Source organism: Lepisma saccharinum, chromosome 1 (genome assembly GCF_977018435.1).
Source record: "Lepisma saccharinum chromosome 1, izLepSacc3.1, whole genome shotgun sequence".
In the NCBI taxonomy this organism is placed as follows: Eukaryota; Metazoa; Arthropoda; class Insecta; order Zygentoma; family Lepismatidae; genus Lepisma; species Lepisma saccharinum.
Genome location: NC_139229.1, coordinates 57,187,334 through 57,259,422, shown reverse-complemented (window position 1 = coordinate 57,259,422; position 72,089 = coordinate 57,187,334).

The window sequence follows — 72,089 nt, the reverse complement described above, 5'->3', positions numbered from 1 at the left end:
TCTCTCTCTCTTAAGTCGTACATCATCCCTATGCTGTTTCAATCTGTCTTTCAGCCTCTTTTTTCGTTTCTCCTATGTACACACTCTGACATTCTTTACACTTCACTTCGTAGATAATCCCTTCCCCTTCCTCTTCTCTGTTATCCTTTTTCTTGTTTGCATTCTTTGCTATTCTTAAGATGCTTCTCCCTCCCTTCCTGTAAGTTTTAAGTACTTTGCATATCTTTTCTGTGGTCTTCCCCATACTCCTTATTCCAAACCATCTCTCTTTTTCTTTCTCTTCCTCTTCTCCCCTGCCACCTTTCTTCGTTGCTAGAAGATTGAAACGTTACGTTTATTTTATGTTTTAAAATAAAATAAATGTCTGCCTTGGTCAGCATATTGAGTTTTTCATATCATGGAAACAAAGCTTAATGGTGTTAGAATAATACAATGTAAAATATGAAGTTCTATGACTGAAGGACTACTCTGACCTCAGTGCTCGGGGGGGGGGGGGGGGCTACGCACGCTCCCCCCACTTTGAGCACTGCTGCTCCCCGAGAAAAAATGCTGCTGGTGGCCTTGACCACAAGGAGGCAGAGTGCTTCTTGCATAATCAATATGACCTCTCAGTTAGGAATTTTTATTTGAAATGGATTTATAAAATTATAGTATTTTATTAAAACAAATAAGTAAGCATAGCGAAATTCTTCAGAAAAAGTATATTTTATGTCAGTAATTATGTAGCTTTTTACAAAAACTTGAAGAGCTGTTACATCAGAATTTACTCATCTCGGTATTGTAGCGATTATTATGACTGCTTGTTACTAATAAGAACGAACATAAAAAACTGTTATTTTGGACATGAAAATAATATAAAAATTGTGGGAAGAAGGGTACATCAAGTTTTTTTCCCGGCATTCCGATGCAGACATAAATAATAAATCAAAATAGTTTCAGGACTCGACGACAAGATGAAGTTTCTATTTGTTTCAGTTCGTAGTTTATTTTATAATCATATACTCATTCCCAGATTTACGGCCCTGGAGGGCTGGGACTTAGAGCATCTAAATGTCCTCTTAAGAACAGTTTCTGGTATAACTTTCAGGCCACGTTTTGTCAGATTGTAATTACACTATTTTTGTATGTTTACCACATTCTTAGTATCTTATTTGATTCATTATACGGCCCGTTTCAAAGAATATTCTCTAGTGGAGACCTCTGTTCGGATAAAATGTGAAATTCTCGAATTTGTCTTTCATCGCGTACGGGCGCAATTTCATACCTTCAAGATTTCAAATAAGAACGTGCTTTTCAATTGTCCACTTTGTTGATAATTGAATCGCGTATGGATGCCGTGAGAACAATAGTTGTTATTGTAAAAATGTGTAGTTTAGGTTAAATGAATAGAATCAAAAATCATTAGAAAAGTTTGGTTGGTCGTGTTGTTGTTTTAAGTCTATTCTATGTACAGATAGGCTAATCGGGATTAGACCTACAGTTTAAAGTCGAATCATTAGTAAAGAAAGTAATGGGTAAAATATAATATTTTCCAATTCTCTTCAATTAACATTAGAAATATTTCTCCTTACAGCGAAGGCAATGCTGGAATACAACTGGCAACGTCGAGTTTGACAGACACAAGCTAACTTTGACGCACTAGAACTTGCATGAGAGAGTCCAGAATAAGACGTCCACTACTATAACAGTAAAACTCAAGCACTGTCATACGGTACATAAAAGGAGAAGCAACGTGGCTAAAGTTTATCTGCAAATCAAGGGGGCCCGCAGGATTCTTTCTCAGGGAGGGGGCAGTTATAGATACGATTATTATTATTATTGATATTGTTATTAATAATTATTGTTATTAGTTGATACTACCACTACTTTACAAATCATAAAATTCAAATTGAATTGAAAATACTTTGGCGTTGTATACAAATTCAGACAGGGGCCTACTATTTAGATAGAAAGTGGATTCGCCTTTCTTCCTTTCAATAAACATCTAGGCCAGCGGTTCCAAAAGTGTGCTCCGCGAAACATCTTCTAGTGCTTCTTGAAGATATTGGAAGAATAAAGGAATAACCAGGTCTTAAAAGTTTGAATTTTGTGCGGCCATGAGTCGTGTGTCGGTAAAAATAGAGTGGAAGTAATTGAGGTGCATACTTGGCCAGTTATAGCTAGGTTACGTAAATCAATTCAGTCTCATCCCTCTCATTAGAATGGTCCCAAGTAGCACTTTTTTGTTTCGCAACATTAAAAATGGTTTTATGTATCAGATCTATGAGGATATAGTTTACAATACTTGCTTTTAGTTAGTTTTAAAGTGTGCTGCCTTAATATGTTTTTTGTTTGTTTGTTTTGTAATGTATGTAGTGAAATTAGAGTTGAAAATATTTTTTATAATGAAAAAAAAAACATGTTCCACATGTCTAAAGTTCTAAATTCTGCATGTTTACCTTCTATCCTCAAATAGTATGGTCATACAAGCGCTAGGTGAAAATTAGTGCTCCGTGATGAACTTCTCTACTGAAAAGTGCTCCAAGACCTTAAAAGTTTGGGAACGATTGACTACATAGCCTATCACATTCTCTTTTTGTACTTTTTCACAATGCACAGATATCAATCAGAGTTCGAGGCCATTTAATCCACTGTCCTTCATGGTACCTCTGATCCGTGTTTTTACGTACCGAAGAGTACTGTAAAATAATAGTACTAAATAATAATAAAAATAATAATAATAATAGTAATAATAATAATGATAATAATAAATAATAATAATAATAGTTGCTGTAACTCACGGCCAATAAGTCACAGAAAACAATATTTTTTGTTATAAAATATCGCTACAATTTCTCCATTCGAATTACATTGACTCTTTCCAGAAATCTGAAGGGGAGGAAGCTCCCACCTCCATCTGCGGGGCCCTTGCTGCCAATGAAATTTCAATGGGGTGAACCAGATCCCACATTACCGTGTAAGGCTTAACTTGTGTACATAAGCTGAACTATAATAATGCATTAAATCCTAATACATACATTTAACATAACATTAAGAACACGTATATGCTTACCGTCACATGCTGATGTTGCAGGTACGTTTATGAACTTATAAATCTTTATAAACATCTTATATTTCACTTCGAATTTCTCGTGTTTCACTTCCACTTTTGTAGGTCAACGTATTATGTAACTTTCTCACACTAGGAGCAGGGTATTCTTCTTCACTTAACTAATTCAGCACTTGTAAGTTTGAAAGTAACACATTAACATTACACACAGCTCAAAAAACACACAAAGAGAGACAGCTTGCAGCTGTCGTCAATCACTCGAAAACGCAATGCAAAACTTCTTCATGTCGAAGCAAACATGGTTGCCAGTCATAGAAACTTTTTTGTTTGTCTGGCTGATTTAAATAACTATTTCCCCTTGCACACAGAAGTGAATTAAAATACAAAAAATGGTGTTAAAATATTGTGTCTTTGTTATTTTAACGTGTTTACTTCATGTTGTTAAAACAGTATAAGATAACGTTTAACAGAATCCGTTTCCGTGTGTACCAGTAAAAATACACGTTTGCCAACGCTGATCGAGGGTAGACGGGACACCTACGCTTCAGCTGCTGATCGTGAACCTTACCAGTTTCTACACAGGAAAACTGGTCAGGTGAAATGTAAGCTGAACGTAGTGACAAGAGGGACAAGGAAAATGAAATGAAGCGTAGGCTACAGAACCTTCGTTACTGATAGCTCAGTAATAACAAGTCATACGTATTTAAGTAAATCATTCAATTTAGGAGACTTCATAAGATTTATAACATTTAACTCTTTCTGTACAGCTCTACCAAGAGAAACTACCTGTGGCGTTGTTGTCACATTTTCAATCCTAAGTGAGACATGGGAGCGTGGGTGACGTAGTCAGTGGCTTGTGCGCCAACTTACATGGGCTTGTGGGGCTCTAGCCCACCCACCTCTTATTGACACTTATATTACGAGTAAAGTCCAACCGCTTAAGAAAAAAATGTTTCATTATACACAACGAATTACTGACTGTTAATAAATATTTCCTAGAAATTTGTTACATTTCAAATATACTGCTGTCGTTTACGCTATTAGTACTGACATCGTTATTGGCAAAGAGCTTATAACCAGGATGGGGATCGATAGGCACTAAAAACTTAAATTAGGCAGGCAAAAGGCACTGGAAAATACAAAATAGGTATTAAACATCGGCAGATTTTTGTCAATATCCCGGATTAGACACTCAAAAAGTAGTTATCTGCAATATGATATGCAGATAACAAAATGCCTATTATAGGCAAAAAAAACACTATAAAATCCATGTATATATTTCAAAAATGGACTGGAACTGTTTTTGAACGGAAAATAATACATTTCCAAGACGTATTGCACAAAATCATAAAACATATTTCCGAGTTCAGTCCACCCAATGCTTTTCAAATGTTTCCACCTCTGCTTGCCATGTATTCCTGCTCCTGCTTTACCAAAATGGCAACACATCCCCATCAATTTTACTCAGTGTCAAGTGTTTATGTCTCGTCACGAAGGGGAAACCCGTACACAGCAAATGCTGAGACGTATAATTTTGAAGTTGAATTGGTAACGAAGCAATGAGGCGGGGGGGGGGGGGGGGGGGTTGCACGGTGCACTCGGCGTACTCGAGCAGAAGAGCAGGGGAACATTTTTCGTCCGCGCTGACTGAGAGAAGTTAACAAATGACTATCTACTTTAGTTCGAAGGTTGAACGCTTCCTGTTCTTGATACAACTTGTATTCAGCATCGTTATGCAAGGGACTTTAGACCAGCTGGCGTTATTCATATGCATCCATGATTTTGTATTTCATTCAGTGCCGTGTCTGGAAGGATAAGGGGGAGGGAGAGAAAGTGCACCACCCAAGTACCCCGGCTTTACTAAAAAAAAGAAAGAACGTGTGATGTGCGTTTAAGTACTTTACGCCCCTCTTCTTTTTTCCACCAATTTAGTTGATCACAGCAAAGAGAATGAACGATGATTACTATGCTATATGAAGTTTAGTTTCGTTCTGGGAGTAAAGTTTAAATCGGATCCGAACCACGGTGCAATGCGCATCAAACCGGGGATCGAACCCGGCACCTCTTGATTAGAAAACGATAGAGTCTGTAATTAGGATATCGGTGATACCACGCAAGGATAATGCTTGTTTCATTTAGAATTACACAGAAAACGAAATAGATTTAGTAGACATTTTCTCTGTACCAATTGAATTTGGAAAAACTGCTTTGCATAAGCGTGATTATACGGTTGATTGATTGATTTACGGATTTAAGCCTACGTTATGCACAGAAAGGCTACTCGTGACGGGACCTACAGTTTCAAGTGGGATCCGAACCACTGTGCCACGTGCCTCCACCGGGTGTCGAACCCGAGACCCCTGCATGATTATACGGAGCATGGGCGTATCCACTAGAGGTAAGGAGACACTTGTCTTACCTTTTTGGAACTAGTGGTGAAAATATCATTCTGTTTATTACGTCTTTTATGCAGAAATAATTCACATAAAGCATTGCCCTCCAAGCAAAAAGTGTTACTTGTTTCTTTAGAAGTTAGGGCTTGTTCTCCCACCTCCAAAGAAGATCTGGGTATGTCCCTGATAGGATTTATAACATTCCATGGAATTTTTTTCATTATACTGTGCTTTTTCTGCTACTTTTGGATAATCGTGACGATAGAGATGAAAGGTGATAAAGGGTAAATCGTAAACACTTGCGGAAGACACTTAGTCCGACAGAGGGTTCCTCTGGTTGTGACTCCAGGCCGCAGGGCCTGGTCAGCCAGCACTACGTGGACGTGAGTTGCCTTCAGAAAAGGACACAGCTTTCATGTGTTCTGACACTCAGTATATGTAAATAATAAAATTACAAAACATGAAAGTTAACAATATATTAGACCTTTAACGGAGGAAAAGATTGTCTCTCTTTTGAACGAAAGTAAAGTTTATTGAGTCGACTTTTTGGTTCAAGTCCATTTTATGCACAGACTGGCATACGAAGGCTGTACCTACAGTTTAAAATGTGATTCAAGGATTCAACAGGAGATTGAAGTCTGAGAAACTAAAACAAAGTCTGCTAATCCCTTGATTTGGTTAAAGAAAATTAAGCACATTTTGAATGGCAATATAATTAAGGTTCCGTAAGCCTAATATATTTTACTTAGCTAGGTGAGCTGCTTTCTACACGAGAATTGCCATTTTTAATAATTGTGAATCTATATTTAATTCCATATTTTGATAAAAGTAACTAAATATATATTTACATATTTAACAATTTTAGTGCACATATATATGCCGCACCGTGGCCGTGCGGTCTAAGGAGTCATGCTTTGGGCTCCGACTGCGGACGCGCGCAGATTGGGGCTTCGTCGTGCTGACCACACGTCACCCCGTAACTGGTTGGATGATATTCCACCTGAGGCCGGCAGTCGGCAGGTAGGCCCTGGTCGTCACGGCTGTTACGCTACGTGTTATTTATATATTTATTATTAGTGCATATAGATCCGTTCCCTGCAGATATGTTTTCGTCTGTAAGGTGACCGAATTTCGATCTCGTCATCAAAGTTCCGGGGACCGATTCCCGGCCCTGCTATGGGCGTACTTAGTACGTGCAACTTTATTTATTTATTCATCAATCATCCTCATCGTCGTGAGTAACCAAATTTGTAAAAGAAGCAACGTTTAATAATAAGAGTACAAAACTGGAATACTGTTTTCAGCAACGACTGTTGAAGAACTTAAGGCAATATGATTCAAAACTAACGTAGTTCGTATTTGTAACTTATGTACTACGCTGGCTTATAACTTAAGCTTACTGGCTTGTAACCAAAGGGATACGAGTTTGTTTCCTGGCAGGTTACCTACCAATTTCATTGTCCAGAGTAAAATTATGGACTAAGATTTTCCTTTCCCGCAATTGTAGAACTTGTATTTGGGCGCATCGTACCCCTACATCAGGTGACAATTGTCGGGGTTGCTATCCCAGATCATATGACACTGGAAAAAGATCTACTCGTATTCCTAAATTCAATAAGCGGTGCACATGAACCTTATTGGTCGGAAACTACACAAAATTTCGAACAATGATAATGCTTTATTCCTTGTTCTCCCTCGAAATTACCATTCTGGAAATAAATACTCTAACTTGAAGTATTAATATGAGTGAATGGAATTTCCTACATGGTACAAACTGTTAACCAAAAGAATTTTAAAATATTTCAATAGATAAGGCGAGAGAGAAAAGGAGAGAGAGAGAGAGAGAGAATGGGCGTGAGCGAAATAGAGAGAAGTGAGATGGAGGGAGGAAAAAGTAGCAATCACCCCCCCCCCTCTCCCCCTCAACCCGGTTACATCGTTTGATCGCTCACCGCCACTGTTGCGAAAGCGACAAGTAGCTTCTCCCTTCCGGCTCAAACTAAATAATGACCCAACCGTTAAAATTCAAATTTGGAGGTTGCACGGGTAACAGTCTCATATCAGCGTCTTTGAATTTTCACCAGCACTGGCGATAAAGGATTTACTCTTATCGCTGGTGAACCCCGAACAAAATACCATTTTTCCACGTGGTTGCCAGCTCGGGCTGCAAGTCGCAAACTTCAAAATAATATTTCACGCCCCGGTATAATTGACGAGAGGGTCCGCTACCGGCCCACGGTCCGGTGGTTGAGAAACACTAGCAAATTTCTTTGATTTGCATGGAAATTCACGATGTTGAAATGTTATCCTGTCTGGCCTACATAAATATGTACAAAATACGTATTATATTAAAATGCATTATAATATTTTGAATTTTCTTTACTAATTTCCTTTATTCCTGAACTGCATTACAGTTCGAATGGATTTCTCGAAACTTCCGTCCGTCCACTGTTGCCAGAATCAGCTAAAGTTATTTGAGAAATGTGGCAGAATTGAAAAATAGATGGAACCTTGGTTTCTGCGGTGTAATTTCATGGTTTAAAACAAAATGAAGTAAAAGTAAGCCAACAGTTCTTGTCACAATCGAAAAACATTACGTAATTTTGTAAAATATATTTTTAAGTGTTTGTGCAATAAATATGTCTTGAACACTAAATCTGGCACATACAATGACAATTAGAGAATAACTAAATAGTAATTTTATGTAAAAATATGTATATACACCATGTTACAAGTATCATGAAATGTAGGTGTCGTTTTTACTTGGCTATACACAAAAAAGGTATGGATTTATATAAGAATATGGGCCCTAATAATTGCATTGCAACAGGGTGAAATAGAGAGTATTGCTACAGTGATATGACACCATTAGTTTTCTTTCCAATCAGTCAGTTTTTCCAGTTCCTGCAAATCTAAGACAAATTTCATTTTTAAAGTGACAATATTTTTTCAAAAGGGAGCATTCCAATATCTTGCATACACGCTGTCTTGGGAATCTATAGAGTAAGGTCGCTCATGACGGTAGAGAAGGGGAGAAAGTGTGTGGGCGGAGCAGAGTAGTGGGCGCTACTGCAAACGGCTGGTGGTCATAGTCGCGTTTTCCCCCTCCATGCACTTGCTTTCCCTCTAATGCGTTCATTGGTCCTACTTGCACAGAGTACCTGGTTTCGTTCTCCTGCTCTACATGTTCCCGGGGGGGGGGGGATTTTGGTGCACCCCTTATGTTAATTGCTATTAATAGATTATAGAAATTAGCAAAAGAATCGGGATTGTCATTTCGGGAATGAATCTTTGGATGATGGAGGTTCCAGTGATACGAGCCCCGCTATCTTTGGAATTTGTCTTAACATTCCTGATTACGATTGAATTTTACCGTGTAAAGTGAACAAAGCGTACAATTCCATTGCATATTTCACAAATAGAATCGGTCCAAACTGCCTTCGCAGTTCGCTTAGCATAACCAATCAGAAGCGACCCCTAGGTCACGAGTGCAGGTGTAATGGCGGCCGCGTGAGATGTAAACAATGTATCACTTCACATTTTTAAAAGCCGGTAACTATTCAACCCAGAGGAATAACGTTTCCTATAAAAACATGTTTGGTACAAATCAATGGCACTGCATAAATACATACTTTATAACGTATACAGTACACGTATGGAAGAATAAATCAGCTGTTTCGGTTGTAAACACCAGGCTGGTGGACAGAAATATCCCAGCCTTATGTGCTGTATAGCTCTGTACTATCTAACGTTCTCTGCACGCTTCGCATAGTAATCGTTATGACAACCGGAATGTTATGTGAAATTCTTCCATTTAAAGCATGGGTTCTCACTTTTTTTCTTCAGTTGTAACGTCTAATATTCGCCCCCTCCCCAAATAAGCTTTCTCCGATTAGTGGTTTTTGGGGATTTCTTTTTGGTAGCCTGATTGGTCGAGCTTTTTTGATATGTCGAAGGCGTGTATCTGCAATAGAGCAAACTAGTATTCCGGTTGTTTGTGGAAAGATGTTATACAAATAGACATTATAAGCCTACGGTTATTATTTTATTGGGTGTTCTTAAGTTTACAATCTTTATGATTAGTTACAAAAATTAAAATATGAAACATGTATGCTAAGAAATAAAAGCTTTAATATTTATATATTTTTCCAGAGTTATTGAAAAAATTAGGAAGAAAAATAAGTTAGTAAACAAAATGTCAAACACAATTTGGAAGTTTTGTTGTAAATCCTCAACGTTTCTAGTGAGAAGTATATGCCTCCTTAGTCTGACAAAGTTTCTGGTTGTGCACTTGAAACTTTCAAGCAGAGATTCGTCTCCAAATTTAATATATTTCGGTGCTGTTCCCAGTCGTACTCGTGACGCTTTAACACTTTAACAAATGTTTATGAGTTGAATAATGAAATCGGTAGAGATTTCTAACGAGTATTTTAGTTTTTAAGAAGTGAACCAAATATAAGTGTGTCAGTGACAAAAACAGCCTTATTTTCATGTTGAGCGTTAAAGCTTTGAAGTCTCAAACTACGAAGTCTGCTCTACACACCTGCAGCAAAAAATGTTGTCCTGTGGGTATTCTCGACATTTCTCTTCCAAGCTGATCGCGTAACCCTGGGGTATGCGTACCACAGTTTGAAAACCACCATTGTAAAGTATTGTCTACTGCAGAAAATTCTGCAGGTAAGATTTTTGGAAGCATTTATGCTAGCAAAAATGTTAAAGGAAATACTTTCCTCTAAATTTCGAAATGTACTAGTACATGAAGAGATTTTTCCTTTTCGACATTAACACACTTTCACGCTTGTATCCAAATTTGCAGGAATACAATACCTGATAATATGGAATGAAATAGAGACAGACTAATAAGTTAATTCACAATGATCTAGACGATCCATTAAATAAGAAAGTACTGTTAAGTTTAGTCTTTTGTGTCCGTCGTTCATTTTGAAAGTATAAATGAGATTGTGTTTCAAGCAGCCCAGGACTTTGAAATCTCTGTAGGAGAGAAAATTCTTCTTGGAAATCTTTAATGTCTTTATAATGCCTCAGAAGAGAGAAAGAGGGAGAGAAAATCAATTAAGCTCTTTTCTTCTTTAACTTCCTGTTTGAGAAATCTCCTCAAACGATGAGAACAAAAACCGGCGCCTCGGGAATCGGCTAGAGGAGTTCTTCAGATCAACTGAGAGTCGGCGTTGAGAAAGAGCACCAAATATGGAGAACTGATTCACACGATGAAGGTACCTGTGAGGTTTTTTTTTGTGGGAACCATTATGGAGCTGGAACCATTGTGTGATGTAGAGGAAATGTTTTGTTTGAACGTTCTTAGTCTTTTCAGTTAACGTCACTGTTACTAGCATCTCGAAGTGTCGTTCTCGGCGACGGAGTGTAGAAGGATGCAGTTCAACTAGTACAATGGGCTCGCAATGTCACTCGCTGTCACACAAACTACTTCTCGACACAAAGGCTTTATGACGTAGAAAAAGGCATAATTCCAGCTTAATTGTTTCTCTACTCCCGCATGTGGAATTGACAAATCAATGACGTCACCCACACAGTTTCTAGAACTGATTCCGTCGTCAAATCTCACTCACCTATTGTTCAGTACAGACTTTCTAGTGTCAAAAGTTTCACCTTAAAAACGTCTACTGTTCATTCAATATACTAAAAAAAATACACTATTGCGTATATCCTCGTTATGGAATGTGAACCCCGATCCGAATTGCTCCCGAGAACATGAATATAGCTAGATATATTAATGGTTATGATGAGTTCAATATTTGGGCTAGCTCATGACTAGACCTCGGATTTTTAGGTTCTAAAAAGTGTGCTTTTAGATTCCTAAAATAGGCTCTCACAATCTTAAAATAGGTTCTAAAAATTCTAAAATAGGCTCTCAAAATCTTAAAATAGGTTCTAAAAATTCTAAAATAGGCTCTCAAAATCTTAAAATAGGTTCTAAAAATTCTAAAATAGGCTCTCAAAATCTTAAAATAGGTTCTAAAAATTCTAAAATAGGCTCTCAAAATCTTAAAATAGGTTCTAAAAATTCCAAAATAGGCTTTAAAAAATCTTAAAATCAGTTTCGAAAAATCCTGAACTAGGTTGCAAAAAAACTTAAATTGGTACAAAATTCCTGAAAAACCTTAATATCCAAATATTAATGTTCTAAACAAATTTTCATTTCATTATATCATTTTCAAAATTATCTACAAATTTGAATGCTGAAACGTTACTTCGAAATGCGTGAATACCAAAATCCCAAAAGGGACCAAACTGACGCGAAAGTGAGCAAGGCCACACAGATCAGAAGTTTGCACTTTGGACTGAGCAGGTAGTAGAGACGATTGGGTGCCAAAACTGAGAGGGGGGAGGACAGTTTACTTTATCTTAGTAGGCAAGGCTTAGCATTAAGAGTCTAGTGCAGGGGTAAAAGGTAGGGGCGAACTGCTCCGTTTAATCGCCGCCACTGTGTGCAGGTGACAGTGGCGTCAGACATTTTGTTAAACATCATATACTTGGAGGGAGGAAAATCGACATAAAACACGCCAGTCATTGAATTATTTCGTCCCCAAACCTAGTAAATACCGCTATGAGATATAAAAAAGACTTTAAAACCTAAAATAAAACGTTCCAAGAATTAGACTTGACACCGCTGCATGATATCGATAAGCATAGGATAAACAGAAAATTTATTCTCTTGTTGCTATTATTTATCTTATAAGACATATCGTATACATTTTTTAAATGCATACGGAAACATAAAAAGTAGTTGCAGATATTTAAAAGGAATCAGGTTCTCTTGATAGCAGTGCTTCAGCGCTGTGGGTCCAACTGATCCCGATTTACATTTATAAATTTATACACACAAGTGGCACATTACGTCATAGAGAGGATCACAGGATCAAATGAAAATGTGTGTAGTTTAGTGAATAATTATATGCTACATTTGCCCGCATTTTTTTTAGTAAAAGCTTATATTATCAAAGAATGAAATGAAACTGGTTGAATTAAAGAAATTAATTATAAATACAATTTGCAATAAAGATATGAGTTGATTTGCAAATATGCTGTATAAAGAAATCAATTATATTTTGCGTGCATACTACAGTTTCTTCATAGTTCCTTTTTCTCATTTCTGTTGAATATCTTCATGATTTAACTCTGCATAACTCACAACATATTTACTCATTTTAACTAGTTCATTATGTCTAGATGACAGAAAATTAGTCAAATATGAGGTTCCGTATTCTGTTGGACAAATTGTCATAGCCATGTGCTTTCTTCTTTTTCTAAGACCACCATTTCACCCAAGGGCCTCCAGCTATCGACTCAGGATTTCATCATCAACGGTCCCTGGTTCAAGTCCTACAATGGGCATGGGGTTTCGTTGTGAGTGCTCCTAAATGAATTTCATCTAATCATCTTTCATTCACATCATCATGAGAAGAAAGCGACAACCAAGAAGAAATATAGAAATACTTATTTTTAAAAACATGCTTCATGAACTGTGTGTCAGTGTTATGCTCAATATTTAAAAGGATTATTTAGTTACGCCCACTAGGTTTGACTTCAGGGTAGGGGTGGATATAAATATTCACCCTAAACCTGCTTTTAGAATGCTGAACATTTCTCGAGCAGACCATGCTCGTTTGTGTAAAAGGGGCGCGTAGTAACCAACTCTAACCAAATTCGCTCGATGACGAAAGTTCAAAGGAATGCTCGCGACTATATCGTATCAATCCCTAGGATTGTATGTTTATTTTATTAAGTCTCTCTGAACGCTTCATGTTGACCAGGGCATTCACTTGTTTTTCTCAGCTGTCTCAAGCCTCTTAGGCATGTTTACAATGCATTGTGTTGTGCCATGCAAACCTCCTGAGCATTCAGGAAACAGGTAATACTTCTGGGTTTGGTGTCAGCGGTTTGCATGGTAGCAATTATAATAAACACGATTCGGCGATTCGGCATCGAGGAAGAGCTCGATGGCCAGGGAATATAGAGGTGAGACAAGCTGGGAAGTGACTGGACTTTGGGAATTGAGTTGGTAGAGAGAGGAGGTCAGCAAGGCAGGAGGTCGATAGTGGAAGCACGCTTTGGTCAGCATTAGAGAGAAGCATACAGAGGACTTCGCTATTTTCATTCAGCTCAGAGACTTCAGTTAGACAGGTAATTATCCTACACCCAGCCATGATACAGGTTCAACGGTTCACAAAATCCAACGAGTTACCATTGTCTTTTCAGTAGTTTAATTCCTTTGTGTAATTTGTACCTTTCGCATGCCAAGCAATAACTCGTCATGTCAATGACGAGTGGTCTCATCAAGAGGATGAATGATGAGTAGTTTACATCACCCCATCAGTTAACTGATTCAGATCCCTTCATTCTATAGAATGACACGTGGTGGATTTGCTAGGGCTTCTCATGCATTTTTTCGGAAATGCGATGAGAAAAAAGTTTGTTAACCAGTTTAGGATTCAACCCCACCCCAAATTTTGACACGTGGTGGATTTGCTAGGGCTTCTCATGCATTTTTTCGGAAATGCGATGAGAAAAGATTTTGTAACCAGTTTAGAATTATTCCCCACCCCAAATTTTGACACGTACTGGAGTGCTAAGTTCGTTACCCACCCCAAATTTTGTTACATGGTTTTAAATTCAAACCCACCCTAAAATTTTGCTTATTTGTTTAGTTTTTTGGTATAGCCTTGCCAAAATTAATTTTGAAAATACATAGGGCTTAAAGTTTTTTTTGCATTAATGGGGGGAGAAGAATTTATATATGCCATGATAGATGTTTAGTCTAACATGAGGATGAATGCGATGAAATTTATCGACCTCGAGTCTGGGTCGGTAATCAGCGAAATGTAAGAATGCGGAGGAACTGCGCCCTAGCTCCGTCGCGGTTACCCGCGTCGGGCTGGCGCTATGGTATCAGGAGCGTCCGGCATTCCGCGCGGCGGAAGGTTCGATGTCGGATTTCAGGGAGGCCCATTTTGCCAAAAATGCGGCCGGCCCAGGGACGTCCGTGGACGATTCCCTATCAATCTGCTCCTGGTAGGTCTGTGGTTCACTCACAAACCCGGTACCATGGCTACGACAAATTCCCACCTGGGAAATTTTTACCATCCAGAATTTTAAATAAGGAATAAGTAGAAGCATTTAGATTTGATGATTTCTTGCATTGACAGTGATTTTAGAAATTTTTTTTTACATCATCTTGAATACGAAAATTATTACAACGTTGGTTATGAGGATGCAGTAAGCTACAGTGAACAGTAAACGATTTTACCCTTAATATTTTAATTAATTAACAACGTGGATTAAAAGTGGATTTTAAAGTTATTTATGAATGAGGAAAATAAATTAGTGCCACCGAGTCAGAGTCAATCGGCACTATGGTACATTTTAACGAGTTATGGCACAGAGTACGCTTGTTTGAGTCAATATATTGTTATTATTATTATTATTAATTGAAATTTCTTAAAAGTTTAATTTAAATTTGGTGTAAAACTGACCGTAACTTGTAAAGGATTTAGAATGCTTGAACTATGACTGCTAAGACTTTTGCAACGAGGATATTACATTTTATACATATATAGTTTTGGGAACGAATAAGGCCCCGAGCACCACTCATTTATATTCTTAATGACTGAAGTCTCCTAGCACCTCATGAAGGGAGCTTAGATTAAGGAGATAGTCAAGTTTATACGAGATAGTCACTTGCCTTACGTTACCTTAACTTACGCATACATTGCCTGAAAATTTTAATTCATGTTAATATGTAAAGAAACGAAACGCTAATTATATTCCTCGACACGCTGTACAATTATGTCCGCTATTACGCCAAGCGTATATAGTTAGAGTGGCGTACCGTGATTTAGGGTATAAACCGCCCGATTAATTAAAAGTTCTAGTTGAGAAGTAATAGATGTATAAATAGGCTGCTGTGACGAGAGATGTCCGTTCACAGGTAAGCAGTAGTGACGAGAATGAATCCGTACACAGATATACATATACTTATATGCTTTAAGCGAAGTTAGGCACAGCCAACTTATTTTTGAATAACTAGAAGAGAATTAGGAGAGCATTACACGGCGTGGACGTTTCTCACATATTAACGAGATTTTTTTTGTTAGTATATATTTATATTTTTTTTCCTGTCCGAAACAATGTTTCGTTTGACAGTTGAATATTTATCCTTAGCACGTTGTAGCTTCGAATGTTAAAAACTTTAAAAGGTAGATTGTTTTAAATCTTAAATTACAAATATTGCAATTTTGCTCCAAGTTACGGCATTTATTAAAGTGAAACAGGTCTAATATTTTAAATCCACTCACAAGATATAATAATAATTTATAATAAAATAGCACTAATAATATTAAAGATCAAAAGCAGACTTATTATTTAATAATGTGCTTTAGGCACAAAAGTTTTTTTTGCAGTATGTAATAATACTAGCTCAGCGAATACATCACTAGAATTTTATAGTTACTCTTCAGAAGAAGGTATATGATTATATTAGCAAAGTTTATTTTTAAGCGCCAGTTATGAGAATATTTATATTATATGAATATGTAGACGTCGACGTCAGGATTTTATTGCGCTCCACTAACAAGTATTTTCCTTCGGATATTGGGTCATGACCAAAATCCTGGAAATCCATTCTGCCATCGCAGAATGATAATGATTAAACCACAACGGTTTTAGTTTTTAACTTTGCCACAATAATATGCTAAGCATATTTTAGAATGAGTAGAGAGAATTAAAGATTCTTCAAGTTTTAGTGATGTTAGTATTTTAATGCATTTAAAGATCGCATAAATAATAATTATTATTTTATTTCAGGTAGTCAGGAGTAAATCAGACTTAATTTTTCCTTACCTTGTACCTTAGTACAGTTCGTTTAATTTTAAGTATTTAAACATAACGTTAACACCTGAAATTAAAATAAGATAAGTTTGCAGTAAAATTTAAAATAAGATAAGTTAAACAGTGCTAATAAATTTAGAGAATAAATAAATTATATTAAATAAATAAATCACGCAGATAATTTGAGCCTAGAGTCAGAAATAATTAAAAGTTGAGTTAAAATATTTACTACTTAGACTAGGCAAGCTTAAAGTACGTATTAGCTTTGAAGAACTGTTTGTTTTGATTGCCTAAGCAACATGAAAATCATTGCGATTTTAGTTATTTTAAACGGATTTCTTCCATACGTAAAAGCTTCTAATTTTATTTATCTGTTGAACAAGTCCTTTGACTATCCTTATAATATAATTACAATTTTATTATTAACAACATTTATTATTAGTATTTTTATAATTTACATAATCTGTTATTTTCAATGTCAGCGCAAGAAATCTATTACTTATGACCATGAGTGTACCAACGAGTTACAGTTAAGCAACTTTAATAATGATTCACCGCCCATTGATCAGGTTTACGACGATGTTGCACCGATTGTTGAAGTGGTACCATTGAAAACGAGTCACCCACCACTGCCGCCTCCACTCCCTCAGTCCATTATTATTCAACCTAGGGTACAACAAGAAGTTCAAGATGTATCCAGAAATAGTTTAGTCACTAAAGACGACAATATAGATTTGCCGAAGAATATTTTATCCGTTAAAGATAGAGTTCAGAAATTTGCCGTAAGCAAGGGTCCTAATTTTGTTCAAAACAGTCGCAAAATGGAAAGTGAATTGCCTATTTCACACTGTGTTCAGCCAGTTGTACAAGTTAAAGAGTTATTTGCGAATCAGTCACCAGTAAAAGTCGAGAAAGTTTCAAGTGTTACTTTAAAAGCAGAAGGTAAGCCAAATTTTCAGGTTCCCGAACCTGTTGTTTCGTTTACAGACCACATTTTTCTACGACCTCATGTTCGCCTAGAATTTTATATTAATTACGATTCAAATTTTAAGTATGATTCATTTTTTACGTTTGATTGTATCTTATGCAAGGTTTATTAGTCATTTAGTTTGCTAACAGCTTCCCAACTGTTGTTATTTTACCAGCACGGAAGTGTTCAAGTAACACGCTGTCGTAAGCGCAACGAAGTTTTTTTTCTTTCCATCCAATTTATTACGTCATTTCAAAGTCCTTGACTTCCTTTTCGATTTTCGCAGCGTTTACTAGACCTTGTTCGTAGTAAGTTAAAGTTTTGTAAACAGTTACGCGTCATTCAATGTATCAGCGAACCATCGCCTTGCATTTTCTTTCTCCGTTCCTTTGCCCGCTGCCCGAAGCAGCGATTTTTTTCCCCTCCACCTCTCCGACGGCACCCGAACGTACCCGAAGTCGCCAATCACGGCAGCGAACTTGCAAGAGCTCTCGTTGTCGCCATAGAGAAATTTTCAGTTACGTCCAGCGACCACAAATGCAACCTTGCACAATTTAGAATGTCTGGTATCAGCGAATTCCTTTTCTGCACTCAAGCGCTCTCCCGAGTACTTTGAACACGCTGGAAGTCAGAAAACACTTACCATAGGCTTTGCATATTTTTTTTTTGCATTAGTGGCGGTCGTCCATTAAAATTTTAGGGGATCAGTTTAGTTACGCATATAGCCATCAGAATTTGATTTTTACGATAGAAGTTCATGTAAACAATGTTAGGGATATTTTGTTCTATATAGATAAATTTTTCCGTAAAACGTCGCATTTATGCACTTCAGACTAATCACGACCAATAATTTTACAAAAGGAACAACAAGACGAAATATTTTTTTTGCGTTTTTCTCGCAAAATTTTCCCGTTTTTCATAGAGATATTTATAGTAAGTAAATTTTTTTGGGAAATCGACGTACATTTGGTTTAAATCAGGATAAAGATAAACGAAATTTTGATAAAATCAGGGAAATTTCTACAAAAGGGCAATTTTAGCACTTTATGCACTTAGAGTAATCAAGATTATTAGCAACATGCCAGGCTAAGCCTCGGTGATTGGCACAGGCATGTGCAGCAAAAGTCGCCATGGCATCGTTAGCCTAGTCAAATTTAAACAGAGTGGTTTACCACAAATGTTATAATTTGAGAATTATTATTATTATTCATATTTCTTATTAGGAAATTTAGCTCACTTACCCAATTTGCACCTTATTCGACAATGCAGCAATAAATTCATTACTTCTTACTGATTAACTTCATGTTAATGTTAGTACAGTAGGTAATAACTATTAATTTGTATTTATATTTTAATATATTGCATAACTATTCTCTATTTATTTTGTTTAAACATACCTAAGGAATTGACACACTATTCTTATATGGGTCAAGTATACTTTTTCGCGGCAGGTCTGTTTACACGACCAAGTGATTTGAGGTATACGGCGGACTCAAGAAGTCTTGAGTGGTTAAATTTTTTTTTGTTTAAAGAAAATTTGAAATTGAGAAAGTTTTCATTATTTTTATTGTGTTTCAAATTTGAATATCACCTTTTTAATTCCCTAATGCCATATTTGTTACCACCTGGAGTTTCAACGAAACTCAGAAGTAGCATTTACTGAAATTTTGTCTTACATTGCATATTAATGAACCATGGCAAATTGCACCGGCCTATCATTTATTAGGAGGCCATTAGAGGTTTGCCAAAGCAACCTTTTAGATACTAACAGCTTGCTTTGCGCAACACAAATTTTATATATTTATTTTAAGGGTTCACAACATAATTTATTTTATATAATTTTCAACAGAATTTAGAACATGCTTGCAACACTTATTTTTGTTTATTAATTTTACATTTTGTAATTTTGAAGTGAAATCTATTACTGACAATAAATTATTTCAGTTCATTAGGACACGCAATGGTATTTTAAAATCAGGTTCAGGTCAATTTATTGTTATTCAGAATTTGAATAATAATTTGAACACGCACAGATCAATTCAGCTTAATGAAGGGGAATCTCTATTTTTTAATTATCAGGATTTTTCGCAAATTATTGTGGATCAACAAATTTTACACACAAGAATTTTAGCTTTCGAACAAGTCAAAATGCAGGAAATTGAGTTACTACCTAATATTCCCAAGAATTTATCTGATTTCACTATTCCCCAATGGACTTTGCTTGAACTTGCTTTAAAACAACTTAATCAATCAATTAGTAAGAATATTTCATTTCAGGAATTAGTTCTAAACCCTTTGCCTATGTCTATATTAGTTTTTGTTATTTGGAATGTGATATTAACCGCAACCGTAGGATATTATTTTTATAAGCATCATCAGCTTGCGAAACAGATTCATTTAGAGCAGAGCAGTAATAATTAATAGGTTAAGGCAACACATTAATCATGGACATTAATATTTTAATTACGGTTGGATATTTTATTTAAATTTTCCTTATTTATTTTCAAAGAGTTATGGCAATTATTTTATTTATTTATTTAATTTATTTTATTTTGATGAGACAATTTAATTTGATTTTAAAGAAAAGGCAGTGGAAATTAGTTGGTTTTGTGTACATGCATACTTGAATTATATATACCCATCCTATTGCAATTTCCTTTCTTTGTCATAATTTTTCCTTTTAACCTAACCTGTCTATACGGAGCGCCATGGACAAGCAATGCCTACACCATCCATGGGCATTTTCATGACGGACATCCGCAGGCAGTCTACTATTACCAGGCAGAAAGACTGATTACCTTTCTACGAGGGAGACATGCAGATATTTTAAGTACTATTTCAAGAAGAGACTCGTCACCACCAATTTGAGGAAGACATGCAGACATTTCTATTTATTACTACACGGAGACTACCTTTTACAGGAAGGATGTAATCAACCATACATTTTCCAGTATAGCGGACTACACATTATCAACAACACCTAGTGATGGAGCTAGATACAATTTCCCTCCACACTGTTTGCAGTTCAAACAACAACTTTTCCCCATCTCTCAAGTTCTACGGGTAATTTACTACATTTTTACATTGCCCCAATGCAGTCAAGACGACAAGCAATCCAGAAAGAAGAGGAAGCAGAGAAAACGTACTTTCTACAAACAGCAGTTCCGGTCACAAACAATAATTACAGAATTGTGCTACAGTGTTTCTACACATACACATGCGAGCTCCTATCATGTGTATCTATTTGGTTATTTAACATGCATTATGGGAAACAATACTTTTCCATAGCCCTTATATACATTTTCAGTTTTGTGCCATGCATGAGAACCAGTTTTATATGCATTCAAGTTTACATTATACTACAAGGAAGCGACAAGCATCAGTGGTGTCAATTGACCAGTGCAATTAGTGCATAATTTTTTTTAAGATGAAATTTTGCACTTTGAATAATAAACGGACATGCAAGCAATAAATAACATAATTACAGCACTTTCGAACATTTTAGAAAGCATGCTTTAGTGACAATATTTTATGCATATGTTTGTCGCATGCAGGTATTATTGTTTTTTGTTTTTTTTTTTTCCTTCTCACCAACATGGAATATTGAAAGCGACACATATGTTCGCAGAACATTTATTTGATATTTATAACTCAAGCACATAGTTTTGTCACTTGGAAGATTATTAATTTGTGTGTGCAGTCACACAAAGATATTCACCAAGCCATATATATGTATACAGTGTACAGTTTAACGTAGAAAAGAAAATTGAACGCTATAATTAAGTTTTTACCAGCGACAGTTTTCAGTGTAACTCACTATATGCATTGAATATTGTATAATAATACATTGGAATGTGCAACATAGCCGTGCAAGTTCATATATTCAACGATTTTAGGAGTGCAGTGGCTACGTAGTTCGTACAACATACTACATTTTGATATAATCAGGCTTTCACACGGACAAAACAGTGAGATGTGACAAACGTTTTACATGCCTACTTACGTGTACTTACTTGTGCACCTTTTTAAGGTTTTTCTATTTATTTGAAGAGTCTATATCGAGTGGCAATATAAACAAACATTGTGAATTCCGTTCTTGCGACGACGCTCCAGCCAGCCGTTGGCCTCGCGGGAGACACAGTCGTTACCGCGTGGCGAGGCATCACAGACTCTTGACTAGGAGCAAGTGGATGAGCAATTATACATAATAAACAGTACGTACGCACAAAATGTGGTACATTAAGAGTTTTATCGTTTAACGACACGAACTTTTGTGATTTCTAGTCTTATAATAGTATATATTATTGTTTTTTACATCGTATAAACATACGAATTTGTTAGTATTAAGGGTATTATTCATTATAAAGTGTAGGGAATGAAAATTTTCTTTCCTTCAGGATGCAGTAAACAAGAGAAAGTTATGTTATGGTGGATTTCGTTTGTATATTTGGGTTTTTTAAGAAAATATATGGAATTGGCGAACCTGAGTCATGTCAAGCTTTGCGATTTGATGTTTAAATTTTCAAAGGAGAAAATTTTTCCTAGGCGGCGCGAACGTATCAATCCCTAGGATTGTATGTTTATTTTATTAAGTCTCTCTGAACGCTTCATGTTGACCAGGGCATTCACTTGTTTTTCTCAGCTGTCTCAAGCCTCTTAGGCATGTTTACAATGCATTGTGTTGTGCCATGCAAACCTCCTGAGCATTCAGGAAACAGGTAATACTTCTGGGTTTGGTGTCAGCGGTTTGCATGGTAGCAATTATAATAAACACGATTCGGCGATTCGGCATCGAGGAAGAGCTCGATGGCCAGGGAATATAGAGGTGAGACAAGCTGGGAAGTGACTGGACTTTGGGAATTGAGTTGGTAGAGAGAGGAGGTCAGCAAGGCAGGAGGTCGATAGTGGAAGCACGCTTTGGTCAGCATTAGAGAGAAGCATACAGAGGACTTCGCTATTTTCATTCAGCTCAGAGACTTCAGTTAGACAGGTAATTATCCTACACCCAGCCATGATACAGGTTCAACGGTTCACAAAATCCAACGAGTTACCATTGTCTTTTCAGTAGTTTAATTCCTTTGTGTAATTTGTACCTTTCGCATGCCAAGCAATAACTCGTCATGTCAATGACGAGTGGTCTCATCAAGAGGATGAATGATGAGTAGTTTACATCACCCCATCAGTTAACTGGTTCAGATCCCTTCATTCTATAGAATGACACGATATTAGGGAATCTTATGTTATGGAAGGTTGTTATGGCTCGGTGTTCAACTCGGAAGAAAAAAGCAGGGGTTAGATGAACATAATAGACCAGGCTTGGTCAAACAGCTGCAATTGTGGCAGAGTGCTCGCGTATACACTTCTGGAATGTGGACTGTAGAGAGAGCAGCGATACTGTAGCCTTTTTAGAGAAGTGGAAAGAAGGGAGGGAGTGAGACAGGAGGCTTCGTCGGTCACGTTCGTGCAGTGGGAAAGCTCTAATCATCGTAACTCGCCCTTCCTGTTTTGCTACAGCGTGCAGCTTGTGACTCACACTACACAGAGCGCTCGCTGGCTCACACAAGTGCATCCGAGTTGCCCAACCCTCAAATATACCCTTATTTGCTCGGTGCTTGGCTTTGGCATCTTAACTCCGAATTATAATTCTATTAAAGGGCTGAAATAACAAAACCTTCATTGATTAACGTAATTTTCTTAATTTTGAACATTTTTATTGTATTACACCTTAGATAAAAACGAGAAAAGAAAACACTTTGAAACGATACTGAAACGTTTGAGAGCGTATATGTGTAAAATTTACCCAGGCAGTGTCTACAGCTCTGCGAGATGAACTAAGGAAGCCTGATAGCTGATTTAAGGTCAAGACACTCGGAAGGGATCACTGGAAAGGTACTGAGAAGGCAGTCTCAGGCACTCATTGGAAATGATCTTGGTGCGGGTTACGTACAGGTTAAGAAAATTGAGTCATACTACTATTAACTTGGTCAATTTTCTATTCGTATTTGTGTTCAAAATAATCCCCAATGAACACGCCCAGACATTTTTTCCCTGAAAAAATCCTGAGTGTGTTTATACCGACTGTCCACTTATTATTCGTTGCACACAAATCTGGACTCTCGAATTCTGCGTTATCATAAGCCATCGTAATGAATTCCTGGCATTGATTAAGACTGCCTCGTATCTTAGTTCGTGTACAGAAAGTTCAAACGAGACAAGAAGTGAAAAAAATCGAAGTTCCAAGCACTTGTACCCAACGATACCACTGTGCACACCATGTCTTCTCTCGATAAACCTTAATTACACAAAACAAAGACATAATAAGGGGTAGATGCAGCAAGGACAAGCTTACACACGCGTGCAGATCTTGTCAGGTATGTACCCATTGTGCAGGGTTTGTTTTCTACTCGTTTACAGGCTTTATTTTGGCGCGAGTAACGTCTATTTGGGAAGGAAATGATAGATAAAAGTGTGACGCGGAATGAAACACATCTTTTAAACCTTACGATGCAATTTTGATGAAACTTTTGTACCATCTGAATACAACGAAGCAGATATGATCAATCGCCGCCATCTGATTCAGGGACCGCAGCCAATGGGTGGGAACGGTGAGGTCACGTGAGTGCTTCCCAGAAGCACTTGCGGAGCCTTTCCGACGCCATTCGAGCTGTATCCCTGGAATCTTGTGGATGTGCTGGCACGGCAAGTTTCAGTTCGTTTTAAGTCCACACAGCAAGGTTAATCGAGACTGGACCTACAGCTTAAATTTGGATCCGAAGCACTGTGCAAAGTGCATCCAGTGGGACCGAACACATTAAAGGTAGATTCGAGTGAACGTCCGTACTTCATATTTCATAAATAAGTAAATTTGGAATCACAATTGTAATGGCAAAACATAAACTGCTATATTACTTTGAATATATGTTTGACTCCAAACCAAGGATCACCTTATCCAAGCACTTATTTCCCCTACATTAGATTACTGAGCTCCGGTATACAATAATATAATAGTGTGTGGTCTGACTGCCACGCAGGAGACCCAGGTTCAATTCCCGGGGTGGGTGATTTAAGGTCGGAATTTTTTCGGCCTTGTCCCATCATAAAGCGAATCCGGGAAGGAGGTAAAGGCAACCGGAGCGCGGTGCTGATCACATCACCTACAAAATGGTCGAGATTTCGAATATGTGGGGCCTTATCCCCACATCCCCAACATGTGGTTTCATGGCACGGTGCTAAATGCCCGGGGAAGTTTACCTTTTTACATTGACCTGCAATACACAAGGCTCCTGCACAGGTCGAGTCCTGGTTCGCCCGGCCTCTAGGCTTCTAATACATTGGTATCTGGGGGTAAAGGTGAATACAGCGTGGTATTGATCACATCACCTACAAAATGGCCGAGATCGAGAATGTATGAGATCCTACCTTAATACCCTTTATGTGCCTTCATGGCACGATGTAGCAGAGATAGAGTTAATTACATGTATTTACCAAATTCAAGAGATTAACAAAAATTAAATTATCTATTACTCAGTGGAACAAAATGCATGTGAATGACTCTCTTAAACATTTTCAAATTTCTATCTAATACAAAATTCAAATAACTTTCTTTACACCTGGAAAAAAAAATTTCATTTGTTAACCTTAGCTTAGTTAGTTAACAGTTAGCTTAACCTTTTACCTGTATTGTAACCAGCATAGCTTGTAACGAAATGTTCGCCTTATCATAAACTTTGCAACCAGGCATTGGATTCGACAATATAATGTTGCTTAAATCTTGTTTGAAGCCAAAAAAGGATACCTTTTATAAACTACAATGTATTCTTTGATACTGTGCATTAAAATCAGACCATCCTAACAGAAGATTAATATAAAAAATATTTTTGTTTCAGTCCAAAACACGAACTTGTGTACCACGTACTTTCACCTTTGTGAATGCGGCTTATATTGCAATACCATTACAGGTCAGGTGGAAGAATTCAATGGTAACCTTGTTTTCCGTGTTCATAATTAAGCTCACGGCAGCGAGATTATAAAAATGTATTCGTGGAATATAACTGGGAATGACGTTCGGGTTTTAAAAAAACAATGGTAACGTGTGAATCAGAAAAAAACCATGCCTGAGGATAGTGAAGCAGTTGCAGTGCCCGTAAACGTAATATGAAATATGTTGAGCTTGCGTCATATACAAGATTCCTTGTATATATACCGTATATGTATATGTGTGTGTGTGTTTTTGTGTGTGTGTGTGTGTTTTTTTGTGTGTGTGTGTGTGTGTTTTTGTGTGTGTGTGTGTGAGAGAAAGAGAGAGAGAGAGAGAGAGAGAGAGAGAGGAGGCTGAAACGGCCTTTATAATCGAACTTCAATTCTTTTAAGGGAAGGCTGCTTCCTACAAGAAAACACTTGTCTTCAAACAAATTTTCAGGTTTTAAATTTACAAGCTATGTTAATGACACTGTTGTTAATCTCCTGTAAACTGAGGACAAAGTGACAAGTAATTCTTATGATTTTGCAACAGTTACTTCTTATCAAAATAGTCTTGGATGACATTTTTTGTGCTTGAGAACTTATTGATTTTGCCCATCAATAGTTAGGTCCCAAGTTACACCTATGAGCAATATATATGCATTGTACGGTCTGTCACTCTCTTTTGTTGTTCATCTTTACTGGGTATTCCTATGAAATCATTCAAATGCTTATACACTAGACAAACGCTAGGTAATTGAAGGTGCACGCATATTTAGCAAGTCACTTCCCAGTTGTGTGCCAATGGGCGTAGAAAAAAGACACACACACATTTTGGGACCAGAGCGACATTTTCCGGATGGTACTAAAGAAAGTCCTAGCGACTGTACCATCGTGAGTGCAATGAGGGTTACTGCTTCGTCAAGAGTTTCCAAAACTGAAATGATACACACGTGCACTCCTACATTGGAGTCAGTCCCCAAGAGCGGCAGAGGGAGAGGAAGGGAGGCTATTAAAAGGGAAGGAATCTCCACGTCAACTCATTTATTGCGTGAATTCGGGAACCACGTCACGCACTTCATTCTGGGGGCTATCTCAGAAGAAGAATCAATAACTGGTGGATACGGGCAATAAAACTTAAACTTTATCGCCTGTAAAAAACGTGGGTCAATTTAACGAGAGAGAGATCTCTTAATTTCGCTAGCGTTGCATTGATACGTAAACACTGGACGTTTCAACACGCTTGGATATCTTGCTCTTAAAAAAATATCCTTAATTAAATTTCTACAATGGGTAGTTTGATTTGGTTCGTTGCGAAACTGATTTAATCTCTTACTTCACTGCCTTTTGTGTACAAAACACAACAATTAGGTTGAGATATGAAAACAATGACGTAAAACAACGTGCAGAGTTCATTGTAATGGCTTTAATAATTCCAAAGTACTTGTTTATGTGACGATGAAGCAAGTCGAAACTGCCTGTGAATCGTTTTTTGATTTGATACCGAGAATGTGTGGTCATATTTAAGTTCTGTGGAGAATTTTGTAGTTAGAGGAAGAAGGTTATGGGAGCACATTTTGTAAGTACATGTAACTTCGTTAATGTTTGTAAAAGTTCAATAATCAGTTACGATTGATTGATTTTTATATTATGGGTGGGCACATAGGCTATTGTTGCGTCACACAATGTGGGGGATAAGCCCCCTAACTAAAACAAAATTCAGGACAGGGCGCTAAAAGGAAAATAAAATATGTGCTACAAACTTCCTTACTCAAAAATAGGAATTGTAGCTTTCCTGGGGACGTGATTCGAACAAGTGTTCTCGGGTTGCCAGCCAGGTTAAGTCTATGTTGGCTTGGCGGGTTTTACTTCAGTTGCCTTTATTCTTTAAACTGACATCTCTTTATTCATTATTACAATTAATTACATGATTTTCTGTGGCATTACATAATTTTGTTATAACTCCCGCAACTGTCGCAGGGAGGAAAAAATCTGTGTTCTTCCCAAGACGGCACAAAAACGAACACAAACGAAAAACATATAACCAATTCATATGGCAGCTAACAGTTCTGAAGGATCTGAAGTCGAGCATCTGAGTCTTCAGCGCAGTGGATGGCCTGTAATCCTTCCACCAACACGCGTAGTGGCTGGAGTAAAGCTGGGTTCAGCAGTATGTTTAAAAACCGACGTAATACCTCCAAATTGTCCCTGGGATTGCGGTCTCGATGTGGAGGAATGTGATTGGCTTGGAGAAGGCGCAGCCGGAGTTGATCTATTTTCTGGCTTCCGTGGTTGAATGGCGCTCTGCGTTGAAATCGTAGCTGCTTGAATGGCGCTCTGCGTTGAAGTCGTAGCTGTTTGAATTGGGACGGTGTTATCCTGAGGCTTAGATATTTTCTTCTTCTCCTTATTGGTGTCCCGGGTTGACTTCGTTGGGCCCTTATCACGGGAAGCTTGCAGTAGGCGTTGGTATACAGGACATCCCTTATAATTGGATGTGTGTGCTCCTGAACAGTTCACGCACTTAGCTGGTAGGCTATATCTGGTGTGCGCTGTGGGCATTCTATAATCAAATAATGCTCGGAGCATTTTACGCACCTAGGTTTCATTTGACAAAAACGTTGTCCGTGGCCGAAGCGTTGTCAACGACGGCATTGAAGAATTAGTTGCGGTCTGAGTTTTTCCAGCGTGATTTTAAAATCACAGATGTAGACGAGGTTAAATATGTCCGATGACGGTCGTGCCGTCTCGGAGTCGAGTTCTGCCCGTCGTAATGTAACGACGACTAATGAAAGTTTGGTTTCCCTGGTGTCGGGAGCCGACGAATCTTCATCGAAGATGGTATTTTGTCTTTAATGAAGACGACGAACATTTTCAACATAAAAGCCGAGGTCCTGTAAGGCATTGTAGAGTTCTTCCTCTGTATAATCCAATGGAACATGTCGAAGATGCCAATAGATGGCACCTTGAGGTAGTTTTTGGAAGCTGATCCTGCGGCCATGTATAAGTCCTTATACCGGCCTCGAAGATACAGCCAAACCTTTTGAAAGTCGAGAGCATTTTTGCAGATAACCTTGAGTTGGTTATAAAGCACGACGAATGTTGGTGGTGTGGAACTAATCGTTCGTGGCTTAGCAGCGTAATGTGCGCAACGGATGGTTCTGACGAGAATTGGACGAACGTATTTGTCCGTGCAGAATGGTGCCTCATCGTATCGTTGAAAACCATACGGTGTTGACGAACAATGACCTTCTGGAGCTTCACTCCACGACGGACATCCTGTCTCTACAGGTCCGAGGCTGTAAAAACATAATTGTCATATATTTAACCCCACACTGGTCTCCATTTCTATATTCCCTGAAGATGAGAGCAATGTATGCGCTCGAAACGTTGGAAGCCAACTCCAATTGAACCTGGCTGGTAACCCTAGAACGCTTGTTCGAATTCCTTACTCAATTTTTAAAACTATTTCATTCATTCATTACTTAACAAGAACTGCCTCTGAGGACTTAAATCCTGTTACCTAGGTTAAAAGTCGAGACTGGAAAGGGGCACTCGGCACACACACACAAACACAGGATAACACAACCCCAGAAAGGATTATCCTGGCTGTGTGTCAAGGGGCCAAAAGCTTCGTTAGCCTGCAAGAAGCATTTACCAGGGCATACATTCTATCAGAAATTTTCTTGCAATTTACCCATAATCAATTGTAATAATTGTAAAGCAATAAATATGTCAATACATAATATGTCTTCATATGTATGTATTATTACAACAAATAAAAAAATGGTGAAACAAGCAGTCAGTTTTGCTTGAATGATTGTAATTAGAAAAATCCTTTGTTTGGCGACACCGATACTTTGCAGCAATCCATACAAAACACTGAAGATGTTGTGTGTAGTTAGAAATGACGAATTACGTCAAAGAATGGATGTTCTAAATTTAGAATGTAACGCATTCTAAATTAGAATGTAAATTCCAGTTTGAAACACAATTGCTCAATTTAGCTTTTACCACGTTACAAAATTTCAAGTTAACAATTTACGTGCAAATGAACTGTAAAAGTAACTGTGTTAAGTTTCTGCTACTTACTTTTAAAAGTAGCTGGTAAGAGAATGCCTCAAAAAAATAACTGTTACTTGAAACTGCTTTAAAATTCACTAATTTCTTCCGAACACTGGTTGCACGTTGTCAAAAGTGACAGAAAAGACACAAAATAAGAAACATTGAAATAAACGAACTAGTTCGTATCTTACACAGAGAAGCAACACTACAGAGTGTCTCAAAAGTAATAACGCAAACTGACACAGGTGAAAGTACACGATAATAGAAGCAAAAAATTCTCAGTAAACATGGGTCCGCAATCGAGCCGTTTTCGAGATAATTGCGAATGTGTGGTTACAAGCCGCCACTGACTTTATTGTTTGTAAACGTCATCCCATTTGGTAAAATGTTTTCAAACACCCCCGGTTCGTCTCGGAATTGATCACAAGCATGTACAATTCTCTGTACTGATTGTATCCATCCTCTTTGATGCCACCTCTCGGAAATGTTCTGTTTTGTAAACAAAGAGCAAACCTCGGACAGCGTAAGGAGTAAAGCACTCGGTGTTTACAAAATGCAATTAATGACGGCTTGTAACTACACATTCGCACAGATTATTAGCATTTTACCAACTAGGACGACGTTTATAAACAATTAAGTCAGTGGCGGCTTGCAATCACACATTCCCGAAACTCTCTTGCTTTTATTATCGTGTACTTTCACCTGTGTCAGTTTGCTCTATTACTTATGAGACACCCTGTATACTTCAATACGAGTTACAAATTAATTTTGTGACATCATTGTGTAGACCTACTAGTACACTATGTGACCAGACCAGTCTATCACCCTGAACTGGCTACGTCCCAGGAAATGCAATATTAATGTGCAAGAGACAGTTGGAACTTTTGGGGAATGGGTGAGCTCTGATATTCTCAAAAGGTGCCATAGATAGGGTTTCAGCGTCAGATTCCATTTGTGCTAATGGAAAGTCAATTGTGTTCCAGCGCCGGCGATAAACATTGAATTATCCAGCACACCCATGTTGATTGTTTTTTGAACAACATGTTTCAAGCACATATTCATTGTGTATGCTACCATTTGCTGGTGTACCTTTTCGGAATATATTACAGCGGTCTTAATCTTTTAAACTGTAAGTCCAGTCCCAATTAGCCTTACTGTGCATAAAGTTGACTTAAAACAACAACTCAATCAATCAATTAAAGGGCATCTTGCTACAAGCATTTCTGCAATATTTCCGTTTAAAAAGAATGTACATTTTAAGTTTGAAGTTTTGTTTGTTCATTTTATGTACAAAAAGGCTAATCAAAACCGGACCTGCAGTATAAAGTGAGATCTGAACCCGGAATCCATTGATTCCAAATCGAAGACATTATCACAACACTATCGTTGATCCAATTTCATTGCATCTCCTATAGCTAACAGAAGCATAACATGTCAGATTTTAATTTTTTGACCATTTTCCAATATATAATGCTCATTTTCGGACAGTGAACGTACAATAGTACTTAAGTGGTAATATTCAAACCGGTGGTAACTGATCTCCGTGTCCAAGTGGTAGTAGTTGTGACGCAAGGGGCACGGGTTCGAATCCAGACGTTGGCATCGATATTTCTTGTGAGTGTCCCTTCATAATTTTCACCACATAGTCACTCATTCTCATCTTCGCGAATAGCCAAAAGTGGTAATAAAAGTTAAGTAAAATAAACCAAATCAGTCAATCATTAAATCAAAACTGTTATTGGTGGCAAGCAAGGCGTCTGCCTGATTTCAGAGATGAAAAAAATTGTCCCTACACTTGAAACTAAAAGTGTTCTCAATTTCTGAAAGCATTGGGCTTATTAATTTGTTATTGCTCCATGACATTGGTCAACAGTGATTTTGCGAAATGAAGTGTTTTAAGTTCACTTCGTTCACAGATAAGCTAATCGGGACTGGTTCTACAGTTTAAAGTGGTATCCGAACCACTATGTGCCTCTACCGGTATGGAACCAGGGTCCCTTGATTACAAGGCTATGTCTTACCACTACGCTATCGGAGAGGCCTATTCTTATATACTCCTAAATAATGATCATAATAGTGAATTAGCAGCTGTACTATGCCACGTGACATAGGACCTCCACTCATGATGAATGAGATTACCAAACAACTTGTTGCTGAAGTACACATACATTATGAGTTTTCAAGCATAATGTTCCCAACTAATGCAAAGTCATCATATAAGTGGATACCATTCTATTACAATCTCTGTAAACATTCCCTGTAATTGAGTTCCCCTTATCGCACGTGCCTAGTGATGTTATAATCTGAAGAGATTGCATTTGGAGAGCTACACGTGTAGCTATTAAGCAAAATTCGAGGAAATAGTGTCGCATTATTATAACGATTGTTGTTTGGTGTGTCTTTGAGATAATTGACAGTGGCAATATATAGTCATGGGAAAAAGTTCTTCCCTAATACCAGTAGTCTTATAGGGAAAGTATTTCTTTCCACGCGTGTACATGGTTATGAAAAGAAATAGAAGAAATGCATTGGATTCGAAGCCATGGCCAGCATGTTCACTGCGCATTATTTCTAAAGCATGGGAACGTTAAAGAAGCAGCATTTTCTAGTTCCAGCATTCGAATTAATTTTGCAAATTCAAAACACAAGCGTGTTTTCAATAAAATAATTTTGTAAGATCTTTCTGATTGATCGATTTGGTTATTTTACTTCGCTTTTCTGCCACTTTTGGCTAATCGCGCAGATGAGGTAGAGCGATCATATGATGAAACTGATGAAGGGACACTCACAAAGAACACTGATGCCCAGGCCGGGATTCGAACCTGGAACCTCTGACGTCGTAGCGCTATGCGATAACCACTCCACAACGGAGGTTGACCATACAAACACACTTACAACACACAAGAAGTGGTTATCACAAAGCGCTACGACGCCAGGGGTTCCAGGTTCGAATCCCGGCCTGGGCATGAGTGTTATTTGGGGTGTTTGCAATACTTATGGTCGGAAACCCAGTTATTCAATTTTAAATATGAAAGTGTAAACAAGTGTATGTAATATAGTGGTCCTATAATGAAAGGTTGAATTAAGATTCATAATTTTTGTATTTTTGTTGTTTTTTTCTGCCTTTTTAGGCTCATCACGACTAAGAAGATAAATCATGATGATGTTGATGAAAGGTCAGTCACTCCTTCTCCAGGCCAAGACTCGAACCCAGAAACTACTGTAGCGTGAATGTGATTCGACCACTCAACGTGCCAATTTTTATTTTTATTCAAATCATAAGATTGTTGCAATTTGTTGCGGCTAATAAATTCATATCCAAAACTGCCATGGAGCGTTAAACATCCCTAATATCCTTAAGGTAAAATCTGAAATTGATTCTGGAGTTTAGCAAACTGCGAATCAACAGAGATAGGGAATTAGTGCATTTGTTGGATGCATCCTGCAACTCCAGACATCTTTGTCGGGGAGGATTTCTTTATGACTATGAAGACAAGACACCATCAGGCGCTCCTCGTAACTTTAGATTGCAAACAGCAAAGCCGGCTGCTTAAACAGTCCCCGAACTTTATTTTCCGGAATGGGGCTTCATGAATATTTCATCATGCTTTCTCCTGGCCTGAGATTTAATTTGACGGCCGCTAATAGATGGCGAAGAATGCAACTTATAATCAAAAATATGCTTTTCTTAAATATCTTTAATAAACATTTCAAGTGTTTGAAGAAATTTATACACTTTAATAAAATTAAAGAAAAATTTACAAAATGATAGTTTTTCTGTTATTGAATTATTTCATACATGGAAATTGGCTAAAAGAACTAGCAGCAAAACAAGGCTCAAAATGTTGAAATATAGTTGCAAGCATCAAAATTCTATAAATTACTCTGGGGATATATAGTGCCTAAAATAACATATTTTGCTTATTAGGTTTATGTGTCTAAATTAAACCTTTTTTTTTAGGTTTTTATATCTTTTCAGGTTTTACAGGATTTCTATATCTCACAGAGGTATTTACTAGATTTGGTGGCAAAATAATTCGGACTGGCGTGTTTGAAACGTGTTTTCTGTCGATTTCTCTCCCTCCAAGTATACGAAGTTTATCAAAACTTTAAACAAAACAAAAGATGTCAGTTCCTCCCCTACTTTTTACCCCTGCACTATAGACTTTTAATGCTAAGCCTTGCCTACTAAGATAAAATAAACTATCCTTGCCACACACCCCTCCTCTCCATTCTCAGTTTTGGCACCCAATCGTCTCTACTGACTGCCAAGTCCCCAAGTGCAAACTTCTGATCTGTGCGGCCTTGCTCACTCTCGTGCCAGTTTGGTCCTTTTTGGCATTCACGCCTTGCAAAGTAATGTTTTAGCATTCAAATTTGCTTTGATTGATTGATTGAATTGGTGTTTTAAGTCCACTTTATTCACAGTAGGGCTAATCGGGACTGGACCTACAGTTTAAAGTGGGATCCGAACCACTATGTGCCTCTACCAGGTATCGAACCCAGAACCCCTTCATTACAATTGCAGTACTGACTATGTTTCTGTTGAAAGATAATTTTCAGCACATGAAATGATCCTCACAGACAAAATGTGGAGTTTGAGTGTGGATAACGCAAAAGTATTCATGGTGGTCACTAGAACCATGATAAAATTCAAGTGTAATTCCCTGTTTTCAAGGCGAACCTTCCAAAAATTCAAGGACACAAGCAGATGTTTTCTCTATTCCAACCTTACGTATTATCCACCCATCACCCTCCCATCCACACACAAAAATATTAACAATGTAAAGGGTTTGTATGTTTCCAATGTACCAAACAATTTACCTAATCAACTTCAAGATATATTATTTTGTAATAATCTTCCGTCTGTCAGATAGATTGTTCTGCAAAAGACACTAACAAAGTTAAGGGATTGAGTAAATTTTGTTTCATTTTCCATATAGCTTTCTTTTTCTTCCTAAAAAAATAAAATGAAATGAAAGCTAAACTGAGAGAAACTTGCCTCAGGGCATTTATAAACATGTTTAAACTTAATGGGATTTGGATTAATAAATGTTGCAATTTTTCACGTCTACGGAGAAAAAATTGGAATAGAGAAAACATCCGCTTGTACCATTTTTCATGTTTTGCCAAAATTCATGAATAATTTCCAGAGCCAATAATTTACGCATGATTTCCGGAGCCAATAACTCACGTGTAATTCCCGGAATTCGAGGAATTCCAACATATTGCTTGCTCGTCAAGCATACTACTGGTAACACTATTAAACCTTGTTTCCATGTTATGTTAAAAAACACTTTGGTGAGCACCTGTAGTGTTTTTCAAACATATTGTTTACTCGTTAAGCATACTAGTAACACTATTAAACCTTGTTTCCATGTCAAAAATACTTTGGTGAGCATCTGTAGTATTTTTTCAAACATATTGTTTGCTCGTTACGCACACTGGTAACACTACTAAACCTTGTTTCCATGTTATGTTAAAAAAAACACTTTGGTGAGCATCTGTAGTGTTTTTCAAACATATTGTTTGCTCATGCTCTTCTATCTTGTGTCACCACATCTAGATTATTTTCAATTGGTAAGGTTGAATCGCATAAGGTGATAACAGATAATGATTTCTATCATGGCCCATGCAAATTCATTACACCTTAAGGTAGTAAAGAAACTGTTTAGTAGCAGGAGATCAAACAATATCAATAATGTGTGGAGCAAAACCAGAAGAAACACTCAATCAGTTGACAGAAATCGTTCACAAGAAAGATAATTGAGGTCAGCGACAAAAGTAAATTAACAATCTCTGTCTACATCTACCTCAAGTTCATTCGACAGCTTGCACCACTAGGTGCAAGCATGGCTTCGGATCAAAATGTCACCTTTACAATAAGGATGGAAAATGCAGGGAGGTAAACTGTTTCCAATCCAATCTTCAAAAGTCCAGCACCAAGCCACGGATTACATATCTCTTAAATTTAATTACCTATAAGTGCAGTGGCGTCTCGTGGCCTCAAATTTGGCCGGGGCTTATTTTTTAAAGAATTTAAAATATAATGACAATTCACATGAATTACAAAAAATATGTATTTTTTTCTTCTAGACTACAAAACTGGACTTACTTTTTTGAAACAATTTAAAATGTAATGACAAATTACATAAATTACAAACAAACGGGTATTTATCTTCTTCTAAACTACAAAACTGGACTTATTTTTTAAAAGAATTTAAAATATATTGACAATTCTACGAACGTTGACTCCTGTTCTTCTGCTCAGCAAATTTTGTTATTACTTTTTCGTTGAAGCCCTCTATGTTTGAAATGTATTCTTTGTCTATTGTAAGCAAGTGCCAATGCATTTGGTCTGTCTTGTCCCATTGAATTTCTTCAGCAGGTTTTAATACGCTTCAATGTGCTGAAACATCGTTCAGATTCAGCTGTTGCCACTGGAGTTATTAAAACTATGTTTGTCATTTTTACTGTTTCTGAAAAGGTACCCTCTAAATAATTTTAAATAAAAAATTAATGCAATCTACTGATAGAGTTTATGTTTTTCAACTCTTCACTACAATAAAGAACACGAAGTTACCTCTTTAGTTTTCCCTCTTCTATGAAGGGATAATAAATCTGGGAAGATGCCTCTGTTTAAAGATTGTTGTCTTTCATTATGTCCTCGTAGAGCAAGTTCATGTCGACCACAGAATTTTAAGCAATCGATAATTCTATTTAATATATGCCTATTTTTCCGGACAAATTCATTGTGTCTTGTAATTGACCGCCTATGTCCTTCATCAATTTGCTTTCGAACATCAACCCTGCAAAACTCACTCAAACATAGCGAATGAAAGCCACCACAACACTACAGTACAACACGCGAGATCGAACGCGACGTATCGGAACTAGCTCCGAATCAGCACTCAAATCCATTGCACTCTTCCCTCCACTCTCTGCTAGCATGTGACCTTGACTGTAGCGTAGGTGGGTGTAGGCCACGCCTTCCTTTGCGACGTGCCCCGGAAACCGATAATTGACATCAATGCCGCTAGGAGCGCTGTCGTATCCATTGCAACAGACGATGAATTTACGTGAGTAAAAATCGCCTTTTAAAAGACTGTGTGATAGTTATGCGTTATGGTGATTGATAATTACGTCAATACGTCCGTTTTTCTTTAGGGGCTAAGCCCCGAAGCCCCAAGGGACGAGACGCCACTGTATAAGTGTGCATGTTCAGCAAATAAATTTCTACAATGGTGTGCTCCTGCAAGAATCAAGGGCTACTGTGTGCTGCAGCATGTCGTGAATGTCAAAGAACAATCTGTGTATTACAGAAAGGCCCAACTTTGAAGATGACGTTGGAGAAGACCTATTTTCAGGTGGATGATACAAATAGTTCTGAGAGCAGAACTTCAGCGGCACAATCTATTCAAAACATCTTTACCTGTAAACTTAAGACAATTGCTTATTTGATTGATTGATTTGGTTCGTTTTACTTCGCTTTTCTGCCACATTTGGTTAATCGTAAAGATAATAATGAGTAATGATATGATGAAATTGATGAGGAGACACTTAGACACCCAACCCTACGCAGGAATTCGAACGGAACACCCCCTGGCGTCGTAGCGCCCTGTGCTATCCACTCTGCCACGGAGATCAGCTACAATTGCTTCTTTCTATTAAGCGTTGAAAAATATAAATACAAACATGATAAACTTTGTTAAATTTTAATATATTTTCCTCCATATTTTTCAAATCATCTTGAGTTTATTGCAAATAAATAAAAGTGCAATAAATCGTTACTTTTCGTTACCATTTCATGTTGGTTTAACATATTGTGCATACATTTTAAAACAATATGGCACAAATGCAAGTGAACGAAATACTGCAGACCAAATAAATTACTTTCTCACCAATGTCGCAGGAAATGAAACACGTCAAAAGTGGAATAACACATGGCTGTGTTTTAAATTAAATATCTCGTCAAACTCTGTCTGACTCTACAGACACCAAACAAAAATATTTCTCTAGAGGAAGTCATGAGTTATAAATTTGGTCCTGTGTGTTTAGGACGTAAATTATAGTTTTCCACACATTTTGTGTTCTTTGTGTCAGAAACCAACAAATTCTAGAAATTAAGTTAAATAACTGAAGCTTTCTAATTCGTTTAAGATTCACGATAGCTCCATCAAACAAAGCACCATAAGTTGGCACATTTCCTGTTCTATCATTTTCGTAATCTTCTTTAGGTCCACTTAAGGAACAGAAGGCTTATCGCGACTGGACCTACAGTTTAAAGTGGGATCCGAACCACTATGTGCATCCACCGGGTATCGAACCCGGGGACCCCTTGATTACAAGGCGACGACGTTACCACACCATCGGCGAGGCACAACATTATTGTTATCTTTCATTCCCAATGGCTTCTTCTCAACAGAGATAATTTTTAAGTTTTTTTATACGCTATGACAAAGGAAAGTAACGTCATAATAATTAAAGACCGTTAATAATAATAATAGTAACAACTAACGATGTTAATGATTATATCTGATCAAAAGTATCCACACTCGTTGTGCACACGTGCAATTAGCATACTAAAACTTCTTGCCGTTTGCAGACAGAAATTATACATGTCAGTGGCAGCAACGAGTTTGTCACGTGCGGTTGCATACACACAGGATAAAAATTTGCCACTTTTCGAGGGTTCGTAACGTCGTTTCAAAGAGCAAGATAAGGGAGAGTTGTTTGTAGTATGGTGTATATGGCTAGATGTCCATGTTCCTCAAATGACACTCTAAAATACAAACACTCTAAAAACAGGATTATATTGTTTGATTACGAAACAAGACGTGTGAATAATACAGAAAAGCCGAACTTTTAATTGTGTTCCATACTTTTCTATCCATCAAAGTACACTCACGGACAGTTCTGGGTTGTAATGATAACATTAAAAGTCAATGGGGTTGTTACAAGCCAGAAATGTCAGTACCTGTACATTTTACTAACAAAAAAGGTAATGAAGCCATTTCAATAACATTTATAGGATGGCACACGACAATGGAACTACATGAGCGCAACCTACACAATTATAACACGAACAAAAGTATAAAAACTAAATGTATTTTCCTCCTATTTTGTTTATTTTTGTTACCGTTAACAGGGCAACGTCGCAGTGTAGATACGATGTACGAGCTGGTCCAATGAAATGATATCGGTTTTTGCCTAATGGTGGTGTTATTGCGCTGTCTGATATCCAACCCCATGCACGTATAAAGAACGCAAGCTGTTGTCCAAGTCAATATGCATTAATCCGCGCAAATATTGATCAAGCAAGGGGCAGTAAGCAGCTGCGGGAGTACAGCCAAATATACAGTTTTTTTACAAGCTTAAAAACCTGCATTCTGGTCGCGCATATGTATCGACAGCAAGCCACGGTCAACAATACTAGAGTTTCCCTTCCAGCTAGTAGGTTTGGTTAGAGCTTTTTTTTCTTCCAAAAATTGTTTGTTACCTTATGTTCCCAGTGACATCTTCTCGACAATTATTTTAGAGTATGATTTTGTACACTGCACCGTAGTTTCATGCTTTCTTGTTCCAACACTAGTGTGTTGAGGGATTGAGTCACAACCTCGCCATCGAAGTTTCCGGGTTCGACTCTCCTTCTATCCCACGATTTTATTTTGAGAGTGCTTCTTCAGTATTTTCATCTAATGATCATTAGTCCTCCAGGGGTCCCGGGTTGGTCTGGGTGTTCTTCGTGAGTGTCCCATCATCAATTTCATCATGTCATCATTCATCCTCATCTTCGCGATTAGCCAATTAGCTTCAAGAGGCAGAAAAGCGACGTAAAATAAAAATTAATGTTCTAAAACTGCTCCAATAATAAAAGTTTCATTTAGATTGTAGCTATAAATGGATTAAATTCAAACGTAATAATATTATCGTTGTCAAGTTCCTGCTTTATGAATAAACTATTTGTACTCATTTAAAGAATAGTATTAGTTCTCCATTTTATGAAAAATATTTTTAAAAAACAACAATATTTCAACAATGCAAGCGTATTTCCAAAGCTTTGAAGGTATATAGGTTTTGAGTCAACCGTGTTTAAACTCTGAACAATTTCTCTCAAATTTAATAAGGGACCATGAGACGTATGAACCAGCTGTTTCATTTTTAGCTTGAAACTTAGAAATGTGATGCTGTTATTGTAGTCATGATATAGGTGGCTTTTGCTCCAATAAGACCCCCCGGTCCCTCCTGAACTACGCATCATGTGAAAAAGTAATTGAGCTAACCTAATAGTGCCATTGATATCATATTTTTGAGAATTTCGTTACGATTTTACATTTATCCGCCCTACTATTATTACGGGTTAAGGCAGTGATTCTCACCTTAGGGTGCCGTGAGATATTGTAGGGATAAACAAAAGAAATATTATTAGTAAGTACGCAAAATTCTTATTATATTCTATTTTGATGTTTGTTCCTTACCTTATACAGTAAAACCTCGTTAAACCTGACTAATAGGGGGATAAGTTGACCGGTATAACGAAAGTCCGGATTAACTGAAATAACCTAAAAGAACAGTAGAAAGTGCATTAAAACTCCTTTTATAGCAACAAAACATGTTTATTATGGTGTATTTAAATGGCATAGGCCTAAATACACTATACAGTACAGTAAAATGTAGATCAATACTGTACATACAATGCAGTACGTACGTACACGATAGGATACCCATATTATGATGATGTGCCCGACGGACCTGGCTGTTCATCACTCCAAACTCTTGCTGTGGAAGTTGGTTTGAAGTACATGTCTAGATTCTTTTGACTTCTAGCCACATTTAAAACCTGCTTTGGGGGGGGGGGGAGCTTTTACATGTCCGGATTAAACGAAATGCGGCTTATCGGGTTCCGGATTAACGAAGTTTTACTGTATTTCAATAAATTAATAACAATAAAATTGGTGTAGGTATTTCTTTGACAATAAACTTAACTTGCTAACATATTCCACGTCGATTTAAGATTAAAAATTGAAAATAAATTCTAAGAAAGATGCCTCAAGTTTTTCATCTAATTCCCAAGGGTTCCGCGAATGTAAAAAGTTTGGAAAACCCTGGGTTAAGGTATGTCTTAGGTATTGGGAAATTCAAAGATTCTTACCAAGAAACAACGTAGTTTGGTTTGAAAACCACTCATTAGAGTTACAGTTACTAAACACTTTCTTGCGTTACAGTTATAAATATTAATTTAAATCTTTTTTCTAGCCGTTCTTTTGTTATTTGTTTAAAATGCCGTATCAAATCCTTGAGTTTATACAAATTTGATCTGCTGTCTGGTCCAGAAAAGACTCTATCGATTTACATGACATTATTATAAAAATCATACAAAAGAGCGCCATCTATAAACTATTGTAAATTCCACTGCAAAAAAGAATCAACTTCTTCTGCATAGAGGAAAAAAAAACTTTCCTTCCAAAACTTTTAAATTCCATGCAAACGAATACCGGCAAGCCGGGATATACGAAACGCAAGGATAATGTAATTAACGTCCTGTGTCAAAAACTGTGAAATGACCCGGAAAATTCGTAGCTGGGGAAGAAATCCGCTTCTGGGAGGAGGGTTAAAGGTTGAATGTTTATGAGAATGCCTGCAGATGGCAGTAAATTTTCCATGATGGCTAACAGGAGGCTCCGATAATTAAGTTGACTTTGGGGCAAAATGTTATTTCATTACACGCAACGACCTCTCTCGTCATGGTCCGAAACCATTTCTACGCCTCGCAACTGAAATTAGCCAGCGGCCAGGCGTTCCATCAAATTTTATTTCGTATAATGTTTTCCCCGGCGAAGGGCATTCTAATGGTAAATTTATCACTGCTTCAAGGCCAGTGGTTTTTCAACAAGATGGTTGAATATAGTTTCAGGGGCGCGTTGTATATAGCAAAGATGACGGTTGTACTTCATAATTAAGTTCATATTAGGCGGCACGTGGACTTATATTAAAGTAATTGCTTAATTAGGGCGCTGGTCTATGTTTCAGAAGTCCTATCCAAGATAGAGGAAAGCGAGAAAATTGTTAAGCCGCTTCTCTATCTTTGTAGGCTAATCGCGCCAATACGTATGAAATAAATTCAGGAAACAGATGACCCCTCAACTTAACCAGGCTCGAAGCTCAACATATAAAAGTATTGAGTGAAAAGGTAGTTCACTATCCTTCAACAATGTGCGGAGTTGTTAGCATGGACCGCTACGACGTCAGGGGCCCTAGTTCCAGTCCCGGCTTGGGCATGAGCTTTCTATGTGTCTCCTTGTCAATTTCATCATATCATCACTCATCTTCATCGTCGCGATTAGCCAAAAGTGGTAGAAATGCGAGGCTAAGTAACGAAAATCAAACCAAATCCCACAACAATGCCATATTTACATCAAAAGTAGGAACGATATGGACAAGAACATGTGATGTGATCGTTAAACACACTAAAAAAAAAGAAACAAGCAAAAACAGAAGAGAACCGAAAATGAGTGAGAGTAAGAGAGCGTGAAGAAGAGAAACGGGGCGAGAGAAGAAAGAGTAGGAAAGAAGAGGGGGAAAGGAGATAAATAGAGAAAGGGAAGATGGAACACAGAGAAATGAAGACACAAAGAGGAAAGTAGAAGAATAGGAGATGCAGAGAAGAGAGAAAGGGAATGGAGAGAAATAAATAGGGAAAGAGGAGAATTGGATGGAAGAAGAATGAGAGGAATGGAGAGAAATAGAGAAAGAGAAGAATTGGAGAGAATAAGGATGAGAGGAATGGAGAGAAACAAATAGAGAGATATAATATTTGGAGAGAAAAGGGATGTAGAGAAACCAGTAGAGAGAAAGAGAGATTAATTAGGGAAGATGGATGAGAGGAATGGATAGGAAAAAATTGAGGAAGAGAGATGAATTGAAAAGAAGAGGGATGAGAGAAACCAGTAGAGAGAGAGAATAATTAGAGAAGAGGGATGAGAAGAATGGAGAGGAACAAATCGTGAGAGAGAGAGAGAGAGAGATGAATTGGAGAAAAGAGGGATGAGAGAAACGGAAAGAAACAAATAGAGAGAGAAAAGAGGGATGAGAGGAATGGAGAGAAACAAATCGAGAAACAGAATAGATGGTACTACAATCTCTCTGCTTGTTATTGGCTATCCAATTAAGTTAAAACCACAATTCATTGTATTATCCTTTGTCTAGCTCATTTCTTACGTAACACTAAATCTTCTCCAGGGCAACAATTAACTTGGGGGTGTCAGAGATTTTATTCACCCCATAAATAAATGTAAAATATTTTCCAGTTAGGTTTTGAGCCTCTTCACGAAGAGAGTGACATTTCGTGCTTTCAAATATCGTCAGTGCGAATAGCCTGTACAAGTGAGTATTGTGAAGCTCACAGTACATGCACAGCTTGTCAAAAAAATTACTTAGCAATTTAAAACATTTTTTATTATTGGTTAAAAAGTACTATATTAGTGTGTAACTAATGTATTAATTAATGTAATTAAAGCATGAAGTTTATAAAGCGAAAAATGTACGAAATTGCACAGCTTTTCAATTCATTATTACCATCTTAAAATTATGGTAATGTAAAACATATATAGCCTTTCCCTGCACTTTAAAACAAGCTGGGGAACATCATGGGGTAGTGGAGGTGGACGTAACGGCTCCACATATTTACGATCTTGGTCATTGGAGAGGTAATGTGATCAGCTCTACGCCACGGACTTGAACTATATTCCGATGCAGGTGAGTTTTTTGGCCCCTTTTACGATTACTGAGATCGTAACTACTAAGGTCTGGGAATTAGTACTGATATAGTGCCATCAGTGGCGGCGATTACGGGGCAAGGGGACATTTACCCCCAAAATGTTGCCAGTTTTCCCCTCTTAATGCTAAGCCCTGTGTATCACGAGAAGGTAAACTTTTCTTGCTCCCCAGATTTTGGCACCCAATCGCCGCAACTGAGTGCCCTAAATACAATTCCACCATATTTGTCATCCCCAACGGCCATTATAGGCACATGAATCAGTACAAAAATCCATTTGACAATCTCCCATTACTTTCCAAAGTTGAATTCTTTCAAATGGGATAAGAACCGTGTCGACTTCATCCACACCATGAAATGCTTCCAACTGAATTGGTGTCTTGGAATTTCGGAGGATTTGCAAATATGTGTATTGCATCAACCGTGTGTATCCTATATACTTGATGACGAACAATCAGTTGACGCATCTGACTAATGTCAAGCATCAACTAATTAATTGGCTGGAATTTGATCGACGTGATTGTTGTCCATGACAAGCGGCACACAAGCTCACCGTTGCTGTTTGAGAGAGAGCCCGGGCCACATATTCCTCAATTCCTTTGAAGCATATTACCTTCCGACAAAAATATTTCGGTGTACACTTAATATTAAGCGAAACAGCTTCCCCTAGCACAACAGAGAATCGAAAACCTTCACTAAAATTATGTTAGTTTTAGTAAACGACAAATTCGTACACGAGTCCAAAGTTTTGTCATATATTGTCAGTATTATATCTTTCGGTATGTCAGTTATTAAAAAGGTACTAGGTGGCACAATATTACAATCGACTCTTATACAGGGTGGCCACACTAAAAGAGACCCCATGTCTTATAAACAACATACAGACATTTCATTCATTTATTGTATATATAGAATACAGAGTAGGAAAGTATTATTATGAAAAACAACCTACTGAACATTCAATAGGTCAATAGTTCACAGGAGGTGCTGAAAATGTTAACCATGAACCTCGATACACAACTCAGCACGTCTCAACATGTTTCTGAAAACTTTTGCCAATTCATTTGGCGTGATTTCCGCAATCGCATTGCGAATGTTTGTTTCCAACTCTTCAACTCTTCAATTGTAGCCTATGCGGGTTGTTACTGTAGACCTTACCCTTTAAATTACCCCACAAATAAAAATCATAGGTCGACAGATCGAGCGATCTAGGAGGCCATAAACCTGCGGAAACTGTACGCTCTTCTCCGAAAGCTTCATGGACGTATGACACTGAAAACCGTGAAGTATGCGCCGTAGCCCCATCTTGCTGGAGAAACGCATACTCTCGTTCTTCATCCGTTAGCTGCGCTATGAATGGTTGCAACAATTCCGTTACATACACTTGCGAGTTCACAGTGTTGTGAAAGAAAATGGGGCCTACAATCCGTTGGCCTGAAACAGCACACAAGACGCCTACTTTCAAATCATACAGAGGCACCTCAAAGCGTTCCCTGGGATTGTCATTGACCAATAGCGTGTGTTTTGAGAGTTCACGTACCCGCTAAGGTGAAACCATGCTTCGTCTGAGTGGAAGTAAAAGATGAGGATCCAGATAACCATCAGCAACATTCGTGAGTAACCATTCGCAATAGTGTTGTCGTTGTCCGTAATCCGTAGGTTTTAATGCTTGCATCACTCTTACTTTGTATGGTCGCATATGTAACTGCTGCAACATGTGCTGGCATGACGTTCGTTTGATGTTTAGTTGGGAGGAGAGACGTCTAGTTGATTTCCGTGGACTTCTTACCATAGCCACGTTCAGTATTGTCCGGCGAACAAACTGTCTTTACACGGTTATGTTTGGCGTTAGCGACTGAACCTGTTGCTCTAAATTTTGTGATCAATTTCTGCACAACACTTTTCGCAGGTGCAGCTGTCTCTGGATATTTTATCGTGAACCTTTCATTTACAGTTTTAAACGATTTACATCCGAAGTACGTTTCAACAATGAACACTATTTGTTCGATTGACAAAGGCATTCTGCAGCACTTCACAACACGCTTCAAACCGACTACTGACAGCACTGATCACCCAATCGCTGCTCGACATCACGTGACCCCGCTCGAGCGCCGCCCTTGCGGTAAGAATAACAACACATCATCACACAACGTGCGAAAAAAATCTTGTAACATAAATGCAGCTCTTACTTGCTTAATGTTCTTTTTATATCACGTATAACACGGGGCCTCTTTTATCTAGGCCACTCTGAACTATAAGTTCCTTATTAGAGTTTCTAAGAATATATTTTACATCAATTATTTATCTTTTATATTTCAAAATATATAGATTTATTTTTATAGGAATCTATTAGAAATTGTTCTTATTATTTGCTCTCAATATAACAAACATCGAAGGAAGACTATATCGGAAAACGTAGAATTCAATTTATCTGAAAAGTTGAAACAGTATTGAAAACGTTACGTCTCTCAACCATGGTATTTGTAAAGGTTTTCTAATAACCGCTATTTTATTTCGTCCTGATTCGTATCCGACATTTGCCACTTATCCTGATTTACCCATAGTTTACTGAACAATGAACCCTGTACTATGAACTAAACCACCTCAAGCAATGGTTTAACTGTTACTTTACTTACCCCCTTGGCTATTAAAACTCATACATTATTATTCTAACTAACTCAGCATGTAATTTGGTACGTGCATATTATATAGTGAAATAAAATTATGCTACACACAGAGCACCATAACTTGGGGCTTAAGCTTGGGCTGGGCAAGACATGACCTTCAGATCCAAGAAGATTAACAGAATTCCTTTAACTTATAAATTTTAATAAGATTTTAAAGGGGTCACCTTTTTATCACTAAGTAACGCCTATGGCTACACGGGGTAAATACTATTGGGTGTAAGGATGGTGGTTCAGGAAGTTACTCAAATGTCAATCTGTTCCACACCCCACACGCCAGAAACTGATATTCTTTCATACAATAGCCTGTAAGGTTGTAGACTTGTGTTTAGTACGCGGGTATGTTAGAATATCTGACACTCTATGTTTCTGATTATCATTGAACTTTGATATAAATGCAAGATTTACAATTACAATATACTTTTATTAAGGACAAGATATATTTTAAAATAAAATTATCGTAAATACAAATTATATTGAAAATAAAAAAGAAAAGCGAACATTGTTTTCAAAAACCGATCAGTCATAAATTTGATAGTTTCAAGTCTGTAAAACTTGTGGAACGTGTACAAGTTAAATTGTATATACTATATATACAAAGGAATGTGTAATTGAAACCCACAAAACTTTTTAAACGTGTAGACTCAGTACAAGATGCATACCGATAAGATTACACAGTCCCTACCAAAATTTTTAGACCACCTTGTCATGTATTTTCAGACAAACAGAAACAGTACCTATGCGAGTGCTTTTCATGAAATGAACACTTTAATATAAAATTGGAAATATTATGTAATGTTATTGAAAGGTACATCAAGATCAAGAAAGTGTAAGGGCATATTAATGCACTTATAACTAATAGATGGAACTAAAGGTACAATTTGTAAAATCATTAAATCTGAACTTTGAAAATATACTAGGAAACAAACATTTCTCCTGAAATTAGTGCATGAAGTGTGAATAGTCAATAGATCCACACTTAAGTTTCCAGCAAATTTGCACACGTTTTCTCATGCTGCGGACCAATTTCTGGCATTCTTGGGGCGTAATCTCATTCCATACTTCGGAGATCTGTTCACGAAGTTCCTGGACATTCCTCTGGCTGACGTCTGGCTACAGTAAGACCAGTGGTATTCCATAGGTTTTCTAGAGGATTCAAGTCCGGACTTCCTGCTGGCCAAGTCAACAATGGGATTTCCCTCGCTTGAATCCAAGCCATTGTTGCTGCTGACGTGTGGCAAGTCTCGCTATAATCCGGTCCTTGCGTACAGACGTTACACTGGGGCGGCCGCAGCGTGCCTGTACCTTGCTGCTTGAATTAGTTTATTGTGTTCGCCACGCAGGTTTTACTCACATTCAATGCGAATGCAATTTCTCTACGAGACCTGTTGCATCTGCACATACCAATTATTTGCCATTTATTTGCCATTTCACGGCCACGGGTACAGATTTATTTTCCCCATTATCACATAGCTTTCTATTCAAACAGCCTGTTTATTATCAAGATTAACGAAAACAGGTTTGGACTTGCACAATGCTGCTACTCGAGATATGTCTTTCTGCGCCATCTATTGACACACATTTCAACTAATGACTGATAAAATTTGATCACTCCAGCGCAGTCGCTGAGGAAGATATTGTTATCTGAAGACCTCTCAGTTTTCGCTGTATTTTTTTCTATTTTGCGAATTTTAGAAAAAAATATAAAACGATAATTTTTTTTGGATATTCTTTTTTGCGCCAAACCCTTCGTTCATGTTCCACAGTACTGGAAAAAATTCCGCACTTCCATAACGACGTCGTTTACGTGTATACACATTCATCTGTACTTCGCAATCCTGGATTTTTCAGTTAAGAAATTTGATTTTCCACTTTCGTATCTCAAGACCTACAAGACGTATGCCAATACTTTTTCGGCAATATATGCCTCACACACACACTATATTACTTCCATACAATTTCACTCCATATTTGTACCAAAAACGTTCGGTCAGGATTCACTTATATGAAAAAAGTTGGTGGTCTTAAACTTTTGTTAGGAACTGTAACAATCTTGTTTTACATACTTGTAAATTCTCAACTGAAACAACGTCGTCCCCTTATAATAAAGGGGTCTCTGGTTCGATACTCGGCGGAGGCACATTGCACAGTGGTTAAACTGTAGGTCCAGTCCCGTTTAGTCTATCTGTGCATAAAGTGGACTTAAAACAACAATTCAATCAATCAACTACAACAAACTCAAATTTCTTACAAAACGTAATAGTTAAATTAGGCACTTTACAGTTATTTAATACTGTTATAATAATTCAAGGAGTCAAAGTAATAACGCTTGCGTGTAGATGTAGCGGATTTGTTACTCCTTGCTCCAATAAAAACTACATAGGTGTGATAGAAAATATCCCGATATGCACAATTACTAAAGAGCATTTAGTACTGATACCACCATTAAGCCTTGTTTCCTTGATAATCAAAATGCTTACAAAGGCAGAATGCAAACACGAAAAAGGAGAACAGAGAAGAGGAAGGGATTATCTACGAAGTGAAATGTAGAGAATGTCAGAGTGTGTACATAGGAGAAACAAAAAAAGAGGCTGAAAGACAGGTTGATAGCTCATAGGGATGATGTACGACTTAAGAGAGAGAGAAATACGATATTTTAGCACACGAGAGAAACAGGACGTGAAGTGAGTACTAGTGAGAAAAAGGAAGGAGACCAAGGAAATAGAGAAGAAAGGGTAAGAAGACGCAATGAACTGGAATAGGGGACTGAAGATAAACAAAGAATGGAAGAAGATGTTAGAAAGAGTGGAAAGGACAAGAGCGAAGGAGGAGAGAAGAAGGAAGAGGAATGAAGAAAGAAAGAAAGAATAAGGAAAAAAGAGAGTGAGATAAGGAGTCTAACCACGTTCCAGGTGAAAGGAAATGTTTATCTAAATCGCCTGCCAGGTGAAACAACAGTTGACAGGAGAAGGCCACCTGTTGGAACACCTGGAAAGGAATGTTCTAGATAAACAACTTTCTAATAAGCTTGTGTCTGGAGGGGAGTGATTTGTGTTTGTATGTATATATATATATATATATATATGTGTGTGTGTGTGTGTGTGTATGTATGTATGTTTCTGTTTTGTACTTTATTTCATTTGTATTTGGTACAGAGTCTGACCTTGCTAGAAGGTTGAAACGTAACGTTTAGTTTATGTTTTAAAATAAAACAAATTCTGCCTTGGTCAGCATATTGAGTATTTAGTTGGTACTGATGGATGGATCATGCAATTTGTCTATTACCTGTTTAAACAAATGTTTAGTTGCCAGAAACTATTTCCTTGTTATTCTAAGCTTTTGTCTGTGAAGAGTTATAACAGTATTTTCGGCTGAAAATAGTTTTGGATAGGGGGTGCGGAAGATGTTACCCCTGCAGTCAGAATAGCGTCTGATAGATGAACATCATTAAGAGCCTAATAGATTAAGTAGTTCTCGGTTAGAGACATAGATACACAGGTGATCTCAGTTCGAAACATTCTCTCAATTTTTAATATCAACATTTGCACCTCCCGCCCTCCCCTAGCGTCACTTAGCACACAACAGCATTTGCCATTGGGGATGGCCGTTACTAACAGAAAAAAAGTTTCGCATTACGAGATGTGACAGGGTAGCATCAATTTACATATTTTACAACCATTTCCGCGGTGGGGCGCCATCAGTGCTTAAACCGAATGTACCACGCGCTCGGGGTCATAAAGAAAAAAAAACACGGTAAAAAGCTAATTTTTCACGTGAAGAGATATCAAAAGCTTTTTAATTCCCGGGGCATGCGAGTGTCGCGTTATCTCGGGATTAGCTCTGTTGGCGAAAGCATGTCGCAAAAACATGGTCGAATAGAGAAGATGGCGGCAATGTGACATGATTTCACTCGAGAGGTTCCACGCGTTGACTTTAATTAATCAGAATTACACAGAGGAGGGATTTATCACGGTTTCCTTTCATCCACAGTTTCGGGGAGTTTTGACATATAATTAAATCTGCTAAACATCTACTAGTTCCCCCAAAAGCAGGTGTGCCCCAGTTGGAATTTCTGCGAACGTTGGAGCGTGAAATGCCTCAGCGATTTGCAGTTTGAACTCTATGTGGGTCGTGTCAGGAAGTGGCGGTAAATCCATTAAGGAAATTAGAACACAACAGTATATGTGTTGGTGGATGTACTGTTTACTTAGGACAGTGGTCTTCATCCCATGGCTCCCTGGCTGTAACTTAGTTGCCCGCTAAAGCCCGCAATGAAACATAATAATAAATGCGAACCAGTGAACTCATAATATATAAAGGAGTCACAATTTCTAGTTCTGTACAATTATGTCCTATTCATCGGCCCTCTACTCGGCATCAAAGTGGAATCAAAGTTGAAGAATCGACTGACCGGCACGCGCTCGTAGTAAGACTTGAAGCTTTCCTGGCGACGAATGATGAAACTATTCTCTCGGGCTATCGACCAGGTGAGTTGTGGAAAAGATTTGACTTCTACCCTGAAGATGAGAGTGACGTTAGCTCTCGAACGTTTGGAAGCTTTTCCACAACTCACCTGGTCGATAACCCCGAGAGAATCATTTCATCAACGTCTGTTCGTAGCCTCATCAAATTCAAGGCAAATGTTGACATGCTGTTGAAGAAGAGACATTCACAGTTTTATCATTGAAGAGTTGATACTTAATACGCTTTTTTTCTTAACAAATATCATACAACATTGTTTCATTACGCTTCTTTGTTGTATTCTAGTAACTAACATCAAGTCAGAATGTGACAGTGTTCTGTCATAAGAAACGAGTACAGTAATTGAATGTATATTTAACAACAAATTCCATGCAATAACCAGGGTATACATAACCTAACTTAATTAATGAGGGGCTGTCGCTCAAGGACGACGAAAACAGGCAGCAGTGCTTAAAGTAGGGGAAAGGTGGAGTGATGATTTTTCCAGTGAAGAGTATTCTCATAAGGTATCCCCAACACTAGGATAATTCGCATAGGTACAGCAATATCTCAGGGGGCGGTGCCTTCTCCGGGCGACCTTGAGTCTCACATTTTACAGGAGATGCAATGAAACATGTTGAAACGTTGGAGGAAATGTGTTGAGAATGGTTTTGCATTAAGGAAATGTACAGTTCTCCCATTGGTTCTTGACTCTATGGACACCCTGTAGGTGGTAGACCAGCAACAGCTAAATCTTGACCAGAAAAAAAGTCGATTCCATCATCGTGTTTGTCCTGTCATTTATTTCGTCAGTTCACCATCATACTCGTTGTCGTGTTTAATCCAAGAAGTGGAAAGTCACGTAAAATGATCCACATGGACAAGTAGTCTAATTGCAACTGCTCTACCTATGATTTTTCGCCGATTGGTCACAGAGACAGACATTCCAGGACAGAAGCTGAAATCCGAACTAAGGCAAATAGCCCCTTATCGTTGACGCTACCACGAAACCACCTTTGAACACAATACCCTTAGTGCGTTACGCCTGCGTGCCTATCAATTTTTCACACTTAGTTTAATCATAACCATATGACGTGGTTGAAACTGAGATAAGACTATTATAGATGCCAATACTTGTCAGGCAAGAACCTTCCGTGTTCACAATTAGTATGCAAAAATATTTCAAGGCGAAAACATGTACTTAGGAAAAAAAAACACGCAAATGACATTAAAAGTACATTATGATTTTTTAATAAATGGGACTGGAACAATGATACCATCAACAGCCTTCATAAAGACAAGCAAGCACGCATAACCCATTGACTGGTTACAGGTTGCATTAGTAGCTAGTGGTGATTGCAGTATGGCAAGGCGAACGCTGCAAATGACATTTGTATTTATGCCAAATGACTTCTGGTCTAAGCGACGATTGGTCTATCTCCATTACTTACATCGATCTGCATTAAAGTGCGTTGAGTGGTCGATTCACGACATCGCCGGCGAAGGTTCGCGGGTTAAGCTTCGGTCTGAGGATTGGTGTTTCGTTGCTTCCACAACAGCTTCATTTAATCAACATCCGTTAGCCAATAGCGACAAAGAGACAAAGTGATATAAACACAACGTTACATAATAGGCAAATCTTATTGGTAACATGAAGCTCTATTTGTTTTGGATTTTCTTGTCTTATTTCACCGATACTTTATTTTTTTCATCGATACTCTATTTCTTTCATCGACACTATTTCTTTCATCGACACTCCATTTCTTTCATCGACACTCATTTTCTTTCATCGTCACTCTATTTCCTTCATCGACACTCTATTTTTACATCGACACTCAATTTCTTTTATCGACACTCAATTTCCTTCATCGACACTCTATTTCTACATCGACACTCTATTGCTTTTATCGACACTCTAATTCTCTCATCGACACTCCATTTCCTCCATCGACACTATATTTCTTTTTTCTACACTCTATTTCTTTTACCGTCACTCTATTTCTTTATCGTCACTCTATTGCTACATCGACACTCTATTTCCTTCATCGACACTCTATTTCTACATTGACACTCTATTGCTTTTATCGACACTCTAATTCTCTCATCGACACTCCATTTCCTTCATCGACACTCTATTTCTTTTTTAGACACTCTATTTCTTTTACCGTCACTCTATTTCTTTATCGTCACTCTATTTATTTCTTCGACACTCTTTCTTTCATCGACACTCCATTTCCTTCATCGACACTCTATTTCTTTTACCGTCACTCTATTTCTTTATCGTCACTCTATTTCTTTATCGTCACTCTATTTATTTCTTCGACACTCTTTCTTTCATCGACACTCCATTTCCTTTATCGTCACTCTATTTCTTTCATCGACACTATTTATTTCATCGCCACTCTATTTCTTTCATCGTCACTCTATTTCTTTGATCGACACACTATTTATTTTATCATTACATTTCTTTCATCGTCACTCTATTTCTTTCATCGACAATATTTCTTTCATCGATACTCTATTTATTTCATCTACACTCTATTTCTTTCATCGTCACTCTATTTCCTTCATCGACACTCTATTTTTACATCAACACTCTATTTTTACATCAACACTCTATTTTTACACCGACACTCTATTTTTACATCGACACTCTATTGCTTTTATCGACACACTAATTCTCTCATCGACACTCCATTTCCTTCATCGCAGCTGAGCTGTGAATATCTAATTTAGATTATTAAGGTATTTGTGCAATTGTGTTACATTTATGTAACAACAACTAATGCAAATCATTCATTACTAAACTCCGTGGTGGAGTAGTCAGCGTACAAAGCCAGAGGATCCAGGTTCGAATCCTGGTTGAAGCATGAATGCATCACTGTGTTTGTCCCAACATCCATTTCATCATTTTTCATGATTAATGATTAATCGAAATAGTTTTGATGGATTGATACGCTGCACTTTTCTCGTCTTTTCTGCCACATTTGCCTAATCGCTAAGATAAGGATGAATGACGATAAAGGGAAATAGATAAGGGAACTACACAAACACACATGGACAAACCACAACCCACGCTCCTCACAGAATTATACAGGCTGAGATCAGTCGCCAGAGCCTCATTACGCCGTAAAATATAATACCCGAAATATGTAGAAAGGAAAACTATGTATACTCCATTATAATCAATAATATTCACATTATACCGTTTATTGTTTTACCTTAGACTTTCCGAATACTTATGGTTGTGACTGTACGCGATGTAAATGAGGAGGCACAATAAATTGGAGCAGCGATGTATTGGATGATAAACTTCCGTCATAACGGCTCATGTAATGAACTGAGTAAAGTACACGCGGGGAGGGAATATTAACACGGGAGTTCTTGAGAAGGGGGATTTTGTTCAGCAACATAGCCCTTCTAATTTCTTTCCACGACGTCAGTAGGAATTTCTGCAAGGCTTTGTGCGAAACGTCTCGTACATATTGGAAAGCTCCATTCGAGCTATTATTCATGGGGCGCATAAAACACAGCGAGGGATTTCATTACAGCGGGAGGGAGAGGGAAAAGGCATGAACATGGAGACGGCGATAGTAAGACAAGATGAAAGAGAGAAAATATGAAAACAGGGAGGGAGAGATAGATTAATAAACGCAGAAAGAGAGACAAGGAGACAGAGAGATAAAAAGGCATGAAGAGAGAGGAAAGAGAGAAAATAAAGAATAGAGGAGAGAAACAGTAAACATGAAGAAAGAGAGAGAGATATGAAACAGAGATAGTATCATAGGGAGGTAAACAGAGGGAGGGAGAAAAAAGATGACAGGAAGTGGAAGAGAAGTTTATAAAAATATAAATTAAGAAAGAGGGAGAGAAAGAAGATAGCAAGACATAAGGAAAGAAAGAGGGAAATGAGAGAGACAGAATGCAATACAGAAGCAAAGAGTGATAAAGCAAGAAACCGAGAGATAGTAAGATAAGGGGGGATATGGTAAAGATACAGAAAAAAGACGAAAAATTTTAAAGAGAGAGACTGGAAACAGAGAGAAAAATCGAGATAGGCAGAGAAATGTTAAAGACATTAAGAAAGATGCAAGGGACAGAAATAGAGAGCACAAGACAGAGAAAAATAGAGATGGGGAGAGAGAGGGAGATGGGAAGAGAAAGATATAGAGAGAAGGATCGAGAAAAAGCTGGGGGAAAGAGAAGACGAAGATGAAGAAGAAAAAGAGAGGTGATCCCCTTACATAAGCCAGAATCTGCGATGGGGGGAAGAAAGCACTTAACGCGGAAGTGCCCGTTTTACACAGTGTTTGAGAGGAACTTCAGGCAAACCCGAGCTCGCGGATCGAAGTATTGGCAGAACCTGCAAAATGAGTTTACGTAGCTCTCAATGGATAGGAGCGAGGAGGTGGAGGAGAAAGTCTTTCCTCAGAAATCAGCTGCCAGATTATTGCGTTTCTCCTTTGCCTTAGACGGGGAAAATTAACACCTTTCAGCTAATTGGAAAGGGATCGAACAGTCTTCCTGGTTAATCGGTCGGTCTACCAGTTGAAATTATCGCTCCGGAAGTCTTCTTCTTCTTTAATTACATCCTCTGTATATCGAAGGGGAAGTTCTTGTGTGTATACATTTTATAATGGATCACTGTGCACCACAAGTACGTATTGTTTAGCTTGGAGAAAGAATTTCGAACGAAATTGATCCAAGTTGAAGGTACTGAGAACTATGAAAATTTTCATTTTTCAGCTCTGACACTGAAGGAAGACATTTTAGAATGGCGGAATGAGCTATACCGTGCTACGTTCCCCGGATTATTCTCAATGGAACAACTTACGTTTATTCCTCAACGGCGAGCCAGAGACTTATCAGCCTACTATGAAGCCCTCAGGTTGTGGGAAATCAGATAAGGATATGCTTACGTAAACCTAACTAACTCTCGCACACAAAAATATATTTAGAAGTCAGTTAATGTAAATATATAACACTTGAACTCACAATTAAACTTCTTATTACAAACAAAAGTGTATTTAGATCATAATACTTCTTCACTACACAAATTAACACATTCACATTTCCAAAATCACTTCCATTATTCCAGCAACATCCATAGTAATATCTCTTACCTCACAACCCACAATCAAATGTTTTAAGGTTAGTCCATAACCATAAAAGACTACCCAATTGAACAAAACAAATTACGTCATAATAGACAATTAACATTTTAAACATATTAAACACTCAAATTGATACAATAAGTGCGTGCGTATCATGGCATCCTCCCACAAACAAAAAGAAAATTAACAAAATGAAAATGGAGTAAATTTTATTTTTCAAAACTCTAAGGCCATCCACTCAACTCAACAACTGCTTCTCTGTTTCTTGGAGTGTATGACAGGGCAGATGTATTCCAAGTGGTAACATTTAATTGTTTAACACTAGTTTCTCCACTATCGAAATCTTCCGTCTGTGTAGCACTTTCTTTCCTCCTCCAATTGTAGTTACCTCTATACCGGTTATAGCGATGTGGGGAGAAATTATTATTACCATACGAACTTCTTCTTCGGAATGGCGTTCTTCTTTCTTCTCCAGAAGATCGCTGTAATCCCTCGCAGTTCCTTCTTCTGTAGAACCCACTTCTATTTTCTTCTCCTGAAGGATTGTTACTTTGTCGAGCGCTACCACTCAAGTTCTCATTATCAGATCTTCCGTTACCAGCAGACACCTTCGCTGAATTGGGTTGATTTCTGGAGAACGTCAATTGCCTAACTCTAGCTTGGTTGGTTCTTCTGTCCTCGAATCTCGGGTTTTCTGTCCTCCATCCATTGAGTTGCTCCGAGGCTTCATATCTTCCCAAGTAGCTGGTAAGTTGATCCATGTCGCGTGGATCGCGAGTAAGTACCAACTGACGCACTCGCAGCGGAAGTTGACTAATAACCAAGTTCAGCGCTTCGCTTTGGTCAACGCTATCCACAAGATTACAATACGAGCCATATGTGTCCCAGCAATATTCTTCAAGTGAGAGGCCACAGCTCCTCGAATACCGTTTGTTTCTCAGCGTCTGCATTTCCCTTTGCTTGGCATCAGCAGAGGCATATTGTTTTCTAAAGGCAGCACAAAAATGTTCAAAAGTCTTCCACTTCTTCTCATTTGCAACAAACCACGCCTTAGCCTTTCCTACCATAAGAGAGGGCAATAACTTCAATCTAAAAATCATAGGGACATTCATTAGATCCAGGTATGTTATTAGCTCTTTTAAATACCTCTCAGCAGAGACAGTATTAATCTCTCCAGTAAACTTTGAAAGAGCGTTAACATCAGACATGCGAAAAGATTTGTAGGAACTATTCTTATAGGCATTGTCACGAGATATCTCATCCTGTCCCCATCTCTCAGACTTTGCATTATTATGTCTCTTCCTGGGCTTTGTAATTTTCCTTGTTTCAGTTTCCTCAGAACTAGAGGAAACTGCAGAGCAAGAACTTGACGAGTAACGATTCCTTTTCCTCATCTTCCTCTTCGAATCACCTCTCGTTGTTGAACCGTTCATTCCCGGTTGAAATACAGCTTCACCATTTTGAGAAGGTTCTAGAACCCGACAGCCTGCCATTAACATCTGTAGTTGATCGACCTGCCTATCTACAGATGCGACTTTCTCCGTAACTTCTTCAAGTTTCTTTTCTTGCCTTCTCTGATTTAGCTCTAAATTATCAAGTAATTCTGAGGAATCCTGTGTTGCTTCTGGCCTTGCAATTATTTCAACACTCTCTATTCGTCCCCTCAATTTCTCAATTTCACTTTCCATTTCCTTTTCTTTAGCTTCTATAGATGTTTTCTCCTGTGTCAAGTCTAAGTTCCACTTTTCATAATCCTCCTTTTGTTTTTCTTCCAGGTTTGGTATTAATTCAGCTACTTGCTGCCTCTCACACGCAATTTCCTTCCTCAGAGTCTCCTTAATTTCTCTACATTCCTTTCTCCCCTCTTCTATTCTAGATAATAATTCATCCTTATCTTGGCTGAGCAGCTTCATCAATTCTCCTCTTTCTTCATTCCTTTTTCTTTCTTGTTCATTTCTTATCCTTTCCTGTTCTTCTTTATCTTCTCTTCTGATTCTTTCCTGTTCCTCTTTATCTTCATTTCTTTTTCTTTCTTGTTCAATTCTTATCCTTTCCTGTTCCTCTTTATCTTCTCTTCTTATTCTTTCTTGTTCATTTCTTATCCTTTCCTGTTCCTCTTTATCTTCTTTTCATATTATTTCTTGTTCATTTCTTATCCTTTCCCGTTCCTTTTTATCTTCTCTTCTGATTCTTTCTTGTTCATTTCTTATCCTATCCTGTTCCTCTTTATCTTCTTTTCTTATTCTTTCTTGTTCATTTCTTATCCTTTTCTGTTCCTCTTTATCTTATCTTCTGATTCTTTCTTGTTCATTTCTTATCCTATCCTGTTCCTCTTTATCTTCTTTTCTTCCCATTTCCATTTTCTCCATCAGGGTTTGAAACAACTGTTCCAAACAAGGACTTCCTTTGTTACCCTTCTCTTTACAAATTAGACATTTCAATTCTTCCCCCTTATACTGCGATTTTGGCAAAGGATAACCAGCACAACGTAAGTGGAAGCTTCTTTTACAATCGTTGCACTCGACCTCTTCATCATCGGCTTTCCCTTTATCGGAACAGCAACTTAAAGTATCCATTTTAACTTACGACGATCACTTCTTAAATTACGCTTCTGCATACCCTACTCAAACACATTTATCGAGTCCCGCGTTGAGGCGCCAAAAAGTTTACGCCTGCTACGTTCCCCGGATTATTCTCAATGGAACAACTTACGTTTATTCCTCAACGGCGAGCCAGAGACTTATCAGCCTACTATGAAGCCCTCAGGTTGTGGGAAATCAGATAAGGATATGCTTACGTAAACCTTACCAACTCTCGCACACAAAAATATATTTAGAAGTCAGTTAATGTAAATATATAACACTTGAACTCACAATTAAACTTCTTATTACAAACAAAAGTGTATTTAGATCATAATACTTCTTCACTACACAAATTAACACATTCACATTTCCAAAATCACTTCCATTATTCCAGCAACATCCATAGTAATATCTCTTACCTCACAACCCACAATCAAATGTTTTAAGGTTAGTCCATAACCATAAAAGACTACCCAATTGAACAAAACAAATTACGTCATAATAGACAATTAACATTTTAAACATATTAAACACTCAAATTGATACAATAAGTGCGTGCGTATCATGGCATCCTCCCACAAACAAAAAGAAAATTAACAAAATGAAAATGGAGTAAATTTTATTTTTCAAAACTCTAGGGCCATCCACTCAACTCAACAACTGCTTCTCTGTTTCTTGGAGTGTATGACAGGGCAGATGTATTCCAAGTGGTAACATTTAATTGTTTAACACTAGTTTCTCCACTATCGAAATCTTCCGTCTGTGTAGCACTTTCTTTCCTCCTCCAATTGTAGTTACCTCTATACCGGTTATAGCGATGTGGGGAGAAATTATTATTACCATACGAACTTCTTCTTCGGAATGGCGTTCTTCTTTCTTCTCCAGAAGATCGCTGTAATCCCTCGCAGTTCCTTCTTCTGTAGAACCCACTTCTATTTTCTTCTCCTGAAGGATTGTTACTTTGTCGAGCGCTACCACTCAAGTTCTCATTATCAGATCTTCCGTTACCAGCAGACACCTTCGCTGAATTGGGTTGATTTCTGGAGAACGTCAATTGCCTAACTCTAGCTTGGTTGGTTCTTCTGTCCTCGAATCTCGGGTTTTCTGTCCTCCATCCATTGAGTTGCTCCGAGGCTTCATATCTTCCCAAGTAGCTGGTAAGTTGATCCATGTCGCGTGGATCGCGAGTAAGTACCAACTGACGCACTCGCAGCGGAAGTTGACTAATAACCAAGTTCAGCGCTTCGCTTTGGTCAACGCTATCCACAAGATTACAATACGAGCCATATGTGTCCCAGCAATATTCTTCAAGTGAGAAGCCACAGCTCCTCGAATACCGTTTGTTTCTCAGCGTCTGCATTTCCCTTTGCTTGGCATCAGCAGAGGCATATTGTTTTCTAAAGGCAGCACAAAAATGTTCAAAAGTCTTCCACTTCTTCTCATTTGCAACAAACCACGCCTTAGCCTTTCCTACCATAAGAGAGGGCAATAACTTCAATCTAAAAATCATAGGGACATTCATTAGATCCAGGTATGTTATTAGCTCTTTTAAATACCTCTCAGCAGAGACAGTATTAATCTCTCCAGTAAACTTTGAAAGAGCGTTAACATCAGACATGCGAAAAGATTTGTAGGAACTATTCTTATAGGCATTGTCACGAGATATCTCATCCTGTCCCCATCTCTCAGACTTTGCATTATTATGTCTCTTCCTGGGCTTTGTAATTTTCCTTGTTTCAGTTTCCTCAGAACTAGAGGAAACTGCAGAGCAAGAACTTGACGAGTAACGATTCCTTTTCCTCATCTTCCTCTTCGAATCACCTCTCGTTGTTGAACCGTTCATTCCCGGTTGAAATACAGCTTCACCATTTTGAGAAGGTTCTAGAACCCGACAGCCTGCCATTAACATCTGTAGTTGATCGACCTGCCTATCTACAGATGCGACTTTCTCCGTAACTTCTTCAAGTTTCTTTTCTTGCCTTCTCTGATTTAGCTCTAAATTATCAAGTAATTCTGAGGAATCCTGTGTTGCTTCTGGCCTTGCAATTATTTCAACACTCTCTATTCGTCCCCTCAATTTCTCAATTTCACTTTCCATTTCCTTTTCTTTAGCTTCTATAGATGTTTTCTCCTGTGTCAAGTCTAAGTTCCACTTTTCATAATCCTCCTTTTGTTTTTCTTCCAGGTTTGGTATTAATTCAGCTACTTGCTGCCTCTCACACGCAATTTCCTTCCTCAGAGTCTCCTTAATTTCTCTACATTCCTTTCTCCCCTCTTCTATTCTAGATAATAATTCATCCTTATCTTGGCTGAGCAGCTTCATCAATTCTCCTCTTTCTTCATTCCTTTTTCTTTCTTGTTCATTTCTTATCCTTTCCTGTTCTTCTTTATCTTCTCTTCTGATTCTTTCCTGTTCCTCTTTATCTTCATTTCTTTTTCTTTCTTGTTCAATTCTTATCCTTTCCTGTTCCTCTTTATCTTCTCTTCTTATTCTTTCTTGTTCATTTCTTATCCTTTCCTGTTCCTCTTTATCTTCTTTTCATATTATTTCTTGTTCATTTCTTATCCTTTCCCGTTCCTTTTTATCTTCTCTTCTGATTCTTTCTTGTTCATTTCTTATCCTATCCTGTTCCTCTTTATCTTCTTTTCTTATTCTTTCTTGTTCATTTCTTATCCTTTTCTGTTCCTCTTTATCTTATCTTCTGATTCTTTCTTGTTCATTTCTTATCCTATCCTGTTCCTCTTTATCTTCTTTTCTTCCCATTTCCATTTTCTCCATCAGGGTTTGAAACAACTGTTCCAAACAAGGACTTCCTTTGTTACCCTTCTCTTTACAAATTAGACATTTCAATTCTTCCCCCTTATACTGCGATTTTGGCAAAGGATAACCAGCACAACGTAAGTGGAAGCTTCTTTTACAATCGTTGCACTCGACCTCTTCATCATCGGCTTTCCCTTTATCGGAACAGCAACTTAAAGTATCCATTTTAACTTACGACGATCACTTCTTAAATTACGCTTCTGCATACCCTACTCAAACACATTTATCGAGTCCCGCGTTGAGGCGCCAAAAAGTTTACGCCTGCTACGTTCCCCGGATTATTCTCAATGGAACAACTTACGTTTATTCCTCAACGGCGAGCCAGAGACTTATCAGCCTACTATGAAGCCCTCAGGTTGTGGGAAATCAGATAAGGATATGCTTACGTAAACCTTACCAACTCTCGCACACAAAAATATATTTAGAAGTCAGTTAATGTAAATATATAACACTTGAACTCACAATTAAACTTCTTATTACAAACAAAAGTGTATTTAGATCATAATACTTCTTCACTACACAAATTAACACATTCACATTTCCAAAATCACTTCCATTATTCCAGCAACATCCATAGTAATATCTCTTACCTCACAACCCACAATCAAATGTTTTAAGGTTAGTCCATAACCATAAAAGACTACCCAATTGAACAAAACAAATTACGTCATAATAGACCATTAACATTTTAAACATATTAAACACTTAAAATTATACAATGGGTGCGTATCAACCGTTTACTTCGATATATCATACCAGGTGGCCATAATTACAGTTGCCATACTCAGAGCCTTCTGGTGCCCGTTCAAAGCATCGGATAGTGCTGAAACCTGGTACACAGGCTGTGGAAGCCATGGGTAAGATAATGCTGACGAAAAAGAAAACCGTTCAAATTTTCACCACCAGGTGGAAAAGTGGCGTATATATATTTAAATTTCCCCTATCCAGAGCTCTCTGGAGCCCGCTCGAAGCAACGAATTGCGGTGAAACTTCGTATAGAGACTACGGATGGAAAAGCAAATGCTGAGGAAAATAAACAGTTCCAATTTTCACCACCAAGTTGAAATGTGGCGCTGAAATCTGTTGCACAGTGAACAACATCCCGGGAAACTGTTTGTCCGACCATTGATCACATTGTCTTACGCTTCCAAAGGGTCAATATGACAGGGGCATATTGAACACTGCTGTGCTGACATAAATTCAAATTACTTGTTGCTTTTACTTCAGCGCCACATTTGCACCTGGTGGTCAAAAATTGAATTGTGCATTAGCATTCGCTTCCACATGGTCTCTATAGCCTATAAGTTTTACCGTAATACGTGGCTTTGTACGAGCTGCAGAGAGGGAAATTTAATTATAAGCGCCATTTTTCCACCTGGTGGTGAAAATTTGAACTGCTTTCTTTTTCTTCAGCACTATCTTCCAATTGTTTCCAAAGCATCTGTAACAAGTTTCAGTTTGCTTCAAACGGGCTGTTGAGGGCTAAGAGTAGGGCAACTTTAATTCTGGTTACCCTATCAGGTGCTTATGTTATAGGCTAACTAGAGTATCTGCAAAGCTTGAAGACTGGTGACTAAAGTACAGAAGAAATATTGATTAGAGGATGCAAATAAATTTGTTCAGTAAGAAGATGATGCTGCTTGAAGAGTTGGCAACATGATTTCTTAGGAGATGAAAACCTGGCTGCAGTAGGCATGGTAACGTTGGTTCTTTGATGACGCCAAAAAAGAACGATGTGGGTGTGTCTAATCAATTACGCACAACGTTTACTGATAACATAGTCCTATCGCTTACTCCATAACCTAGGACCAGGATCGAGCGGAACGAGGGGGTACGAGGCTGGCTGATTGCGGGAGGGGGGGGGTAATTCAGACTTTGTACTCAACATACGCCACTGATACACGTGCATAATACATGTATAGAATATATATAAAAGGAAAGAGGATTACGATAATCATAGAGGATATTACAGAATAAAAATAACAAAATGGGCGCAACCACCGGGTGGGCGGAGATGGACTTAAGCCCATCATGATATCGTAGCCTTCCTAGGAATAAGGAAGGGCTGCGAGAGGAAATCATGTCGATTCATTGGGGATGAAATAGGCGTATGTTCATCCTTGGCGAAAGGAACGAACAAGCGCCTACGAATTTATATACTCGAATTACGAATTACCCTTTAATTCCCATATTTCTAATAATTTGTGCAACGACAGACAGATTCACATCTAGGTTCTAGGTTGGTATAATTTACCTGGAATGTGAGAGGACCTTCTCCTGATTGGACGCTATTTCGTTGCCGACTCTAATCCAACCCCCCTACCCTCGTTCTTCCTTCTACGATCATTCACCTCTCTACGTCAACACCCTTACCACCTCGTTGTTCCTTTTCCACCAAAACTACGATCATTCACCTCAATACGTCAACGCCCTTACCACATCTTGCACTTGCACCATTCCGCATTGTAGCTCATGCAGACGCTTACACTTCCTCGTTCCTCATTCGTTTCAAACATGCCACAATGTAGCCCTTGCTCACAGTTCCGACCACCTCAAACAGCCTACCTGAAAATTTCTCAGTGTCATTAAGAGTAGAGTAAGTATAATTTATAGATAGGCATATAACGAGAAGAAACCGATGGAAGGAATGTGAGACAGAGGAAAGACGAAAGGAGAGAGAAAGAGTGGGAGATGAAAGAAGGAGAGAGAAACTCAAACAGAGGAAGAAAGAAATAGAAAATCAGATGAAGGATTAAAGAGAGGAAAAAGTAGACAAAGGGAGGAAGAAAGAGAACAGAGGAACAGAATGATAGAGAGAACGAAGAATAAAATAGATTATTGTGAAACAGACGATGAAAAAGGTAAGACATAAATAGAGAAACAGGGAAAGAATTAAAGAAATGGAAATAGAGAAACGGAGGAGAAATAGAAAAAGAAAAGAAAGAGAAAGAGACATAGAGAAACAAGAAAGAAGAAAGAGAGAATTACAGAAAAGATCTCCTGCATGGAGTGGTAGTAACGCTGTCAGCTTGTAATCAAAGGGGGTCCCGTGTTCGATTCCCGAGAGAGGCACAATTCACATGTGTTAGGATCCCACTCTAAACTGCGTGTTCAGTCCCGATTAACCTATCTAAGCTTTGAAGTGGACTCAAAACAAACATTTTAGAAAAACAGCGGAATAAGGAAAGAGTGAAAAAAAGAAGAGAATATCTCCAGAGCCTACAATAAAAATATTTCGTTCAGATGAACAAAACTAGACACCATTGATTTATCCTCGAAATTGCCTAATTTTTCCACATATGATTTCAAACGTGTTCATTTTAATTTTAGGCACACTGTGCGAGCTAAAATCGAGGTAAACCACTTTTTTACTTCACACGGTCCAATCTTCCTGATCTCATGAAGCAAGATGACGAATAACTAACTAACTAACTCTATAGCCTTCTTAAACCCGAAGGTTCATGGCTGCAGCAACACAGGCTTTCCATCTGTCCCTATCCTGAGCAAGATCTATATAGGTAACGAATACGTTTAATTAATATTTAATCATTATAATCTTGTGTTTAAGTGCCAATTCTTTTCATGTGAGAAGCTACTGTTACTTTACATTTTGTGTAAAGGAAATAACTTTTTTAAAATTATTAAATATTTATTGATAAAATGGGATGGGAACGAAACAAATTGGTTTTACTTCCTTTGACTAATAGATGGCATGACAGTACACATTCTTACTTTACAAGAAATTTGTCAACAAGAGGGCGTTTTAGTTTACAGAACTCAACGCGTTAAGTGAAGAATTAAATATATGTTAGTATATAGTTTTAATATAATTTGCCTATAACTATAAACTGATATCTGAGTAGGAAAATTTAAACGTTTATAGAAATTATTATATAATTATCATAAAATTTGAAATTCGAATTTTCAAACCGAAAACGGAAATTGAAATTGCTTCCATACTTAAACTACTAAAGTAAGAAACAGAAACTAGAGAAATAGAAAATCAAGCAATAGCGGGTATGGGCTATTTTTGATTGATATTCAAGTATTTATAGTATGAATGATTTCTGATATATTTAAGTGTACTAAAATACATAGTCTATTTGGTCATTAAAATGTAAATGCTAGTTTGTACTGTAAATATTAGCTCTAGGTTTTCTCAATATGTGAAACCTGGGACCTGGGGCGAGCACCTTTGTTCGACCAGCCCCTCAGGGTAGGCTCGGCACTTTCGTAGGTCTCTTTTATAAGATAACACTGTCGCCTTTCAGGCAAGGGAATTCTGGTTTGATTCTTTGTAACTGGACAGCAAAGATTCCAATCCCACCATAAACTGTAGGTCCAGTTCGATTAGGCTTATCCGAGCATAACGAGGACTTAAAACAACAACGTGGCCAAATGTGCCTTAACTTAGAAACGAGACATTCCACGCTAACCTCCAAGTATCATTCTCAGTCTTGGACACCAAGAAACTCACACACCAGAATTCGAAGTAAAATACTGCTTTGTATTACCACACGCCGACTTTCTACCATTTATACGGAACCAGCTCCATACAACCGCCTTGAAATGTAAAATTCAAGATCCCTCCACATGGCGGCATGTGTGATCCAGAAAGATGGAAATTCGCGCCAGAGCTGGTGAGAAGGGACTTTCACCCGTGCAGCCTCCAAATTTGAATTGCAACCGTTTTACCGTTCTCCAGTTAGAGGATGAAGCGACTTGCAGTTCGAGCTGGCAACCACCTGGAAAGATGGCATTTCAACTACAATAACAGGAAATGATTTTGTGACAGTGATGATGAGTGATGAAACGATCTAACCGCAGGGTGCGTTGCTTACCGCCTCCAAATTTAGAGGTTGACGGACAGACACAAGGGTCAATTTAGATTGCGTAGCAATTTTCATAAACGAAAATATTCTGATTGATTGGAATTTTTTGGTGTCTGAAATCGAATGAGTACTTTCTGTGATTACGCAATAATTTATTTATTAATATTAAATTTCAAGGGTACACATAAACACATAAAGTTAAAATAATCAGAAAGCTATTTACAAGTGAAATTGTTGTGATCGTGGCTTCGACTTCTTAAAAACGAATTTATCGGGCCATGCGTTCATGAAGGTTGAGAACCGATTTTCTAGACCCGGCTAGGCAGCGCCAGCTCTCGGCTAGAGGGAGGGAGAGTGCGGCGACATCCCTTGATCCTGGATCTAGCACCCCGGAGTACCCACAGACCGCCGCCCGTTCTCGGTTAACGCTCAAGACTGCTTTCATTTTCACGGAATCGCGTGACGTTGAAGGAGGCCTGCAAATGGTCACCCAGTAAGTAGATGCCCTAAAAAATATAAGCAGCCTAATATCCACTGGCGCCTCACTGCAGGGAGGCGTAAAGTATAGCATGTGTGTGAATAAATAAAGGGCGTAAGCGAGCTAAAGGTTCTTCTTTCATAATTTGTAAATAAATATGAATGTAGAAATTTAGTGCAATATTTTATTATGTTCCTGCGACTGATATACTTAGTGCAAATTAGTAAACTTCGCCACTTACCTAATTAAAGTGTGTAGGGCATTGTGGAGCGCTGTTGTAGTCCGTGTACGACCTTGAGAAGCCGATGGACATTGGCAGATCAACCTTAGCAACAACTGGAAACAAGCAAAAAAAAAAAAAAAAAAAAACCATCAGATAAAAAATTCATACTTAGGATAAAAGTTGAGGTGGTAACAAATACATCACATGCCACAGTAACTACAGAATCCATTTGGAGAGACTTTCCGTTAAGAGCAACAAGTCTCTTCTTCTTCAGTGTAATCTGAATCGTCACAAAAAGACACGAAAACGTAGCAGATATGTATCCATTTATTACCAGTTATTGGTATGTAAATATGGAGGAGGTTCACCACTCTCGTGTCCATAATATTAATATATTATTATAAAGGATGTTCCACTTGCTCTTGGACCCTGCTTTTCGCTTATAAGAAGCATGGTGACCTCACAGCGAGTTTGGAAGTAATCTCTTAATTGACTCTTGTCACTTTGTCGGGAGGTTGCAATTGTTGCACAGCAGTAACACGATATGCATACAGCTTTGCTCTTTCAGCAGCTCGTTGACACGTGCTTGTGGGAAGTCCCATTTCATGCGAGAGTCTACGCAACATCTTCTTCGGTAAGGCCAGCAATCTGTTTTTCACATCCTCCACCGTTGCATCTAGCAGTTTTGGACATCATGCACATACAACAATGTTCCCAGTTTCTTCACGAAATATTGCATTCAAGACTCTGCAGGCGTCACAACAGTAGGGCCAAGAACCCAGATTGAAAGCACACGTCCGTACGATTAGCATTTAATGGCAGAATTGCCCAGACGCACGCGCATGCCCACGCAAGGACTAGAGGGACTGTCGCGCCATCTCCATTGACGTCACCATTCTTCTTCTCATATACCTAGGTATGTCCTCAGCCAATTTAATTAAATTATATCCAGTAGTTTGATTTTTTTAAGCGAAAATCCGAGAGCGAGTGAAACACCCCGTATTAGCACTTCGTCATTAACACTCAACATGATCGCTACAAGGGATATGGTACATACCGTGCGTACAAATTGCATCACGTGTCATGATGCATTTCTGGATTGATTTGGTTTATTTTACTTCGCTTTTCTCCACTTTTGGCTAATCGCGAAGCCGAGGATCAGTGATGATTAGATGAAATGGATGAAGGAACAGTCACATTGAACATACATGCCCTGGCTTGGACTCGAACCCGGTGACGTACGCACACATTAAGACGTTTCATATAATAATAAACATCCATAAGACTATTAATAATAGGGGGAGTAACAAAGTTAATTTTGGATACTAAACAGAGATTCGATCCCACATAATCTTAAAAACAAAATAATCTCTCTGTGGAGCATGTAGGGACAAACGAAAGCGGAAATTTGATTGATTGATTGAGTTGGTGTTTTAAGTCCACTTTATGCACAGTAAGGCTAATCGAGACTGGATATACAGTTTAAAGTGGGTTTCGAACCCGCGACCCAAGTACGCTAAAAGATTGTGTAGAGTTTGGTACAAATAATTTCAGGAAAAAAGAGCACTCTTCCCATCTTGATTACAAGGCGACGACGCTACCACTGCGTCATCGGGGAGGCAATATCGGTAATTTAATCTCGCGATATATCGTCTAGAAAATATCGTCACAGACGATACAATTCGATATTTTTCCGTATCTTCATAACGGCGATATATTGTCTCCACGATATATATCGCTAAACATCGTGACGATATATCCCTGACACCATATTATCTCTAAAATATCGTAACAATATAGCGCCGATACGATATAGATCGGTAAATATCGTGACGATATATCATCGACACGATATATATCGCCAAAATGTCGTTGATATTGCGTGGACGATATATCGCCCAACGCTAAACATAACTTAAGAATTCCTGATATGTTCCAGTGTACAATTAGCACTAAAAGTGGAAAAAATTATGTCCATGTTGTACGGCTAGATTGTTCAAGTCTGCTTTATCTACAACAGCAATAATTTGATTATATTGTACACTGTTGCGTGATAAAATCTATTTAGAAATGTCACTATTATGTGAGAGCTAAGAGGGAGTTCACTCGCTGTAAATATACTTCTATCTCGGCGCGCGAGATAAATATTATTCCCGAGAAGGAACCAGGAATGTACTTTCCTGTGTAAGAGGAACTTTTGCCAACTTAATTACGTTTATTGGATTGGACTGGCGTAGGAATCGGGGTTGGGGCTGTCTGTCTAACGTCCCGCTGCAGATCATCACATCAGATGAAATCCCCCTCGAATTAAGATTGGAATCACGGGATGTGACTCCCATCAAAGAGACCGCAATCCTAGGTTTCCATTTATCTTCCTTGTGGAGAAGTCTTCTTCTGACCGCCTTGACGTTCGGGTGATTGACTCACGGCCTCGCCATAGAAGATTCCGGATTCGATTCTCGGCCTTGGCATGGCTGTTACAGTGTCAGCGTAATTAATTCCGTCTAATCATCTTTCATTATTACGGTTTCTAATAGTCGCTGTGGAAAAAGCGAATCATAAGGAAAATCGTTTTTCTTTGTTTTTAAGTCCTTCCAACATTTACATTCACTATAACTTTTTAATGAACAGATATATTCCAGTGAAATTAACTTTGTACTGCACAGCAGTCTCTTTACTTGGCAACACTGCACGTTGAGAGAATCAGGTGCCTGTAAATATTTTGCTGAGGCGAATTCGCTTCGCCGCGCTTCCGTCTCAGTGGGCGTTCAGTTTATACCTGTTTCTGTAAACGAATTTAAATCTTACAGATATATTTCTGATATCACTTACACGCATCCATGCTAGCCTCATCCTCAATTAATTGCAAATTTGTGGGCAATGATCGATATATCACACTGGTGTAGACGTTTTATTCCAGAATTCCATAACCCTTTGTGGTCACCCACTTCACCCTTGGACGGTAGAATTCATCTCCAAGTTACAAAGAAATTGCAAGAAAACTTTGATTTTTTTTACTAATAGATGGCAGGACAGTGCATTATCTTGTTTCTTTTTATAATACTGTAAAAAGAAAGAGTGTTGAATTTAAGGAAAGTAATATGTTAACTAAGTAATTTACCGTAAATATTTGTTAGTGAATAGTTTGAAAAGAGAGAGCTGTAATTGTATGTTGATGTCACAAGAGGAAAATTGTTCACACACACATATTTTATATATAATTATTATATGATGATTCAACATTAAAACGACGAAAATGAGTTACAGTAAAACGTCGTTAATCTGGACTAATGGGGGGATAAGTTGACCGGTTTAATGAAAGTCCGGATTAACTGAAATATCCTAAAAGAACAGAGGAAAGTGCATTAAAACTTCATTTATAGAAACAAAACACGTTTATTATGGTGTATTTAAAGGGTATAGGCCTAAGTACACTATACAGTACAGTACAAAGTCTGCGGGAAACAGAATTTCATCAGTGGTTGACTGCTTTTTCTTTGGGAAGTTCTCTTGTTGACTTCTAGACACAATTAGAACCTCGCATTCTGCTTTTTTTTGCCTTTGACTTTTGCCTGTTCGGATTAATCGAAATCAGGCTTATCGGGGTCCGGATTAACGAGGTTTTACTGTACTTTTCTTTTCTAGTGTGTACTGCTTGTATCGTACTGAATTTCGGGATAGAACTAGTTAAAAAGAATAGGTATTTCTGAGACTACTGCATTTATTATTTTGACGTTTACATAACTGCCAAGAGAAGCTCAGTTTCTTTTACCAGTAAATCTTGAAAATGAATTTGGTAAGTTCTAGTGTATTCTGTATTTAAGTCTCAGCGAAAAGTCTTCAGCCGAGAGTGTAATGTTATTAACGTAAAGAGGCAGAAAAACTCCGTAAAGTAAGAGAAAGGTACACTAAAACTTGAGGTGTTGTTTTAATTCCACTTTATGCAAAGTAAGGCTAATAGTGACTTGATCTACAGTTTAATGTGGTATTCAAACCACTATGTGCCTCCACCGGGTATCGAACCCGCGACCCAAGTACACTAAAAGATTGTGTGGAGTAGTTATATCAGGAGGAGAAACATTGGTAAAAATTATTTCAGAAAATGACCACTTTTCCCATCATAAACTACTACGTCTTGCAGAATTATACGTCCACGAGTTACGTGGATAATTATTAGTATGCACTACAGAGGACGATTAAAAAGGTAATATCAGCTTCGCAATTCAGAACGATTTAGACACAACCGATGCAAGTGGCACAGCTCAGGGACAGAAAAAATGTCCACAATCACAGTCATCACTGCTATATTCTTTGAACAAAATTGTATCCTGGAACGTTATGCAATCTGATCAACACCTCAGTAAAGGTGCAGAATTTCAATCGATTTTGACGCTGGCTGTGCAAAGTACTGAAGTAACTTATGTTTGGGTATTCACAGCCTATCCTACAATGAAGATTTAACGCCGGACGTTAACCCGAACTCAAAATTATGTTACCTTTCATTTAAGACAGGCGTTGAAAGGTAGTTGCCATTTTTATTGGTAAACACGCTGAATTTGTGTCCTCCAGGTTCAACAATTCGTCTCTCCCAAGCGTTGATGGCCGAACCCGAGAACCATGAAACAAATTGAAGGCATCATCTAGACCCCTTGAGTAAAGCCCGTCGTTGAGAACCTGACTTACGAGCTTTGTTTAATACTCCATTTCAACAACGAAGAGTCTCTTCTTTCTCTCACGTGAAGTGCTTTTCCTCCTTTGTTTTTACTGAATTTTCATCCCAAAGGTGTCATTTTTTCCGACGATACTTGTTGCTCTTCTTTCTTTCTCATCATTCGTAGTGGCAGAAAAAATTAACGCTGTTTCATGTTCTCCTTCCGGAATTACTTTCACATTTAGCCCAGTATCAGTTCAGCATACGGGAAAATGCAATTTCATCTCGGCGCCTGACGTTCCCCGCATAGACTTGCCCGAAACTTCTCCTGGCAGCAGTGTTGCAAACTGGAGTGATTTGTGTCTAGCACTTGGCACAAATGTATGTTGTATCCTTTTGTTGCATATTTCTGATATCTGCAGGGGCATTATAAACTAAATGAGAGAAGGGTGGATGATAACTAAAACAGAAACAAAATATGGAGATAGAATGATGCGATTAAAAAGTTGGAACTATTTAACCCTCCATCGGTCTTACCTGGAAAAGTAACAAGATCAGTCGCGCTGTATCTGCGTGCGTCAGCACTTAGGCTATTTGCCACACGTCACGTTGTAAGATTAAACTGGCTGTAGATCAAGACGCCAGAGCCTAGTTCGTCTGCAAAATGCAGTACAGGGTGTACTACATGGAAGTGAGATTGACAATTGGGTGTACTACGTGGAAGGATCATCCCTTACACCCCAAAAAATATTGCTTTAGCACTACATATATTTATTGTCACCTTACAACAAATTTATTTCTATGAGCCACTCTGGCGTTCATCGAAATCGCCATCACATTCCAGTTCAGTCTCCAAAATACTCTCGGAGCCTCCTCCCCGATGGCGCAGTGGTAGCGTCGTTCGATACCCCGTGGAGGCACATAGTGGTTCGGATCCCACTATAAAATGTTGGTCCAGTCCCTTAACCTTACTGTGCAGAAAGTGGACTCATAACATCAAACCAAACCAAACAGAAATACTCTCTCTCTTAACACAGCATTATCACTATCGCCGACAGACCTTTTTCACTGATGATATCGTGTTGATGGTAGCTATTCACTAGCACTGTTGCAGAGCATGGGACTAATGAATTCAGCACTTTTCCGGATCATAAAGTAAATTCTACA